Raw genomic sequence first — 72089 nt, 5'->3', positions numbered from 1 at the left:
AGCAACAACTTGAGGAATATGCATGCCATTCCAAATCAGCCTTTGCTAAACACTAGGGCCCATAACACCTAGTGTGCATGCGTTTAGCAAAAACAGATACGAACCTATATATCCATGGTGATCCTTGCCAATACTTATGGCAAATGTGATGCACCTAGCACACATTAAAAAGGAATGTAAATAGTTCCGAAAAGAGACTAAATACTTTCAGTTGCAATCTTTTGCAAACCTTGCTGAAATGTCTGAACCATAATAGAAGGTGAAACATTGATCACTTCTAGGTACAAACAATGAAACTTTTTCATTAACAACTTAGAGCCTTGCTATATGTATAAACAACCATCTGTAATGTTGTCTAACAGTACTTGTACCTGAACAAGTCATTCTAAGTATCCGACAATTTTTGGCCATGAAATTGCTCCTAATACATCGTGCTAAAAATGGTCTAGAAAACAGATGTGACCAGCACCTAGGGACTTTGTCGTGATACATATTTGAAATAGTGGGCTCCACTGTCAGTCCCAAAGACTCATATTCGCCACATGTGGAATATGTCTCAACTAAGGATGCCTGAAAAAAGAATATCCTACAAGTACAAGATGTACTTGTGTGTGGAGGTAACTCTAAACACTCTGCAACAAGAGTGAGAGGGACCCTCATTCATTTCTCCCTACTGGCTAAACCGAACTCCTTGAGTCCCTAGACCATGTTGTATCCCATGTGACAAGATGTGCCAAATTGAATCCTACAAGTGGATTCATAATAGCATAATGGACATTGGACACTACAGCCCAAAATACTTGTTTTGACATGCCCTTGGCATGGCCCTGGGGATTGAACTGAAAGTTCAGTTACCCGTATTCAAATGCACAGGAGCATGTCTCCCACCTGTGAAAAAAAAATAAGCAACATTGCACTGGAAATCCTGGGTGTTGCCTTCGTAATCCAAACCCGTTGGGTAGAATCTACGTAGTCAACCCCTTGGTAAGACCCTTTGTAGAAACTGCTCAACTAGCAGGTAACAGTAACCAACATAGTTAACCGTATACAGAATGATGAGAATCAACTTGAAAAGTTGAATTTTTCCGCTACCACGTGGTAGATTGCGGATTCTTTCCTTGAAGTATAATAGAAATAGATCAAACTGTGATCCTCAATGCCTATGGGCTGATTTAGTAAGCACCCGCTGGGTCGTACCCCAAAACTATGATGCCATAGACACTCGTAGTGCTATAGAGAGAGCAAGAAATCCACACAAGTGAGATACCTAGTTTGTATCAATAGCTGTGCTATCGCAACTATCGTAATTCAAGACTCGTAAATTGAAGCCTTGCTTCACATAGATATGTTTGTGTTGAGAGCCAACGGATGTGGTGGCAGATATCATGACAAAAATAATCGACCGTGTCGAGCAATTTCAATTGAAATTAACCAGTACTGTGTGGTAAGCATCCTCCGTCAGCATGTAGAAACCGTGACAAGGAGTCGGCCATGCCGAGCAACTTGCTTCCTTCAACAAGTGCAGTAAAAGGCCATGCATGTCTCCTTGAGATTCCAAAACATTGCAATTTTGCTATGCTTTTGCATCAAAATTGAATCACTGAGAAGCCATGCTGCAGAGCAAGGTGGTTGGTACTCAAGCCATGCTTGATTCCAATCTTAAAACCAATCAAATTTTTGGTGCTTACAGTAATTTTCAGAAGCCATGCTTGTGATGTGCATGCCTAAAGTGTATGCACGTCTATTGCATATCATAGCTATCAAGCAGATGCTCCATAAACAAAAATCAACTGCGTACCTTATTAAGTACACCTACCGACAAATCTTGCTAACCCAAAAATCGAATGTGGTACCGAGGAGAAACTTGAGTTCAATGGATTTTGCAAAAATCCCATACTTGTCGTTGATCGTACGTCAAATATTTGCTTGCTTCTTGTATCGCCCTCCCAGAGAGTTCCATGACACATGGTGGTGCTTTTGAAATGCAACACTCTTTCCAAATATACATCTATCGCTTTCCATAAGCTTCAGAAAGAGTGTTCCATGTAAATTGTATTGACTTGCCGTGATGATTGTGTGGTCCGGATGTTCGAGCTTTCATGAACCTCGAACCAAGCATTGACATTGGCTTTGTCTTGCAACCTTGCTCAGAACCTTGCCCGATGTCGGCAAGCACAATCACCTTGTCGAACGAATAAGCGTGATGGTGTGATACCGGAACTTCTCTGCTTGATTGTCGAAGCTTGAACCGTTTTCAAGAAGTCGAGCTTCCAAACCTTTGCAATCAATTTTGCGCTCCATGGTTAGGGCCAAGTTAACACATGCAAGCTAGCACATGCATGTGAGCTTCCATTGGATCTGCATTTGAGGCCAAAAAACCGCACACCCTTGCATGCATGGCAAATATGTCGTGGGGCTTGGCCCTTAGTAAGGAAAGGTGCCCAAACTAGGGCGCCCATGTTTGAAAATAATGTGAAAAACAAAAACATGGCGATGATGATGCAGGGCGCAGGGGTGCAGCGAGCAGAAAACGGTACGCAGTGTCATGTCCGTGGCGAACCGGGGCTCTGCTCTGTGTCAAAGTCACTAGCTGGGGCCTCGCAACCCTGTCGAGACCAGCCCCGTTTTCTTTCATTCACCTCAAGCTGCCCGCCTCCTCGCCACAGGCCTCCTTGCATGTGGGTCTTTGACCTTGTCTTCCTTGGCTTTTCAAGCATCTCTGCACACGCCGTGAACTTTGACCCCGCCCTCTTTCTTAGCCGCTTGCACACCATGGCTTGCACTCTCAGGCAAGACCATGCACATTTTTGCTGCTGAAAACGAGGGAGGGAGGGATGCCTTTGATCGATCAATCGATCGATCGATCGATCGATAGAGAGAGAGAGAGAGAGAGAGAGAGAGAGAGAGAGAGAGAGAGAGAGAGAGAGAGAGAGAGAGAGAGAGAGAGAGAGAGAGAGAGAGAGAGAGAGAGAGAGAGAGAGAGAGAGAGAGAGAGAGAGAGAGAGAGAGAGAGAGAGAGAGAGAGAGAGAGAGAGAGAGAGAGAGAGAGAGAGAGAGAGAGAGAGAGAGAGAGAGAGAGAGAGAGAGAGAGAGAGAGAGAGACAAGAACCAGATCATGCATTCCTCATGCAATCAATCTCCTTCCCCCCTCCTCCATGGCTCCTCCTCCCCTGAGCTCTGATACCTGTGAAAGGACAAGGGAACTAGAACCTACTCATCACCACCCAGCCATGCCCTATATAGGCCCTTGGCCTTCTAAATATAGGGACCCCCTTGACTGCATGTCCGTCCTGGCCCTTGGCCGTGCCTGGTCCCTACCCTTGGCATGACAGCACACTCACACACTTTGACACCTTAACACAACACATGGTATTTTCTTAAATTCTCACACACCACCATGCAAGGAATCAATGAAAATCCTCCGCACAAGCTCAATCAAAACTCCAAACATCTCGACCTACAAGCCCTTGCTTGCTCGCAAACACTACAAGGTGAGTCGAGTTGATCAACGCTTGAAATTACACTTGATGGCAACCAAAAGATTTTAAAAAAAAACCATCAAAAACTCAAAAATTCTAGACACATAAGACCTCCATCAAACCATTGCAAAAGCTTTGCCAAACTCCACTCTGTTGGACTATTTGGAGTAACCTCAACCCTAATGGCACCGATACAGGATCACATAGTCTTGAAGAAAGCTGTACCTTCTTCCCTCAGTTCCTCCCACACACACATCCATGGAAACCGCAAAACTTCCATAGACTCTCCCAAGTGCAAAATGAAAGTGAAGAAACTCTCATTCACTCCTCCACACATAGAAAAAACAGGATGTGAATGGGATTGCATAGGACCACTTGTAGAAACCTTGCTTTCTCCCACACACATAGAGGTACACATAGAGGTGAAAGTGCTGACTCTTGGATTCAAAAATTCTTCCTCATCTTGAACACCCATGGAACTATCACAAATGTGGTAAACGTTTGCATTTTCACACCATTTTATGAATTTTTTGGGCCCAATTTTGATCCTTGGCATGCATTTTTCGCGGGAAAAATACCAAAAGGACTCCAAAACTCACCAAATTATGTAGGCTTTGTCCTTGATAACCAAAATTCATTCCCACATGCCCACATTCCACTTTTGACCACTTCTAAGGCGGCTCGTGCATAACTGTATATTAGGCACCACAAATTGATAGTTATCGCATGTGTCAAGCCTCTGGGCAAGATGAAGTGCCCACACTTCCCACTTGCGTTATTTACATTACAAAAATTTCAAACACATTCTCTAGAGCCAAAAGAATCCACATGAAACTGCATCTAAGTCTTGAGCACCCTATCCAGGCACGTACATATAGTCGACTATTGACACACACGCATTACTATTTACAAAGTGTACATATGGCATCATGTTTGGAACTCAAAATCACATTGTGAAGATTTCAAATTCAATGTATTTGAATTTATATGTATACATGCCCATGCCTTTATGCACTACTTTGTACATGCCAAAAGCTATCTGTCATCATTGCCCACCCACTATGTCAAGCATTTATGCTCAACCAAGAGACTATTTGCATCTAGAACCACATCCCTTGCAAAATATTTTTGCAATATATTACCACTTAATATGTACTACAAACATTCACTAAACAGCTTTTCCAACTCATATGTTCCATTCGGAAAAACATGCTTCACTTTGTAAGGCCCCAACCATTTGTCCCTCAACTTGTTTTGAAAAGTGAAATCCAAATGAGAATCATACTTCATCACAAGGTATCCCTCTTTAATCTCTTTCTTTGGAAGCCTCTTATTCATTTTCTGCATCTGTATCTCTGGTTGTTGAAGATAATAATCATTGGCTTTCTCTATATTCATTTGGAAAAACTCTAGAGAAAAAATTCTTTCTTGCAGCTTGTGTTTATGCTCACCTTGCATTCTACACAAAAAGTTTAATGCATCCAATGCATTTGTATAGGAATGAGAGCTTCCTAAACATGCATATAAGAAGAAGAAGAATGCATATGCTGAATTTTGAACTTCCCCATGAGTGCACTGTGGGATGTTTTTCTAACCTCACTCCTATCTTATTGCAAACATAGTGAGAACCACGAACTTAATTGTCATACCATGGGACGAAGCTGATTCGACTAATGCATAAAGGCTACAAGAGGTTGTCAATCTCTTGGAAAACAACAGACAACTTGCATTTAACTCAAGCTACACTCAAATGACCAAAATCATCAAAAACTAGTCGCTAATTGGCAACAAATCATAATTGTTACAACATCAAACGACATCCAAACATTATGAAACGTCTAGGACATGTTTATAAGACCTAAGGACACATGATTATGGTCTCAAATCTCACTTTAGGTCAAGGGTAAAAATCACAAATATTAACAGAAGGTAGTAGGTGAGTTTTTGACCTAGTCATTTTTGGCTCAAAATGCATCTAAATGCTTAGCAATGATGCCCCAATACCTCGACTATACTTATATTATGATTTTCTAGCTGGGCTAAAGCATGTATTGGTGGTCCAAAAAGTGGTGTCTTGGACACTACTCTGATAGCAACTTAAGGTTCCCAATTTCATGTCCGCAAAATGTTGATAAAGTTTGCAAAAATTTTACCGTGTCCTACTTTTTGCTAAGCCAACCACCAAAAAGGAAATAGTGGTACCACCAATACTTGCTTCCACCCAGCTTAAATTCCTACTTATGATGAAATTATGCCATGGGTTGGCAATGCCAAAATGTACGGATTACCATGAAATGTTTACGTCAATGTGTAGAGCTCTTACATGCGGTTACAACACAACAGACGACACTGCAATGTGACAAATGGGGAGGGAGTAAGAAGCGCGAGAAGGAGAGAAGTGAACACAGTTAGCTAACGCTTTGTTCTATTATCCAAAACTTACAAAATACTTACAAAAATTGGCTTTAGTACTTTAGCCAAGGTTTCTTTAGTTAAAACTAATAATCTTGGAGCTCTAACTAAAGATAGGTTGATACAATCTAGAAGCTTGTAGCGACGACTCATCAATTACACTGCTTATCTAAAAATTAGGAGTTACAACATTCCCAATTTATCAAAACAAAATGTGTTTTTACAATGAAAGCTCCAAAAAATGTTATCTGAGTTAGCTTGTTGCTAACATTCCCCCCTCCTCGATTGTGTTGTCCCTTGACACAGCTTCATGGACTAAAGTAGTCTTCCGGTTGACGCTGGCGAGGTGGTCTTTAAGGGCATGGACGACCTTTTCATATCTGATTCATCTTTCTTTGTCAGGGACTTGAAAAAACTGCATGGTGACTCTGTTTTTAAGTTCAATGGTTGAATAGCCAGCAAACCTGGATGTGAGGTTGCTGTGATGACTCGCCCAAATATCATCGTCTGCCATGTGAAGAAACCTGAGAATGCCTCTTCAAATGGCAAAATATTTCTTGATGGCAACATCTGACGTAGAAGCCATAGAGGACTTCTTCTGAAGGCTGTCCACTTAAATGATAGCATAGACCTTTGTTGCCTTTGAGGAAAGACATCCATGGTGCTCTTGCTTGCTCAGGCTCGTGAAAAGTTCGAATACAGGTAAGCAACATTCTGCAGATCTTACAAAGAATTTCACATGAGAGGTCATGGAGGATCTTGAAGAAGGTCATGGCACCCGTTAGGATTTTCACCATGTATTTTTCTGTTGCTGGTCCCTGCTCTGGAGTTGGTAGTCATGGGTAATTTAGACATGTTGGCCTCTTCTGCTTTAGTGCATTGTGTGCCTGTCATGTCCTTACCCTTGGTACATGATAGAATGTAAGGTCCTTTTGTAGGGCTGCAGGTGCTCTTATGAACAGAATTAGGTATCTAGAGTTCTTGTTCAACCAGTTCCTTCTCTATTTTGGGTGGATATCATCTGAGCCTTCTGCCTGCATATCCTTGTAAAGTCTTTCTTTAACCTGCAGTAGATCCACCTTTATCAATGGGTAGGGTAGTGATTGCTGATGCCATTGAGCATTGATTTGGTTGGGAGTGAGTTGAGCTACATTTACTGAGTGGAGAACTCTCAACTCCCAATCCATTGCTGCTTTCCATTCAACATCTGCTTCTTGGACCATCTGCTCCTTCATTGCATCTTTCTGAGCTTTAGAAAACTGGACCATTGGCACTTGCTCAGCTTCAGTGATTGGTACTTGAAAATATGACTCTCCTGCTAGCCCTTCTAACGGTTGTGTTTCCATATCAGCAAAAGAAACTGATGGTATGTTGATGGTTGGTTGTTTAGAGGTTCCTGCCTCCTCCTAAGTTTTTATTTGTCCCTCTCTTAGCAGTTGATTGACTCTCTTCAATTCTTCTATTTCCTTGAGCAAATTCTCTTCTCTTTGAACCCGCATCAATGCAAGGTCTCATCTTTTATTTTTTTCCAGCTTCAGCTCAAGTTCAAGGTCTTTGTTCCTCTTTTCTAAAGTCTTGTAGACTTCATCTGTTCCCTTGATTGAGACTACAATAGGGTTTTCTCTTATCTGTCTTAGAAATGACACTTAATCATTGATTTATTGCTTGGAGTACTGCAAAGAGGCATTAGCTACATCTAGCTGCACTTGGATCTTTTGTACTGACAGAGTAGTGGTTAAAAGTTCATTGGTTACTTCTGTCAGTTGTTGATCTTTGCTTTTTCATGCATCAGATAACTTTGTCAGGAGCTCTCCCAGCTCTTCCATCTCTTTCTGTTGTTTCTCCTTTGCAATCTGGTGTATTTTTGCTTCATTTTTCAGCTCTTATATCTGCCCTTGAAGATCTTCAATGACGTTCTCTCTGTCTTTCAGCTCTCCTTGTAGAGCATCAATCACTTGCTCCAGCTCTTTAGCCTTTGCACTGCGGCTAAGTGCTGCTGTTCTCATCTTGTCTATCATCAGATGCATTTGCTTTGCATACTTATTTACCTGCATGATGACTTCATCATTCATTTTCAAGTTTTTAGGCTCTACCTGGGGTTGTTTATAAGTTTAGGCTGTTTCAGTTTGTGGCTCTTTTGTTGGTGCAGCGGCTTCTGCTTGTGGCCGTGGAGGTGGTTCTACTTCTTTTTCTTGAGGCTTCGTAGGTGTAACCGCTTCTTCTTCTTGAGCTATTGTAGAGGAAGGTCTTGCTTCAGCTGTTTTGACTTCCACATGTCTCTGTTACTTAGCTGCTTCTTCTGTTGCTTTTCTTTGAGCTTCTAGAGATTCCTTCAGCTTTAAAGCTTCAACTTCCGCATACATCCACTTGAGAAAATCTTTGGGATCCTTTGGAACCTTCTTTGCAGGGTTCTTGGTTCTTGGTCTCTTTATCTCTCTAGGACTCCATCATTCGGGGTCTTCACCTGCAGCTTGACGACTCCTTTTGTATGTTTGCTTTTCTCTTTCAAATCTAGCCCTCTTTTGTTGTGGTTCCTCCTGGTGAGCTGCCACTACTTTCTTTTTCATTGCTTCAATCCTTGCCCTAGTTTCTTCATTGTCAGAGCTTTCACTGCTGCTATGGGCTTCATGGGAACTTTTTGTAGATTCCTCGTGTGATTTGTATACTCTCTTTGTTGATCTAGTGGTCCACGGAGAAGGTTCAGCTGAAATGATCCATGTGTTCTGATCTGGGGATGGCAAAAAATTGTCGGCCATTCCAGTAGCATGATATGTTATACTTGTTAGCACTTTTGGAGCACCCGGGTATGTGATCTTTCCCTCTTTCTTCATGCCCTTCAGTGTTCTAAGCACCTACTACGTGTGATCTATTGCTTGCCTGGTTGTCGACTTCAATACTTGAGTGAAAGTAGTCACAACTGCATAGTTTGGAGTTGTGTACCATGGCAATCTCTTTGAGAGGAAGTAGAACTGTTGATGGTAGAGGCGAGCTGGATCCGCCACTTGCCTTTGGATGAGATTAAAAAATGTGATAGCAGCAGTATCTTTGGAAAAAATATATGTTGTCTTTCTGTCTCTTACCCGCATAGTCATACCTTCTATTGGCAGCTTCAATGCCTCGGCCACTATTGCTTTAGTGACCACCACTTCAACCTCTTTCCCCTATTGATCTGTGGTTTGGGCTGACCCATCTTCCTTGATTGAGGATAGCAATTCATATGCCTTTTGGAAGTCCACTCCACATGGTTTCTGGTCGTAGAAATCTCAAAGCCCCAGCCTTCTGTTGGCTTCTTTGGTGTCTGGCTTTACCATTACATCATAAACCTCCTTAGGTAGCATTTGTAATTCTACCTGGTGTCCTTATTCACTCTTGAATCTGCCAGTGAAAACCTTTGTGTTGTTTTCTTCGAGCTATTCTTTAGAAAAGTAGGTTACCTTTGCTGTCTTCACTGAGCTTGGATCTAACTGGTACGTTGGAAACTCCTATAGCTTATCTTTTTGGGAAACCCTTTTCTTTACCTTCTCAGCCGCTTGCATTGCTCCTGTTAAGTGAATACAATGTCAAAGCTAGAAAATTCTACAAATTCCGCTCTAAAATGCCCTGAGTCTCAATTGCTGGCAAATGATGTCCATTTTGCTTCACATCAATTTTGGAGCATGCATAGATGCATAAAAACATGTAGAGATCAAAATCATGTAGTTCAGGCAAAATTTGCAACAAAAGTAAATAATCGTGATTATTTACAGCTCAGGATTTTGTCCAACTTTTTGCATTTTTGACATCATAGGCTTGAAACATATGGCATTTAGGTACTCTGAGTGAAGTGTTGGCTCATTTGAGTGCAATGGGTGGAAATGGTGCCAAATTTAGGCTTTAAGACTTTGAAACAATAGATATAAAGAGATTTTGAGTTGCTCAAAATCTCTTGCTCAAACTTGATTAATGGGCTTGGGACATCATGTTCTTTGGTCCTATAAAGTCAAAGTTGTAAATTACATCCATTTTGGCAAAAACATAAATAATCGTAATTATTAACTTCTTCATCAATTTGTACTTTTTTTTTTGCAACTTGGTTCTAAGAATGATGTAGAGTTTGTGTTGAAATATGGGCTGATTTGGATGAAAAATGTGACAATTAACTCAAAGTTTGGATTGAAAAGACTTTGGTGCATTTTTTTTGGGCAAAATTAGAGTTTTTCTTGATCTTTTTGGCTCATACTTTGACATTTGGTATGTAATAGATGTGTACAAGTGATAGGTGAAGTGAAAATATGAAATTCAAGCCAAACAAGCATAAAAGTAAATAATTGTGATTATTTATGGAAGTCACTTTTTTTGCAAGAATTGACAATTTGATAACCTAAACATCTTTAATATATCTAAAGCAAGTCCTAAAATGAATTTGGTAAAGTTCGATTGTGTCGGCATCACTTTGTGCTCTTGTCGAATTTAAAACCACCATTTTTTGTGACTACTTGGCATGTAGAGTTGGTTAGTCACTTTTGAAGCTATGGACTTGTTCGCTACATAGTCCTGATGCTACTCATCCAGTTTTGGCCCATTCTACATTATTTACTTGGGGGACCCCCCCCCCCCCCCCCCCCCCCCCCCCCCCCCCTCCCCCCCCCCTCCCCCCTCCCCCCCCCCCCCCCTGGTGATATGGAAGTGTTCCTATTATATAGGGGCATGCTAACATATGTACTATTAGTTTAAGTCTCGTCCAATTCGGTTGAGCTGACAGGCCGCTATGGTCAATTTTGTGTCGTAGGACTTTGTGCAGACCTGGGCTTCTAGGGTCTAGACTTGCTGCCTAGTCATATAGAAATGTTCATTGATAAGTTTAGAACTTGCCCCTCATGTCTCGTGTGAGACGGCGCTGTAAAAGGACGATTGTAGACTCTGGAAATCGCGTTCGAAGAAGATAGAAAGCTCTCCTTCAAGAGTGACTAGTGGAAATGAGGTGATTTTGGGTTACCTTGGATATCTATAGTTGGACTTCCCAAACTATTTTTTCCAGATTCCCCTACTAGTCCTACTAGGCTGTGAAATCTATGTTAGACTCAAAAATTTCTTCAATCGGATTCCGTTAGCTCATTCTGCAAGAATGTGCAAAAGTAGGACTTGGCGGCCTAATTTAGGCTTCTCGCTTCCATCTGTCGATTCGATTGAAAATTTTTGTGCCTGTCCGCCTTGTTCTTATGATCCTTAGTGTATCTTAAGTTTCTCCATCTGAGCTCATTTGCTATTTATTATTAATTTTTGACCTGTTTATTGAAAAATCAAAGAAAATAATAAAATGCACTAAAAAGGCAAAGTGAAAAATCAACAATTAAGAAAATCCATTTAGAAACACTACTTTATTGTTTTTTGGTGGATCTCTCCATTTTTAAGCTCTAATTTAGAAAAAATGATAAAAATAATTTGAAGAAGGCTATTTTTGATGATTTTTTGATAGCATATACACTATGTACACTCTTCGGGGAGATTTTATCGGTTAGAATTTCCCTGTTGATTTATTTTTTAAGGAGATTATTAGGTAGTTTTGCAACAAATCACTCGCTAATATCCAACTATTTCCTCCCTCTTCAAACATTGCCCTTAATTACTTAGTTCCCTTCCACCCAGGCTCCTAGATGGCGTACTTTAGGACGACTGTGTGCATGGGTTGAACAATAGTGTCTATGCATAACCTTGGTTGGCTCTACCATGCTTCAAAGATCAATGCAATTCGAGCCATTATGTTGTGCAAGAGTTGGGTCTTGAGCAATTAACTCAACGGTTTCTGTGGTCGAGGTTTCTTGTTGTTGTTTCCCAAAGAGAAAATCTTGTAGCTTGTGTGCTCTTTGCTTTATTGTACCATCAGGATACTTTGGTATGTTGAATTCCTGAGTTGTCGGTATTAATGATGACAGTTGTTGAGCTTTAACTTGCCACTGGTATCTTGGTTTTTCATTGATGAACTATTATGGTTGAGTGTTTTGACACTTAACTCTCCACTGCTTCATCAATTTTACAGTTTGCGGAGAAGACAAGTGCTCCTTTTTCCTCCAAATCCATCTTGTGTTATGTTCCTTGCTCGAAGATTCTCTTCTTTGTGTCTGTAAATTTGGTACGGTAGATGATGTCTTGAGAACCCAAGTTTGAGACGACTTGTCCTTGAGTTGTACTTTTGGTACCCAGATAAGCCTGACTCCTTGTGACAGGAGAAAAGCGACACCCAAACCCCGACGGCCTCTAAAACACCGGGGGCCGATGGCACGCCTCGAGCCGGTCATGGTAAAGCAAACAGGGGGCACCACCTAGCTTTGAGCGACTAGGACGCAGACCACGATGATGTGAACACCGCAAACTTACACACACACACACACACACACACACAGATGATGAAAACCCTTGGGGGTGTGAGGGAGAATTATTTCTGCATTACTTACAATGACCTTCCTTCCAGCGAGGCGGCACACCGTGGTGATAGAGAGGTAGGGAGAAAAGATGGTGAAATTACTTGGTGCGTTCTCTAACGAAGACTTGATGATTGTGAAACTTGCTACCAAGAACATGTATGTGTGTGTGCATCGACCATTGGAGTCGAGAGGTGGACGTGGCTCCCTTCACATGGTGCAATTCCCAAAGCAAACCATCACACAAGCCCCCTCCCATGATGCCAATAGTGTCAATTCCTCACACTAAAACTCTACCAAGTGCTAACCTCTCAAGAATTCCCCCCCCCCCCCCCCCCCCCCCCCCCCCCCCCCCCCCCCCGATAGTGACCTCTTAGTGCCTTTTTATAGGTGTTGACTGCTTGGATTAAGGTAATACCGGTTTGATTAGGGTAAGCTAATCGGGGAGACAAAGCAAGGCGGTCGGCCCGGTGTGGTTGACCCTTGCTTTGTCTTGGGAGTTATTAAAATTGAAAACCTCTAGGTGGGCCTTTGTGACCATCACCTAGCGAGAGGAAATTTTCAAATTGGGAATTTTACAAGGCTTGGGTGAAAAGTGAAAAAATGATGATGATAACCTACGAATTACTGAAAATGGTGTCGTGGTTGCGTGATGCCGGCGAATGGTATGTTGCCGGTGCGTCGGTGTAGCGCGTACGTCTTTTCGGGGTCGGCCGGGACATGCCTTCAGCGCATTTTCTCTTTTTGTTGTCGGTGTTGCGTAATTCGGGCCGTCTTCTTTTTGTCGGTGTCTATGCCGTAGAATTCCTTCGGTTTTTTTGTATTTTATGTGTGGTGCCTATATGCGTGTGTGCGTATCTGTGTATGTATAAGTGTAGGTATATATAAGTGTGTATTTGTATATGTGTGTGCTAGTTGGTACGTGTGTGTACATGTGTGAGTGCGTAAGCGTGAGTGTGTGTTTATATGTATTTGTATATGTATGTGTGTGCGCGAGCGTGCGTGCGTGGGAACGGGTGGGATGGAAAGACTTATTATGTATATCATATATATATTATATTTCTCTAGTTTTTTTCGATGGTTTTTACTACAACGCAGAGACGCGATGACGGGAATGGGGAGAGAGAGGGTGTGTGCACGAGGGTGTGTGTGTGGTGTGTGTGTAGAGAGAGAGAATCCTGTTTTGCACCTTCGGGCTGGAGAACGAGAGAGAGAGAGAGAGAGAGAGAGAGAGAGAGAGAGAGAGAGAGAGAGAGAGAGAAATGGCCTGCTTGCGGGCTCCTTCACAGCGCCAGAGAGTGAGAGAGATGGGGTGAGGTGGTTAGGTGGTGAGGGAGGGAGAGGGTAAGGAAAGCGGGTGTGGGTGTGTGTGGATAAGAGTGAGAGAGAGAGACCCTTATCTGCCACGCGCCTTCGGGCTGCAGAGAGAGAGAGAGAGAGAGAGAGAGAGAGAGAGAGAGAGAGAGAGAGAGAGAGAGAGAGAGAGAGAGAGAGAGAGAGAGAGAGAGAGAGAGAGAGAGAGAGAGAGAGAGAGAGAATAAGAGGGCTACGGGCTCTACACAGAATGACAGAGGGGGGGGGGGGGGGGGTTGGGTGCTTGCACCTGCATAGGCTTATCCGGGAGTGTGTGTGTGTGTGTGTGTGGTGTGTGTGTGTGAGAGAGAGAGAGAGAGAGAGAGAGAGAGACTAATGAGGTGGCGGGGGGGGGGGGGGGAAACACCCTTGCGGGCCTCCGACAAGAGAGCGAGGGAAGGGGGGGATTTTTCTTTGGCAATGAAGTGGGGTAAGGGGTGTGTGTGGTGAGAGAGAGAGAGAGAGAGAGAGAGAGAGAGAGAGAGAGAGAGAGAGAGAGAGAGAGAGAGAGAGAGAGAGAGAGAGAGAGAGAGAGAGAGAGAGAAGAGAGAGAATAAGAGGGCTACGGGCTCTACACAGAACGAGAGAGGGGGGGGGGGGTGTTGGTTGCTTGCACCAGCACAGGCTTATCCTGGAGTGTGTGTGTGTGTGAGAGAGAGAGAGAGAGAGACTAATGATGTGGCGGGGGGGGAAAACGCCCTTGCGGGCCTCTGACAAGAGAGCGAGGGAAGGGGGGGGGGGGGGGGTTTCTTTGACAATGAAGTGGGGTAAGGGTGTGTGTTGTGAGAGAGAGAGGGAATATTATCCCTTACTTTGCATGGCAACTCAAGGACGAGAGGAGGGGAGCGAGTCAATGGGGTGGGGAAGAGAGAGAAAGGGGGTGTGTAGCTGGCTGTGGGAGGGAGAGTGAGGCCGAGGGAAGGGTGAGGCGAGCGGGTGGGGGAGAGAGAGGGAATATTTTCAGGCTATCGGCTTGCATAGAGAGCGAGGGAGGGAGTGTGAGAGGGGGCGTGTGTGTGTGTGTGTGTGTGTGTGTGTGTGTGTGTGTGTGTGTGTGAATAAGGGAGAGAGAGTGTTCGTATGCGGCCGTGGGCTCGACACAGAGGGAGTGCAAGAGAGAAAGAGGGGGGGGGTGAGCGCTCGAGTCCGCTCTTGCTGGCCAAGAGTGGCAAGTAAGGTGGGGGGGGTCATTGGGGGTCAACGAGGTGTCGGTAAGAGAGAGATGATACTAGAGAGAGAGATAGAGTGTGTGTCCGGCCTCTTGTAGGCCACGAGGGAGATAGAGAGAGAGGATTGTCGGGACACCTACGGGCATGTGATAAACAACACCGGACCGCCTGCGGGAATGTGGCTGCCTTGTTGGCTGTGAGCGAGAGAGAGAGGGTTTGAAATGGATGAGGGAGAGAGAGCTTTTGCCGAGAAGGGAGAGAGGGAAAGAGGGAGGTGCGTAGGGCATATGAGAGAGAGAGAGAGAGGGATATTTCATTCGATGCCCGCCTTGGGAATAAAACTACAGGGAGAGAGAGAGAAGGGAGAGTGAAACCGAGGGTGGCCTGCTAGGCTGGGGCATGGACAAGCGAGGGCATGAGGGTGACAAGGCCGGCCAATTGAAGGGGGAGGGGGGGGGCATGTGATGAGGCCATGCCGGTAAAAAAACAGTGTCGTGAGGTTGACTAGGCATTGCCAAGCCTTCCGACGGTGCCGCCAAGGCTCCGGCAGAGAAAAAATAAACCTTTTTCTTTTTTTTCTTTGATTTTCGAAAATCGACTATCATTAGCCCTCCCCTTTTGGCTAGAGTCATTCATGTCTCTAGCCCTGACTCTGATTCTTCTTCAGTTGAGCTGTAGGAGGCGATATCGAGTTGCCTTCTAAACTAACCATTCCATTTGGCCATTGGTGAGATTTCTGGGATATTCATGAATCTGCAACAGGTCCGGTTGATAGCCTGTTCCTTGGAATAGTGTCGATTGATTAAACGGGAAGCCCATGGCTTCCAAAACTTTGTGCCAATGTCCTCCTAGATCCCAAGTGAAAAATAGGATCATTGTCTGCAGTGTCCGAACAATAAAATTTGCATGCCAAATAGGACCAAATTTGTAACCACCAGTAGCGAGAGGGGAAATGAGCAGGCTTGGCTCCTGCAAAGACAGAACTGAAAATTATGATTCCCAAGAGTGTGCCAAGAATCCACCATATATGGCCACCTTGTTGGTGTGGTGAGCTCCAGTTGTCTTCAAAATCTTGCTTACTGCCAAAATTGGGAAAACCTGCAAGCATATCATGCTTCTTTTGGGTGTGCTCAAACATGTCAACTTCCTTTTCTGATGCTAATAGTAAGCCACCTACCTTGCGGCTTAAATACAAGCGTAACCCACTTATCTCTCTCCATAGAGAGGATGCACTATTTGTAAAAAATTGCACCAAATTGGGAATGAAGCCTTCATTCTTGCATTCTATTAGCCTTTTGTCTATCCATGGCTCCTTAACTCTTATCTCCATGGTGGTCTTATCTCTATATGTTATAGCGGCTAGCCATAGCCATAGGTTTGATGCATCCCATGCAAACACAATTCTGTGTTGTGGAGGAGTCTGGAACATCCTTAAAAGGTTGGCAGCATATTGATCATCAAACTTACTCTGAACACCCTCACATAAACTGGAGGCATTACCCATCTCCAAGTTTATAACATCTTTCAGTAGACTAGAGGCATTACCCATCTCTAAGTCTATGACACTACACAATAAAGTCTTGCTCCCTCTTCTACAAGACCAATGAGACTTGGTGTGCTGGTACCAATTGGTGGTGGGCGTAAGATGAGTGTAAGTGGTGATTGTGGTGGTGGTTGCATTGGTGACTGGCATTGAACTGGTGGGGCTAGCTGTGGTTGCACGGCTGGTGGTGGGATTTGAACAGGTGAGATTGGTTGCCTGGGTGGCAGTGGTCTTGCCCTTGGCGGAGAGATCTGATTCTGTCTCCCTCCTCTATTGAAATTCTGCCTCCTTGGATGTGGGCAGTAGTACATACCATGGCCGCCTTCCCCGCAATTGTAGCAGTGGTACTCTTGGTTCTGCCTTGTAAAGAATGAGGATGCAAGAGAGCTACACAAGACAAGCACAAAGCACACAGAGATGGAAAGCTTCTTCTTCTTCTTTACAGAAAAGAGAGTACAAAATGACTAAGTGCTAAAGCTGAAAAGTAGCACATATGTACATGCGATCACTAAGTGTGAACTCGCTAGAAGCGTACTAGGCTGGCACTATAAGTGTAGTCCAGTTGTAGAATCACTGGCAGAGATCCTCCGTGTCGGTCACCTAACGCGCCAGTGAGTAAATGTCGTAAGCGGCCAAGACCCGTAGTGGATGCCAGCTCAAGGTGTAGAGCTCGACATCTCAACACTCCCCCTCGAGCTCTGCATGTCGCAGAGTCCAAGCATAGTTCGAAAACGTCGAAGCTTCTCAGCTCCGAGGGCCTTGGTAAAGATATCCGCTATCTGCTCCTCTGTGTTGACGTAGACCAAGTCGATGTCGCCCGCCAACACTCGCTCTCAAACGTAGTGGTAATGGACCTCTATGTGTTTGGTCCTGGCATGGAACACTGGGTTCCTAGCCAACTGCATGCTGCTGAGGTTGTCACAATGGATGAAAATCTGCTGCTCCACCTGCACTCCCAAGTCCTCAAGTAATGTGCGCTACCTCGCACGCCGCAACTGCTGCACCTCTGTACTCGGCCTCTGTGCTCGATAAAGCAACCGTAGGCTGCTTTTTGCTGCTCCAAGTAACAGCAGCACTCCCAAAAGAGAACATGAAGCCACTCGTAGATCTCCTATCAACAATGCTACCTACCCAATCTGCATCTCTATACCCATACAATGCTAATGGTGCATCTGCTGCATAGAACAATGCATAGTCAAGAGTACCTTGCACATACCTAAGTGTGCTTCGTACTCCATCCAAATGTGGCTTCCTCGGAAGCTGCATGAACTGACTCTCCAAGCCTACTTTGTATCTCAAGTCTGGCCTCGTGATAGTCAAGTAGATTAGACTACCCACAATCTTCCTATACATGTTGACATCCTCAACAACATCACCCTTCTCTGCACTCAGCTTTGCATTCACATCCAAGGGAATAGAAATTGGCTTACAATGAGCAATACCATACTTTGACAACATGTCCAAAGCATACTGTCTCTATGATAGCCATACACCCTCTGGAGTCCTGATCACCTCAATGCCAAGAAAGTAGCGCAACTCGCCCAAATCTTTTATTTCAAACTCCTGTTTGAGAAGACCCTTCACATGGTCAATCTCCATAGCATTGTCACCAACCATAATAAGGTCATCTACATATATGGTAATGACCACAATCCCCACATCACTCTCACGTACATAGAGTGAATGATCAGCATGAGCTCTCCTAAAACCAATACTGACAAGATACTTGGCAATCCTGTCATACCATGCTCTTGAGCCCTGCTTCAAACCATACAAAGCTTTGAGAAGTCTGCATACATAATCTTGGTAACCTGGATCGACATAACCAGGTGGTTGATCCATATACACTTCCTCTTGCAACTCACCATTCAAGAAGGCATTCTTTACATCCATTTGATGCATAATCCATCCTCTAGATGCAGCCACTGCTATGACAGCTCTCACAGTCGTCATCTTTGCCACTGGAGCAAAGGTCTCCTCATAGTCTATGCCATACGTCTGTGCATAACCCTTTGCGACCAGCCTTGCCTTGTGACGCTCAATGTTACCATCAGCCTTATGCTTGGTTTTATACACCCATTTACAGCCAATAGCTTTCTTGCCACTTGGCAATGGCACCAACTCCCATGTGTCGTTTGCTTCCAATGCAGCCATCTCTTCATTCATTGCATCATCCCAATGCACATTTCCAACTGCATCCTCAAAACATGTGGGCTCCACATCCTGTATCACCTTAGCCATGTAGGCTTGGTGATGCGCTAGATACCCATCATAAGTCAATTTTTGAACTGGATTTTTGACTCTGTTAGATCTGTGCAGTCCTGGGTCACTCCTTTGACGTCTAGCATCTTCTTGTACTTTCCTTACACCAGGTGTCCTGACAGCCGGAATTCCAAATTCCTCATCAAGACTTTGTTCAGAACCATCTAAATCCATGTTTACATGTGAAAAACCTGATGATGCATCAACCATAAGGGAAGGTTCATCAACCTTTTCCTTTCCTTTTCGTGATACATTCCCTGTACCTGCTGGTGGAGTAACCTGTGTACGTAGTCTACCATTCCATGGCTTCTCAATAGAGCCACGAGAAGAGGACTCTTGTGGTCCACTCAAAACCTGTGACTGTGGCCTCACATTTTGTACAACCACATCATCTTTTACATCAGCCCCAATAGTGCCATGTGCATTACTGTACCAGCTGCTCATCTCATCAAAGACTACATCTCTGCTCACTCATAATTCTCGTGTAGTAGGATTGTAGCACCTGTACCCCTTTTGTTCAAGGGAATATCCCACAAGAATACATTTCTCTGCTTTAGGATCCAATTTCCTACGCAACTCATCTGGTACATGCACGTAAGCTATGCAGCCAAACACTTTCAAGTGTGCCAAATCAGGCTTTGTACCTGTAAACTTTTCCTCAGGTGTTACATCATGCACCGCAGCTGTAGGTGTCCTGTTCATAATGTACACAGCTGTATTTATGGCTTCAGCCCGGAAATGATGAGGCATGTTCTTCTCATTCATCAATGCACGTGCAACCTCTGCAATGTGCCTGTTTTTCCTTTCTGCGACCCCATTCTGTTGTGGAGTATATCTATATGTAAACTGCCTGCGTATACCATGCATTCGAAGAAAATCTGAAAAATCATTGGAGAAGTACTCTCCCCCTCCATCAGACCTCAATGTCTTGATTTGCATATCTGTCTCCTTCTCAATCATGACTTTGAAGTCTTGAAAGTGACCAAACACTTCACTTTTGTTACGCATGAAGTAGACCCATACTTTCCTTGTATGGTCATCAATGAAAGAGACATAATACCTGCAACCATGTATACTTGTAGTATCGGCTGGACCCCAAACATCTGTGTGCACCACCTCAAGTGGCTTTTTACATACATTGCGCTCATGTGGAAATGAGCCCTTTGACTGTTTTCCAAACTGGCATGCTGCACACACTTTATGCATACCATCCACCTTGAATTTGGACAAACCTTTTACAATCTGTTTTGATTTCATGTTGCGCAATCTCTGCTCATTGACATGGCCAATGCGTTTGTACCAAATGTCAACATCAGCCACAACACCTGTGCCCTGTGCAAATAATGCAGCTTTTACCTCAGGCATGTCTACATTCAGCGTAAACATTCTGCCCACACATTTGCCCTCTGTGATCAGCTTACAGCCATTCTGGAAATCTTCTACATAACAGCCATTTGGATTGAAGCGAACCTGCAAACCCTGCTCAACCATTTGTCCAACAGAAACAAGATTCTTTGTAATGTTTGGGACATGAAGTACATCTGCTAAGTACTTTGATTTCCCACTCTTCGTATTTAGAGGTATGTCCCCTACATGAGCAATGGGGTGAGCTGTGTCATCTCCTGTCTGCACATAGCCTGACACATCTCGTTTGCGCATATCTCTAAACCATTCTCCATGAGACGTCATGTGGTTAGAGGCACCTGAATCCACATACCAAACATCATCTTGGGTGGAATTCTCTGCAGTCATTGTATTCATTACATGCTGCATAACAAACATGCGCTCGTTTTTGCTGTCATCTGCATCTCTGCTAGTAGATGCATAGTTGCCCTGTTCTCTCTTTCCACTTGCTTTTCCCTTTGGACAGTCACGTGACATGTGAACTCTTTCACCACAAGTCCAACATTCTCTGCTATCTAGAGTATGTTGCTGCCTGCTTGATCCTGCACCACGACCTCTTTGACTCCCCCTGCCTTGAGACTGGTTTCCCGTGCCACCTGTATTGTTTTGATTTGATTGAACTTCCAGAAATTGGCCCCTGCAACCCCTTGGGCCTCGACCACGACCTCTACCTCTACCTTTGTTGGAGTTAGAATAGAAGGCCTGTTCAGAATTATTTCTGCCATGAGAAGAAGATGTGTCAAGGTTCTTCTCCTCAAGAATAAGCATAGAAATCAAATCTTGGAACACGGGGATGTCGTTTCTTGTATTCATGGAAGACCTAAAATGTACATACTCATCGCCTAGACCATCCAAGCATGCACGGACAATGTCATCGTCTTCCACTGAGACTTTAATAGATCCAAGAGCCTCAATGATACTCTTGATCTTCAAGGCATAATCATTGATTGAGAAGTTGTTCCTCTTAACCTGATTTAGCTCCGACTTTAGTTGAAGCTTCCTGGCCTTGGTGTTCACCTCGAACACTCTGCCTAAGTTTCTCCATGCAATGGCGGGGGTTTCAGCATCCTGTAGATAGCCCATCATGCCATCTGTGATGCTCATAGAAAGCCAATACATCACTTTGCTCTGGCCTTGTTGCCAGTCCCTCAAAGCTTTCCTTTGTTCTGCTGTAGCATTTGCCTCGGGAATCTCTGGTTCCTTTTCATTGTCTCCTTCTACATTGTCCCAATAACCTTTTCCTTTTAGGAAATTTGTTATTATGAACTTCCATGCAGGGTAGTTATTTTTCTCAAGCTTCTCAGTAACAATCTGACTGAAACCGTCAGACATCTTGAAGCACTAAGACAAAATAGCTGCAATCTGCAAAAAACTGCAAATCTGTTGAACCTGCTATCGTGGTACCTATAACGCTTTCTACACTCAACGAGTGTCCACAATCAAGCATACATACAACCACTGTACTTGTACAGTAAATCTTTGTATACTGCACTTTGGAGACCTGTTCAGAAACTTGTGCGAAAAATCCCTTAAAAAAATTTTGTTGTGCGAGGCGCCTTTGACATCTGGTCGTGGATTGTGAACGAAGGGATTGTGATGCTCTTGCTCTCTTAGCCTCTCTTGCCTGCACCAGGCTCTGATACCATGTAAAGAAGGAGGATGCAAGAGAGCTACACAAGACAAGCACAAAGCACAGAGAGATGGAAAGCTTCTTCTTCTTCTTTACAGAAAAGAGAGTACAAAATGACTAAGTGCTAAAGCTGAAAAGTAGCACATATGTACATGCGGTCACTAGGTGTGAACTCGCTAGAAGCGTACTAGGCTGGCACTATAAGTGTAGTCCAGCTGTAGAATCACTGGCAGAGATCCTTCGTGTCGGTCACCTAACGCGCCAGTGAGTAAATGCCGTAAGCGGCCAAGACCCGCAGTGGATGCCAGATCAAGGTGTAGAGCTCGACATCTCAACATGCCTTCGTTGTCCTCTCCCTTGTTCTGCAGGTCATGCCCTTGCTGCACCAGATGCACGGATAAACTCTCTAGTTGGGTGGTGATGCGACTCAGCAGTTCTTGCTGCTCCTCTAATGCCTCTTGCGGTTAGGCTCTATGACTGGCTGTTGCAGTCACTGGGGTTGGTCGGGCCGAGCTTGTTTCCTCTGACTCGTTTACTCTTGCTTGCATGCACAACTTCTTGTCCTTAAGGCGGGCTACTTCTACTGCCAACTCATATGTTGTAGGAAACCTTCCCTTCACCTTCTCTCTAAGCGGCGACCACGGACCAACAATGAAACAGTCATTCTTTAGGAAATTAGGTGCTCCTTCGCCTTCCTCCAGTGAGGCAACCCATCTCTCCCATAAGTCCACAAATTTGGACTCGTAGGTGGCATACTCTAGCAGAACGCCCTGCTTCAATTCCGTCAGTAGCTACCATAGCTTCTCCGAGGTTGTGCCTCCACCAAACCTCTTTACAAAAGCAGCCCTTAACACATCCCATGCATTATTGGTAGCCTGGGGAAATGCATTATACCAGGAGTTAGCCTCTTCTTTCATCAGTAGAGGAAAAATTCAAAGTCGTGAAGCGTCGTCATCTTTATTGGAGACGACACAAGCAATGTCAAAATCATCCAAAAAGTCGGTGGTGAGATCTTCTCCCTTCTTTCCATTGAATGTGGGGAAAGAAACACTTGCCATGGTAGTGACTCAGGAAATTACAAACCCTTTTTTTCTTTTTAGATTAAAGACAGTAGCGGCTTATAGCAGCTTTTTTAGGGTTGGGTGGATAGATTAAAACAGGGTAAAGAATGGATCACAAAGCTAGAACAGAATAAAGATGCTTACATCAAAAGAGTGGTAGTAGTCCAGAAGGGGCAAGATGATGGGACGTGGAGATCTGAGGATTTCATCAAGTATCTTGGCTCCGAACAAGAAAACAATCTTTTGTTGGTAGAATATCTTCCTATCAATATACACGTTTACATGCATGTGTTGTAAGAAACGGAAAGGAAATACTTCCGGCCTATTGTTATTATCCATGTCGGGCGTAGGGCATGGATCTTGACCACTAGGGTTGCGTACCTCAGGTGTTGACGAGGTGACACCTTCACCACATGCTCCTACCTCTTGTAGTAGTCCACACAATCCTCCATATTAGGTTCAAAACAGATTGGGAGAGAAGAGTCTACCTCAATCGGCTTTCCATTATGCATGCGGCGACAACGCTTGGGTGGTCGAACTTCATTTGAACTTTCCCGGCCTAGAGAGAGTGGAGGACCACTTGCGTCCACCCAATGCTTTAGGCTTCTGGACTTAGACTTTGTAGTTGATGTAGTTTCCTCTCGAAGCATTAGAGAGAAAACACTTGAGCGAGGGAAGGGGGGGGGGGGGGGGGGGGGGGGGGGGTGTTTCTTTGGCAATGAAGTGGGGTAAGGGGGGTGTGTGGTGAGAGAGAGAGGGAATATTATCCCTTACTTTGCATGGCAGCTCAAGGACTAGAGGAGGGGAGTGAGTCAATGGGGTGGGGAAGAGAGGGAAAGGGGGTGTGTAGCGGGCCATGGGAGGGAGAGTGAGGCCGAGGGAAGGGTGAGGTGAGCAGGTGGGGGAGAAGAGGGAATATTTTTGGGCTATTGGCTTGCATAGAGAGTGAGGGAGGGAGTGTGAGAGGGGGCGTGTGTGTGTGTGTGTGTGTGTGTGAATAAGGGAGAGAGAGTGTTCGTATGTGACCGTGGGCTCGACAAAGAGGGAGTGCAAGAGACAAAGCGAGGGGGGGGGTGAGCACTCGATTCCGCTTCTGCTGGCTGAGGGTGGCAAGTAAGGTGGGGGGGGGTCATCGGGGGTCAACGAGGTGTCGGTAAGAGAGAGAGAGGATATTAGAGAGAGAGAGAGAGAGAGAGAGAGAGAGAGAGAGAGAGAGAGAGAGAGAGAGAGAGAGAGAGAGAGAGTGTCCGGCCTCTTGTAGGCCACGAGGGAGATAGAGAGAGAGGATTTCCGGGCCACCTGTGGGCATGTGATGAACAACAGCGGACCACCTGCGGGCATGTGATGAACAACACCGGACGACCTGCGGGCATGTGGCCGCCTTGTTGGCTGTGAGCGAGAGAGAGAGAGGGGTTGAAATGGATGAGGGAGAGAGAGCTTTTTGCCGAGAAGGGAGAGAGGAGAAGAGGGAGGTGCGTAGGGCATATGAGAGAGAGAGAGAGGGATATTTCATTCGATGCTCGCCTGGGTAATAAAAATACAGGGAGAGAAGAGAAGGGAGAGTGAAACTGAGGACGGCCTGCTAGGCTGGGGCATGGACGAGCGAGGGCATGAGGGTGATAAGGCCGGTCAATCGAGGGAGGGGGGGGGGGGCATGTGATGAGACCATGCCAGTAAGAAAACAGCGTCGTGAGGTTGACCAGGCATTGTCGAGCCTTTCGATGGTGCCGCCAAGGCTCCAACAGAGAAAAAATAAACCTTTTTTCTTTTTTCTTCTTTGATTTTTGAAAATCGGCTATCACTTGCATGCTACTTGTAGCATTTGCTTGTCTAGAGGATGAAGAAGATTGATTGCTTTGTGGTTTGTTCTGCTGGTAATCTCTTTTTCATTCTTCTTTGCTTGGTGCAATTGGAACAATGAGTTTTCCGCCTTTAGGTGATTGCTTGAGTTGATTGGTATCCCAATCTGGTACTGCCTTGTACATCCGCATCCAACAAACTGATCAGGGCATGAACATCCATGTACTATCACATTTAAGTTGACTACTCCCAATGCCATTGTTGGGTTCTTTTTGCATCCTTTGATGGCCGATATTCCCGATATCAAGGACTATATTTTTGCTTTCTTGTACCTAGAATAATTGTTTGCATTTACTCGAGTTCCTGTATCGACCAATGCATTTGTGCTACGATTGTTCAGTTGTACTTTGATGTGAAGGTCAATTCCATCTAGCCATTCATCATCTGTTGACACTGCATCCTTCTGTAATTCCCATAATTGTTCATCTAGTTCCCGAGTGTTGATGGAAATAGGTATTTGTTGATTTTTGAGCGCAATTTTCCTTTTGAGTACGTGAAGCCGAGCTTCCCCTTGGGCTTCATCAATGACTTTCTATCGTTTCATCTTTGTCTGCTTTGCTGCATGCATCTTCTCTAGCAATTCATTGGTTAGTGGCAAATTGTACTTCTTTAAACAACATCCACTAATCCAACTGGCCATTGGTTCACCATCTAGAGTGGACAACTTTACTGCTCCACTTGGGAATATATCTTCAATGATAAATGGTCCGTTTCCCTTTTTCTTAAACTTGGGAATGTGTTGCTTAAGGGAGTAGACTAAAACTAAGTCCCCTATTTTGAAGATTTTTGTGACTAGATGGGAATAAAAAAATTGCTTTTGTTTTTGCTTTTGTGCATAGATGTGAGCTACATCAGCTAGCCTTTGCTCATCAAGGTTTTCTAAATCTTTGAGCCTCTCTAACAAATTGTGTCTAGTCCACTCCAGATCCTTAGCTACCCTTAGTGTCGGCAATAGAAACTCTATCATCAATATGGCATCAAGACCATAAACAAGGTTAAAGGGTGTAGCATTTAAAGTTGTTTTGAATGAAACTATATAAGCCCATAGAGTGGCATGGAGATTCATTTCCCAATCAGTTAATCTTGAACTAACCACTTTAGTCAATAACGAGCTAAGAATCTTATTCATGTGCTCCACTTGTCCATTTTCTTGTGACAGTGATAGGGATCCGATTTGTTATGGATGACCATAAATTCATTCAGCAGATTCTCAATTACCTCATTGAGGAAATGAGTTCTCCTATCACTAACAGTTTCTATTGGCAGTCCATATCTTGTGAACACGTATTCATATAAGAATGCGGCTGTGGTTCTGGCATCATTCCTTTGGGTTGCCTTAGCCTCTCTGCCCACTTAGTCAAATAGTCTGTAGTTGCAATGATATATTGAGCTCTACTTCTATAAGCCAGTGGTTTTATTGGCCCGACAAAATCTATGCCCCATTTTGCAAAAGCTCTAGCCCCCATCATTGGTCTTAAAGGCATGCTATCTACACGGGTTGGCATTTTTGCTCATTGACATGCATGACACCTTCGAACATATTCTTTAGCATCTGCAAAAAGTGTTGGCCACCATATGCCTGCCATTAAGATTGCTCTCATGGTGGTTTCCCTAAAAAGGTAACCTCCAGCTAATCCAGCATGTGATTGTTCTATGATGGGAATATATTCGTCTTCATTTTCACAAAGACGTGGATTTTGATCCTTTCCTCTTCGATACAATTGGTTCCCAATAAGAGCACAATCTCTTGCTTCAATCTCAATTGCCCTCTGGCGGCGTTTACTCATATTCTCAGGAAATGTTCATCTTGATAAGTAAGTAACTAGATAGTTACTCCACTTAGGAACGAGTGATATTTGGAACAATGTCACATGAGGCATGGGTGCTTGTTTTTGGCATTGAAGACAATTTTTTTATAAATGAGTGAACATCACTCCTCATCGTTGGCCAAAATACTCCAAGTTCTCAAGATCCGCTGCATAATTTGGTCTTCCGCAAAGTGAAGTCCCACTATGGTAATATGTGCTTGACGTAGGTATTGGGTTTTCTCCTCAGGATTAATACACAAAAGCAATATTCCATCTTGATTTCTTTTGTATAGCCTTCCAACTAGTAATTGGTACATAGCCAATTGCTCAATTAATCAGGTTGTAATAGGAAGTGGTTTTGCAAATTCACTTGAGCTATGGCCATCAATGATACCATATTTTTTGACCATCAGGGTATCATTTCCACAGAGAACAGATATGCATTTGGTAGATCATCATCTACTCCTTTTGGTGGTTCTCCTGAAATGATCCTTGATAAATGATCTGCTCTTTTGTGAGTGGTGCCCTTTTTCACAACTACAGTGAAATCAAATTCCAAAAGAATGATGAACCATCTCACTATTCTTCGTGTGTTGCATGGCTTATTAACCAAGTACAATAAGGGTTGGTGGTTCACAAAGAACACAAATTTGTTGGCTAATAGGTAATGTCTATAGTTTTTTATGTCATAGATCATTCCTAATCCTTCTCTTTTGGTGGTAATCCAATGGCATCCATTAACGGTGGTTGCCCCTTCTTCATTATGGAGACAAGACAATTCTGTTTTCCTTCATTGTAAATTGGTGTATTGTAGACGACCATGTTGGCATGATCCTCTTGCCATCTAGCACCACTTGTGATCATTAGCTTGGTACACATTGACTATCAATCCTTTGTCATTGACCGTGGCATGTGTAAGCTGATCCAAATTGCTGAGATGATGCACATCCATATAGCTCCATTGTGGAATCTTAGTATCTATTAGTCCATGCATCAAAGTATTGGTGGGTATGAATAAAATGGATGCATGCATTGCAAAGCTATCAAACATCTCGTTAGAATATGGACAGAGGTATTTCTTGATGACATATGTCTTGATGAGGTTTGATAGAGTGTTCTTTGTGTCATCTTCCATCTTATCAGGATTATAGTCTACAATCTATACACAAACACCATTAGTATCTTAAACATTTCACACATCAAACTTTGTAAATTTAGGTTTCACTTAACTAAAATATCCACCATTTAGATATCTATTACATTAGGAAAAATATGAACCCCAAAAGGACCCTTTAGCTTAAAAGGTAATTAAGCATGGACCAATAGGAAGAGGGTGGTGGCCACAGCTATACCCTCTCAAAAGGTAGGGTAGTAGGGGGCATGGGGGGCCTATTTGTTCCCCTCATTATAGCTTTGTCCCCTAGAAAGAGAGAGAAGGGGGAAAAGGGGGGTTCCCTCCATTTTAATGGGTGCCCATAAAGTAACCCTAAAATTTTAGTTTTTTTTTTTAAATCTCTAAATCTCACTTTTCACTCTCCAAAAGCTCTCCTAACCAAATACATGGTCAAAAAATTATTTTCTTTGACCAAAATCTGTATTTCTCAGCAGTACCCTCTATTCTACCTCTTCTCTCTTCTCTTTCTCCTTCTGCCTCCAAGCTTTCCATAGATGCAGCACATGAGGAAGCTTTCCATAGCTGCACCACTTGTCTCCCCCTTTCATCCACACCATCCCTTTGAACTACTTCTTCTCCCCTTGCTCCCTATTAGCCACTTTTTCCCCTCCCGCCAGGCTTTCCATAGCTGCATCACAAATGGAAGCTTTCCATAGTTGCATGACCTGTCTCCCCCTTTCATCCACACCATCCATTTGAACTACTTCTTCTCCCCTTTGTTTCCCATTCAACCATTCCTTCTCATTTCATTTCTGAAGCAACAGGCCTCTCTCTTTCTAACACCAAAATTCTTATTCTTCTGGTGCTACCATGTCAACCCCCTCCACTTCAAGGAAACCAAAGGATGAGATAGAGGCGGTTTTATTGCATAACACTAGGGATTCTGATGGAGAATGCGTACCATAGGTGTTTTCTAAAGGATCTTGGATCTTCATGCAACCTACAGCTATCGGGCCTCATCGAGTTCAAAACTGTGGCAACCTTGGAAGGGGAGACTTCTTGGTTTAAATAACCATAGAGTCAATGGCACAATGGCCATTCATTAGGTGAAATTTCGACTCATAAAGGGGCCCTTTAAGGAGTTTGACTTTACCTCTCTCTACCAAAACGGGCACATGGATATATTTTTTGCAAACAAACTCCAAAGTTGGCAGAGGTTTGACAATTAGAATGTTCTCTTCAAGATCTATCTACTGATGTATAGCACGCCATGAGATTCCTCATATTTTAGAAGATTCTTTTTTTGACTCACCTGTGATGTGATAACTCTGTCGGAATCTAAGTGAATCAAAAAAAGAATCTTATATGAAGAATCTCATGGCATGCTATATATCAGTAGATAGAGCTTGAAGAGGACATTCTAACTGTCAAACCTTCGTCAACTTTGGATTTTGTTTGCAAAAATTTATCCATGCACTCGTTTTGGTAGAGAGAGGTAAAGTCAAATTGCTTAAAGGGCCCCTTTCTGAGTCCAAATTTCACATAATGGTTCAACACGTGTACTCTTGGCGTTCCATGCGCTTGAGGAATGGAAGCTCAAGAGTTTTCCAATGCATTGTAAGTCGTAAAACATTGTTGGTTGTTGATTGTAAACGCTTGTTATTTGTTTTTGACTTAATAGTTTTTGGTGTTTTCATAGATATATTCCCATCCAACCTTGTTGAGGAACAACCAATCAAGAGTCTCACAGGAACCTTCAACGCTCTTCATGCAGACATTGATGTTATGATGCTTTCCAACTCGCCACCTTCGATTCTGTTGCAACGTAGAATCTTCTTCTAATCACACACATATGTAGTGCCGGTAATCAAGGATTATTCACTTGAGGATGGGCTTCTCTATTATAAGTATCGGTTTTACATTCCTAAGAATCCAACATTACAGGAGTTAATCCTTTATGAAGGATACAACGCTCCAGTTGCCGGCCATCCTGGTTATGTAAAGACCCTTAATGCCATAATGAGAAGCTATTTCTGGCCAAGAATGAAAGGATATATACTTCGCTACATCAAACAATGTCTTTCCTGTCAAAGGATTAAGGCTGAACGAGTAATGATGCCAGGAAAACTCATTAGCATTCCTCAAATGAAGTGGAAACTCATTAGCATGGACTTTGTAACAGGCCTTCCCACTGTTCAAGGGGGTTATGACTCCATTATGGTGGTAGTGGATATGCTAACTAAAGTATCTCATTTGATGCCTGTAAAAACAACTTACACTGCATCAGACATAAGCCGTTTATTTATCAAAGAGATCTTCAGATTACACGGACTTCCTAAGAGAATAGTGAGTGAGACAGAGATGCAAAATTTACTTCAAAATTAGAGGCTACTGTAGTAGAGAACCCCGGAAATGGATACAATTTCTTCCTCTGGTGGAATTCGCCTATAATTCCTCATTTCATAAAAGCATTGGGATGTCACCATTTAATGCTCTTTATGGGCATGAATGTATATCACCCCTAAACTTTTCTGACGCTAGTACAAGAGTAGAAGCTTCAAAGAAAATGTTGGAGGAGATGGATGCCCAAACCAAAGCCATACGACAAGACATTCAGGAAGCTAAGGACCGCCAAAAACATTATGCTGATAAAAAATGGTCCAATCGGTTTTTCAAACAAGGGGAAGTATTCCTTAGGGTACGTCCAAAGAGAAGCACTTTATCCTTGGGAAAATACAAAAAACTAAGCCCCAGATATTGTGGACCTTATGAAGTGATTAAAGTAATTAGTGATCAAGCTTACAAATTAAAACTACCTGAGCACTTTATCCTTGGGAAAATACAAAAAACTAAGCCCCAGATATTGTGGACCTTATGAAGTGATTAAAGTAATCAGTGATCAAGCTTACAAATTAAAACTACCTGAGCACCTCAAGGTCCATAATGTATTCCATATCAGTCTTCTAAAACCCTACATCCCAAATCCCAATCACACTCTAGATGACGAACAGATTGTGATGCAGAAGCATGGAATTCTTGAACTACAACCAGATTGTATTCTTGATAGTAGGGAAAGGAGTCTACAAAACAGAGTTATCAGAGAGCATTTAGTAAAATGGAAGGGCTACCCCATTGAAGACGCCACATGGGAGGATGAAGTATCACTTCGCAAAGATTTTCCCAATTTCGGTTGAGATGAGGACATCTCAATTCCTTAAGTTGGGGTGATTGTAAGGTTTCCAGTTTCTAAAACCTTAGTAATTGTACAAATCTTGTAAATTTAACTTGAAAACACTGTAGAATTATTCAATCATGGCTGATATTGGTATTTTTGGAATCATAACCAGAGCTTTACTATGGTTAGTATTTTTCAAAATCAGATTCCAATAAAATCTGGGAAAGTTACGGGCCCTGAAAGGTTACACTAGGAATTCAATTAGTTAAGTAAAATTGGATGGTTTCAATAATTATTATTAACAAAGACGTTCTTATCCTAAGGTTCTAGAATTTACTGATATTTCCAATTTTCATCATTAAAAATCAGTGAAAATAGTCAAAATCAATTCTAGAAGCTAAGGAGGAAGTGTGGAGCTGTGGAGAGCATGCCCGGGTCAGTTTTAGCAGCAAGTGGTGCTACCTAGAATCTGGGGCCTTGCTTGAGGTGCTAGAACCTACCAGGAACAGCCCGGGGCCCAGAGAAACTATAAAAAGCCCCCTTCCTTCATAAAAAATTAGACTCGGAGCCTTGGTACATTCTCTCTCATCTAGAGAGACCTCTACGCAGAAATCACTAGAGATCAAGCTCTAGTTGGTTAATTAAACGGTAATTAGCCCTAATCTTTCTTAATTAGCAAAGCTAAGCTAACCTATTTACAATTTTCTTAATTAATTGAGGATTAATCCTATGTATACTAAAAAATCCTCTCTTAATTAAATATTCTCTGCTGATTATTGTGATTAAGCTTAGGGATATTAAGCTAATTAATTATTATATCATATTAGGACTGAAATTATCCATTTTAACCATAAATTCATGGTAGTTATACTAATTAAGTTTAAACTAAGATGAGCTAATTATCAGAGCTATGTTATACTATCATTATGCTAAAAATATTATCTTATAATTTTTTGAGTAATTTTCATAATTAGTTAAGCAAAATTACACTGTTTTTGAGAGAAAAGTAAAGAAAGAAATGATCAAACTAATCCAAAATGCTTTGAGATAATTATCAGAGGTAAATCATATCTTAGGAAACTCATGATAATTATGTTAACCTCAAATAATTAGTTTACCTAATTATCTTAGCAGAATTACACTATTTTTAGGACAACTTAAAAGAGGGAAAATAGTAAATTGATTTTAAATGCTTTGAGATAACTATTAGAGCTAAATCACATCTTAGGAAACCCATGATAATTATGTTAACCTCAGATAATTAGTTTACCTAATTCTTAGCAAAGTTACACTGTTTTTAGGACAAATTAAGAGAGGGAAAATAGCAAATTGATTCAAAATTCTTTGAGACAATTATTAGAGGTAAATCACATCTTAAATAACGCGTAATAGTTATGTTAGCCTCAGATAATTAGTTTACCTAATTATCCTAGCAGAATTACAATGTTTTTATGACAAATTAAAAGGAGGAAAGTAGCAAATTTATTCAAAATGCTTTGAGATAATTATCAGAGGTAAATCACATCCTAGGAAACCAATGGTAATTCTAGTAATTTCAGATAATTAGTTTACCTAATTATCATAGCAGAATTACACTCTTTTAAGGACTAATTAAAAAGGGAAAAATAGAAAATTGATAAAAATGCTTTGAGATAATTATTAGAGATAAACCACATCTTAGAAAATCCATGATAATTAAGTTAAATTCAAATAATTAGCTTAACTAATTATCTTAGTAGAATTACTCTATTTTTAGGACAAATTAAAAGGGGGAAAATAGCAAATTGATTCAAAATGATTTGAGATATTTATTAAAGGTAAATCACATCTTAGGAAACCCATGATAATTATGTTAAATTAGGATAATTTGATTACTTAATTATCTTAGCAAAATTACACTATTTTTAGGACAAATTAAAAAGGGGGAAAATAGAAAATGATTCAAAATGCTTTGAGATAATTATCAAAGATAAATCACATCTTAGGAAACCTGTGATAATTATGTTAATCTCAGAATATTAGTTGACCTAATTATCTTAGCAGAATTACACTGTTTTTTAGACAAATTAAAAGGGAAAAAAGAGCAAATTGATTCAAAATGCTTTGAGATAATTACCAGAGTTAAATCAAATCTTATGGAACCAGTGATAATTATCCTAACCTCATATAGTTAGTTTAACTAATTATATTATCTCAACATAATTACAATATTTTTAGGGGAAATAAAAAGGGAAAAAATAGTAAACTAATCCAAAATACTTTGAAATAATTATCAGAGGTAAACCATACTGTATGAGACTTGTGATAATTATCTTAACCTCATATAATTAATTTAACTAATTATCTTAATAGAATTACATTATTTTTAGGGGAAAATAAAATAGGAAAAATAATAAATTAATCCAAAAACCTTTGAGATAATTATCAAAGGTAAAACACACCTTGAGGAACTCGTGCTAAATATCCTACCATCAGATAATTAGTTTAAATACTTGTCTTCATTAAAAGTAACCGATTCTGTGTATAAAATAGAGAAAGGAAATTAGTAAATGAATTTATATAATTACCAAATAAATACCTAAGGTCCAAAACCACTATTGAAGGTTGGAAAAACTACCATAGCATAAATGAATGGTATAACAAATTACTATCAACAAAAATTGCCTAAATTAAACCATAAGTATACGAGGGGAAAGTTATAAATCAATTTTATGAAAATTCCTAAAGATAGAATATATCAAATTACATCTAGGATGAGAAATACATTAGCGGATAGGGATTATAATTTACTAAGGCTCAATATAAGATATTCATGGAATATAGACTAAGGAGACTAAGGAGAAACCCAATAAAATAGCTCTCCTAATTAGATGATAATTATGGAAAAATACTAATAGTAAAAAGAAGTTACAAGAGAAAGATCTCATGCAATAAACCATCAAGGATACCTACTTACTCCAAAAATCCTTATTTTTGGGTAAAAAGGAAGAAAAGAGATTATTCAATTAAACCTCTAATCGATTAAGTCTTTTTATAAGGCTGTCGATATGGCTCCAAAGAGAACTAGAGGAAATCCTCTTACCAAGGAAGAGGATATTAGCAACAAAAGAAATAAAGCCACTTATGACCATGAGGCTAGGCCTAGCCATAGGCCGACGGAGGAACAGTCTGCAGGCTCCGGCGCAGCAGCACATGGATGAGCAGTCCCAGGTGGATTTCTATTTTGTTCGCTTAAATCTTTTAAAGTTCATGTTTAAAGTTAGCATTGCATACGTAAGGATTAGGAAGGATAAACTGGCTGTAAATGGAAGGTAACTTCCAAGAAACCAACGAGCAATGATTGTAACTAGGAAAGGAATGATTGGGTTATTACTGATTGATCTAGGAAAGAAATGTTTGACCATCCTTAAGACAGCTTGTCTCAAGACACCTCTGATTCCTTGGAGTAATTTTTACTCCAGGGAATGAGTAATGATGGCGATTCCGCCATGGATAAGTCGGTTTCCTCAGCGCGCATGGAGTCTTTACCCCGTGCTTGTTTGTGTTTGTAGATATTACTTAAGATATCAAGTTTATCCTAGAGGAACCGCCCGGTTGTATGGGCAACCGGTTGGCGTATGGGCACCCGAACTTTGGGTGATGGCTTTTTCCACCCTGGTTTTTTATAAATAAAGAATGGGTGTCGTTTTTTCACTTCTGTATAGGTGGTCTTGAGACAAGCCAGTACTGGTTAGAGATACTTCAGAATGATAGTACCTTGTCTTAAGTCTAAAGATGTTTGTTTGCTGAAAGAATGTTTTCAATACTGTTTTCAAAGGTTGTTTTAATAAAATCCAGTGATGAAAGTTAAAAGAAATCATTTTTTGAATTGTGAAAGAATGTGGTAGTAATTAAACAACTCAAAAAATCATGTGTGAGTGCGGGGTGGTAAGTGGGGATTGACTAAGGTTGTCAATCATGGACGGGTAGACCTGATTAGTCAGGTAACTATCCATTTCCCGCGCACTAAAACTTTTAGAAACTTCTTCACTTGGAAGAGGAATCCACCAACGGTTGTGCTCTCACATATGTTAGGGGGGAAAAAGCGTTGGCTAAGGAAACCTTAATCTGAATGATGGAAGTTATAGGGCCGGAATAGTTTTTTTGTGGTCCCGTTTCCACTGCGAGACAGGACTAGGTCTCTTTCTAGGGCTATAAACCTAAACCATTGTCAATGGTAAGGGTGAATTTCCTAGAAGTCTTCTTGTTTAAGGACTCTGACTTTAGTAGGCCTAGAGACCTGTCAATGGTCCCATCCCGTTTTTAGTGTCGACGGGTTTGGGGACCTTACAAAGGTGCAACAACGGTAGTGTTGGTCCCATGAAAACCTATTAAATTTAAGAGCCCTTCCACTTTTGACATAGCGTCAAGCGATCTCTTGGAGGCTTCATTGTAAAGGCATAATCAATATGAAGCTTTAATAAACAATCAAAGATGCACATAAAAGCATGAAGTGTGCAAAAAGCACATTTTTTAGAGGGAAATTAATTATAGGGCTCCATTCACTGTCTTTTGCAGCATGATTGGGCTCCTCTAGCATAGGACATCATAGAACCGAATGCTCCCACACACGTGTAATTTATGAATGTCATCTTCCTCTGTTTCGTCAACCATTGTGATCTTGTGTGCATTCCCCTTATGGCCCTTTCATGCAAAATGGACAAGGATACAGAGCTCCTGCCCCTTGTTTGCACCCTAGAATGCACTTGATTGTTTTCAAATCGCCACCTAAGTTCCAGTCAACTTCAAAATCCCCTATGCCATCTACTTGGAGCTTTTCCCCAGCTAGTTGTGCCTTAATGACATCTGTTATTCACAGAATGCGTTCAAAAATCCAAGCAAGCACTCCATGGGTCTCCTTGCAAACCTTGATAGCTCCAAGCCACCAAATTTCTTTCTTTGACTGCACACTGAAAGATGGTGCACAATCCTCGTTCATAACTGTATGTTTTGCATGAAATAATGCCTCGTTCATGAGAGTAATACTTATCCTTTCTAACCTTTGTTTCTTTACAATCTAACACTCGTCTAGCTTGAGCACAAACACCAACTTTGAGCCTAGCACTGAAAAATGTCCAAAATAACATAAGAAAAACCATAATTGAAAAAAAAAAGACTGAACCTGCACCCTCACCATTAGGTGGTACACCATAAAAATGTATCATTGCCATTTGAAGCCTTCTCAAATTAGCAAAAATATTATTTGACATTGAGTAAGGAGATCCCTTCTCCACCTTGTCTGCACCTACGCTTGCATTGGTACATTTCTTAACTCCTTTGGACCGCTTGTTGGTAAAGATGGATGAAGGAATTATCTCCTCTATGTGCAAGTAACCTCCTATTTGAAAGTACACGTCTTCGTTTGAGGCCTTCTTAGCAAGATTGACCTTAAGTAGTATAGGAAAAACATTCTCAGCAGTTCCTCTTTCCCTTAAAGCATCTTTAAGTAGAGCATATAAGGCAATGTATCCCTTAGTACTAAATCCAACTTCATCACAAGCCTTTTGTACATCAACATCGCTCACAAGATTTGAAAACTTTTGCATCACCTCATTTGTAACAACATTGTTTAAATGTTCTTCATTTGGTGCTCGTAAAAGGGCTATGACATCCAATTTCTTGAGGCACAAACTTAAAAAATGGATGTGATCCTCGTGGCTATGGCCACCACACAGCTCTTGGATAAAATTCCTACAAGAATGAACAAAAACATTATTACAAAATTCCTACAAGAATGGATAAAAACATTACCATAGAAACACACATTGAAGCATAGCAAAATGTACCTTGTAGTTGTAACCCTTCTTTTTCCAGCACCATCTTTGGGGGCTAAAGTCTCTATGGCATTGAATTTCCTCTTATGTTCCCTTGCACCTAAGGGCGTCTTTTTAAGATGCAGGATCTTATCTTCAAGCTTCACAATCTTAACATTCTTCTCTTCCACCTGTAGCTTAAGAGTTTCCACTTCCTCCTCCACATGGAAGATCCTTTTGTGCAATCCACTAGTGGTATGGGAAAGAAGTTGACATTGATGCAAAGACCATTGTGCACTATCAGGTCCAATAGTCGACAATCGCTTACAGTATCCAAGAAGACCTTGCTCCCCTCTACCTACATATTGTAAGAATGAAGCAAGGCTACTCAATGTTGGGTATACATTGATGGCTCGATCATTAGGGTAGAGGCGGTGCACCATGCACCCAAAGGTCCACATTGGTGTGACCTACATCACGACATTGTTGTGCAGTTTGCAAGTAATGACGCTTTGAGGGTTCGAAGTCCTTTGGCAACGGAACATGTAGAGAAACTGTTTTCGAACTTGATAATCTTGTTATGGATGGGAGGTTTGTAATGTCACCTAGCTCCATGGGAAGGGGAATAAAGCTGGCATCAAGAAAGAGTGGAGAGCTGCAGTAGAGGCACGAAGTGGAGAGGTGAGTTATGGAGTGAAGAGCTATGGGATACAGAGCTTCAAGAGAGCTATAGAGTTGAGAGGAGAGCTATGGAGTGGAGTGCTGCAGGAGAGCTACAGAGTGGAGAGGAGGGCTATGGAGTGGAGTGCTGCAAGAGAGCTACAGAGTGGAGAGGAGGTCTATGGAGTGGAGAGCCATGGGGGGAGAGCTGCAGCAAAGCTATGTAGTGGACCTTCAACCAAGAGAGAGAAGGAGGAAGCTATGGAGTGGAGAGCCATGGGGGGGAGAGTTACAGCAAAGCTATGGAGTGGACCTGCAACAAAGAGAGGGAAGGAGGAAGTGTGTGTGCTGAAAAGTAGAAGAGAGAAGAGAGAGAGAGAGGAGTGAGAGAGGGAAGGAGGTAGAGTGTGTGCTGAAAAGTAGGAGAGAGAAGAGACAGAGAGGAGTGATGTTGGAATTAGGGTTGCAGAGAAACACACACAACTTGGAGAAGATGAAGGAATCTCAAGGCACACAATAGAGAGTGTGTTACTTAGTATGCAATGGAAAGATAGATAGCCCTAGAGTGATGAGCGTATATATAATGCTCGGGGGAAAAACCCTCCTAAAGAGGAAAAAAATGCCCCGCCGGTCCTAGTGTGTTCACACACATCACTACCACATGTATATGGTAACAAATCCCCCCTGGAGTGATGCGGTGAACGAGAGCTGGCACATGAGTAAAGGGAAGTTCCATGCCCGAAGGACATGATCAATCCACAAAGGGGAGGAAGCCCAAAGCTTTGTGGAAAGCTTCAAGCTTCTCACCAGACAATGCCTTTGTGAAAATATCTGCAAGGTCGTCCTGTGTTGGCACATGAGCCAAGCTGATCTCTCCTGCTCTGAGAGCCTCTCCCTGACATAGTGGTAATTCACCTCAATGTGCTTTGTGAAAGCATGAAAAACTAGGTTCCTCGCAATTGCCAATGCACTCTGACAGTCAGTGTAGATAGTGTTGGCAGTGTCTTGTCCAACACCCAAATCAGCCATAAGGCGTCTGAGCCATACACACTCAACCGTAGCTGTGAAGACTGCCCTGTACTCAGCCTCAGATCTCGAAGTGGCCATAGTAGGTTGCTTCTTGCTCAACCATGATATACATGAACTGCCAAGCATGAAACAAAAACCACTTGTGGACACTCGCGTGTCAAAATAACGAGCCCAATCTGAGTCCAAAAAATCATATAAGTCTGGCGGCAATGATCCCCCCTTGGGATAAAACAAGCCAAGATGTAAAGTGCCACTAAGGTAGCGGAGAATCCTCTTGACAGCCTGCCAATTCTTAGACCCTGGGCTATGCATAAATCTGCTGACCTGTGAGACTGCAAACTGAATATCCGGCCTTGTGTTGCATACATAAATGAGGTAGCCAACATCAGTTTTGATAAAGAGTGACATCAGTAGGATCGCCAGCATCATGTAGACTCAACTTCAAACCTGTTTCCATGGGAGTGGCAATAGGTTTGCAATCCTCAAGTCCAAACTTACATAGCAATGTCTCTATGTAGCTTTTCTGACACAAGGCAATACCACCATCACACTGCTTAAACTGTATACCCAAGTAATGATGCAACAGCCCCAAATCTTTCATCTGGAAAGTGGCATTCAAATCAAGCTTAAATTCAGAAATATGTCTCTCATTTGTTCCAGTGATGATCAGCAAATCATGGACATAAAGAACCACAATGAGAAGTACATCACCCTTACGCTTTACATACAATGTGCTTTCTGTTGGACTGTTACGAAAGCCTCGTTTAACCAATGAGTGTCATCTTTCTCATACCAAGCACGAGGAGATTGCTTCAACCCGTACAAAGCCTTCTTACATCTGCACACTTTGTCCTCTTGTCCTTTTATGACAAAACCGCCAGGCTGCGTTACATAAACTTCCTCAAATATGTCACCATTCAAGAAAGCAGTAACAATGTTTGATTGATGTACATCCCAACCAAAATGAGCTGCCAATGCACATAGAAAATGCATAGTAGTCATACGACAAGTGGGAGCAAAAGTCTCTTCATAATCTATGCCTTTTTGTTGTGCATAACCCTTTGCAACAAGTCGAGCCTTATGGGATCGATCTCACCATCCGGCTTGCGTTTCAACTTGTAAATCCACTTCGTACCAATGGCCTTTTTGCCAGGAGGCAAATCACATAAAGTTCATGTGTCATTTTCTATAAGTGCATCATATTTTGATTGCATGGCAGCTATCCAATTTTCTGAATTCTGTGCTTCATCAAAATACAGAGGCTCCTCAACATCATGTAAGCTAGACACAACCAAAGCATAACAATCTGATGCATGGCAAGAGCCTGAACAAGTACGACTAGACAAAGGTGCATCTAATTTACTGTCATGCAAAGTGTGCACCAGCCATTTTGGCATACCTCTAGCCTGCTCATTTTCAGCCCTTTCCTCATCAAGTACATCATGTACATCTGCGTCAATAATAGGCTGATCTGTAACATTTTTAGAAACCCCCATAGGCTGTACATTTGCCTCATTGGAACTTACATTCGTATTTCCACCACTAAAAAGAGGCAACAAAGTGTCATAAATGTCCTGTGAGCTTATATTACTGTCTCTAGTACATGACAGCAAGGGCTGAATAGAATCTTCCACAAACACTACATCCCGTGAAACCAGAATACGTTTTTTTTGTGGATGATACAATCTGTAACCTTTGCTTTTAGCACTATAACCAACAAAAATACATTTGACAGCCTTATCATCCAATTTTCTGTGTTGTGTTTGTGGCACCAAAGCATATGCCAAACAACCAAAAACACGCATGTGCTCAATAGAGGGTTTTCTATCATGCCATGCTTCATATGGAGTAATAGACTGCAAAGCTTTTGTAGGACACCTGTTTAGTAAATAAATGGCATACATGATGGCTTCAAGCCAAAAAGAATGCGGAAAAGCTTGACTTTTGACCATACATCGTGCCATTTTCGTCAATGACCTGTTTTTCCTCTTAGCAACACCATTTTGCTGAGGTGTATAAGGCACTGTACATTGGTGTTTTATCCCACGAGTAGCTAGAAATGCATTAAATTCATGAGACATATACTCCCCCCCTCAATCGGAACGGAGGGTGCCCATAGTACATTTCGAGACATTTTCAGCCATAGACAGAAATTGTTTGAAGCACATAAAAACTTCGGAGTTCGCTTTAAGCGGAAATACCCATGCATGCCTAGAGTAATCATCAATGAAAGTCACAAAGTATAGGTAATTGCCCAAGGACGGAGTTTGCATGGGCCCACAAACATCACTATGCACAAGCTGCAACCTGCATGTGGCCCGAGCTGAACCATCCTTTGGAAACTTAGAACGCTGCATCTTACCCAAAATACAGCCTTCACAAACATGTTTGACAGGTGCTTCAAGAGGCGGCAAAGAAGCAACCATGTCAGATTTCTGCAAACGCAGCAAACTGACAAAATTCAGATGACCAAAACATGCATGCCAAAGTTTTGCATGTGAAATAGCCCTTGAATCTGCAACAGCATTTGCGAAATTTTGCCAACACTTGTCATACAAAGTGAGCTTATACAGCCCACGACACAAAAGGCCAGATGCAACAATTTCATCACCAAAATTGAGATCATGAACTATACATCTGTCATCCACAAATTTGACTACAAGTCCAAGTCTAGCAAGTGTGGATACAGACAAGAGATTCTTCTTGATCCCAGGTACATAAAGTGCATCAAATAACTGCCATTAGCAGCAGTAAGCACAATCTTTCCAACTCGTTGAACTGGATAAGAGGCATTGTTGGCACAAGGGACTGAATTCCCATGAGGGACAGACTCGAGAGAGGTAAACAATTCATGATGTGAGGTAATGTGCTTTGTAGCACCACTGTCAAAATACCACACATGTGAATCTACTGTAATTGACAAGCATGCATCATGGACATCAAGATTGTAAGTGCACTCTATGCTAAAAGCCCATTCTGCATCGACATCAGCAACACAGTCTCCTTTCACAGAAGACTCAACAATGGCTGCATTTGTAGTGGAACCAGCATTTGTAGTGGAACCACCCTCTTTCTTCTTAGCCTCTTTGGCCTTCAACTTAGGACAAAACTTGATCAAGTGATCATTAGCTTTACAATAATGGCAACGCATCTTCTTTTTTTCCTTATCACCAGAATTGCCAGACGAAGTGCTGCCAACAGAAGCATTAGGAATAGAAGTTTTCCCACTCGCAACAGAACCATAAGAAGTGGCTGCATTGCTGTTACCACCCTTTCTTTGAGAAGCAATAAAAGCCTATTCAACTGAACGCTGCCTAGTCCTATTTTTTTTGGAAAGTGACTCTTGAAACAGCAATGTGCATAATGCATCAAACTTGACAACTTCAGGATTTCCTTGGGTCATCAGTCTCCAAGTACTAGCAAAAGTCTGGTAGGAATCTGGGAAGGCATCAAGAACAGTCTGCACAAGGGAACTGTCTAAAATGACTTCACCTTCTGAAATAAGCTGCTCATTGATATCCTTGACACCAGCAAGGAAAGTGTCCATATCATCTTCCTCATGCATAATCTTTGACTCCAGCTCTTTATGCAGCAAAGCAATTTTAGCCTCATTGCGGCTTGCATAAAGACCTGCTAGAATATCCCAAGCTTGTTTTGCAGATTTTGTTGAACAAATATGAGGAACAATGGTGCGCTTCACAGAAAACGCAATCAATGCATGAGCCTACGCATCCTTTACATCCCAATGAGATTGTTCCGCCATAGGCAAAACAACTCTAATAGCAGCAAGACCTGCAACATCCTCAACATCGCCTACATCCTCAGAACCAAGACGTACATCAATGCCCCGCATAATGTTCCAGACTCCCTTGGGCACAAGAACATGTTGCATCATATAAGCCCACATAGGGTAGTTGTCCCCATCCAACCTGTCCTCAGCAGAGCAAACATCTTGAACACATCTGTGTCGTTGTTGTCAACCATGGTAAATGCTGCACCTGATGTGAAAACTGCCCAAAAATAGGAGAAATGGAGCGGGAACAACACGTGCTATATAGCACAAACCGTAGAAGACTATAAGGCACCTGTTATGCAAAAAACCGCACTGACAAAAATTCTGCACAAAATGACGAAATTGCATGTGCAGGCCTGCCTGTAGTGGAAACGAAGGTCGAAATGAGCCCGAATCAAAAATCTGAGCAGACTGAGCTCTACGAGTCCTCTTGAAATATTTGTCGACCTGCGAACACTAGCCAAACCTCACTGTAATCGGAGAAAGTGAGTAGGCGTATGCTGGAGCAGTTGGCGACTAAGCCCGGGAGGACATTACCTGCTCTGATACCAATTATTGGAATTAGGGTTGCAGAGAAACACACACAACTTGGAGAAGATGAAGGAAGCTCAAGGCACACAATAGAGAGTGTGTTACTTAGTATGCAATGGAAAGATAGATAGCCCTAGAGTGATGGGCGTATATACAATGCTTGGGGGAAAAAACCTCCTAAAGAGGAAAAAAATACCCCGGCGGTCCTAGTGTGTTCACACACATCACTACCAAATGTATATGGTGACAAGTGAGAGAGAGAGAGGAGTGATTTTGGAGGGAAATAAAAAAAGGTGGAAAGTTTCATATTTTGCAAGTCTAGCTATGAGATTTTGAGAGAGAAAATTGATTTTTGAGTATATATATAGGTTGGGGAGAAGTTTTGAGTAAAAGTGAGTTTTTTTTGAAAAAAGTGTTTTTTTTGGCTGGGGTAATGGACGCCTTTGATGATGTGACAAAAGGAAGGGGGGGAGGGGAGTTATTGTCATAAGGACTACCACTCTTTTGAGTAGAGAGATAATGTACCTATCCTCCCTCCTTAGCCTCTATTTCAACCTAGAAAAAGCCTATGACAGCCTTAAAAAAAGCCTATGAGAATACCCTCATTCAATGGCCTTGTCTCTTAAACCACACATATTTTCATCTTTAATCCCTTAAAATTAAGGATCCTTACAAGGCCCTTTTGGGGTTCATATTTTTCCTAATGACTTTTATTATAGGAGTACTTACCAATTAAGGATTATGTCACTATTGGTAGGTTTGATACATTTGTTATTTCCATTTCAAGACTTGATGTGAAATCAATCGTATCCTTGGAAATTAGTCCAAACATTTTTTTACTTGCTATTGAAGAAACAAAAAAGAAATGACACCTCTTTAAATGTCTCATCTTGTGTTTAAAGAGACTTTTTTAGATAGAATAAGTGGTGCAACCTACTATTCTATGTGTGAAAACATGCGGTTGTTCACCTTAAACCTCTACAGTTTGCTCAAGGTCGATGATAGTAAACCGCAAGTTGTTACAACATTAGTCATCATCTCGAACAACTACAAATCAAGAAGACATGTTGATATGACAATCAACAATTAAACACCTGAGATATAGTGGTAGTCTTGACTCTCATCTACTTGAATATTGGACTCAATAGTTGTGAGATTCGTCGGGGTTTCTTGAGCCATAGTGAATTTTGAGGTTGTTGAGGGAGGTATATGTTGTGATGCATGTAGAGCACAATCCTTTCTTTCCCTTATAGCATCATTGTGTGCCATTTATTTGTATGGTGGAAGGGTGCCTTTTCTATACTTCAAGAACCATGGTATGGTTGTGTACACGGTTTTCTTGAAGCTACATGTTAGTTGCATAGGGTTGAAGATGGCATCCGGGTTCTCATCTACTAGCATATATAGAATTTTGACACTTTTAATGTTGAAGTTATGTTATTAAGCCATCTAAAACAATTTTTGGCTCATTAGTTGTCAAGATGGACTTGTCCAGTACTCAAATATAGCATTTTTTATTACCTACCTACAAAGGAACCGGTTTCCTACTACTTGAGAGAGTGCCTTGCTCACCTTGGCCAATGCTCCCTTATTCATAAATCCAAGGTCGTAAATAAAAGACTTATTCTTGTGTTGTTGCTTTGGATCTTCCATGAATGAATCCATGTTTGTATCCTCAATGGGGTTCCAATGATTGCTCTTGATTGAAATGTATACATTTTGTGCCTTCCTTTCAATTGTTGGCCACAATACAGGGCTGCTTTTTGAATTTTGGCCCACCTCTCTCTTGAAATGCACTTGAAAATGAGTTTTCAAGTGTACCGCGAACAAATGCCCGTTTGAAAATTTGAAGTTCTACATAAATCCTTGCTTGCAGCTTGCCATGGGATGGATGGTCAAGAAGGTGCATTATGGTCAAGCATTGGTGAAGCCAAGAGCATCTTCCTTTCCCATGATTTTCTTCCCATGGGCTCCACTCTTAGTTATGGTCAAGTATTGGGGGAGCCAAGAGAATCTTCCTTTCCCATGCTTTTCTTCCCATTCGCTCCACTCTTAATTATGGTCAAGCATTGGTGGATCCAAGAGCATCTTGCTTTCCCATGCTTTTCTTCCCAGGGAGGGACGGTCAAGAGTGTGCATTATGGTCAAGCATTGGTGGAGCCAAGAGCATCTTCCTTTACCGTTCTTTTCTTCCCATGGGATAAATGGCCACTTGAAGATTTGAAGTTTCACATAAATACTTGATGGGAGCTTGCCATGGGATGGATGGTCAAGAGGGTGCATTATGGTCAAGCATTGGTGGAGCCAAGAGCATCTTCCTTTCCCATGATTTTCTTCCCATAGGGCTCCAAGATTAATTAATTTAAGACATATAATATCTATAGTTTGAGAATAGGGTAACCAATAATGAAGCCAAAGTCAACAAAGGAGGAGGGAGGGGTCTCCTTGTCTCCTCTCTCCCTTAGTCGACCACCTCTCTCTCTCTCTCTCTCTCTCTCTCTCTCTGTGTGTGTGTGGCTGAAAATTCTCACTCTCTCTATCTTAGCTCATCCCTTCTCTCTCTCTCTCTCTCTCTCTCTCTCTCTCTCTCTCTCTCTCTCTCTCTCTCTCTCTCTCCTTACACACACACACATACATACACAAAGAGCATACACACACACACACACTTTCTTTGTCACTCTCATGTCTTTCCCACGCTCTCCATGGCTAAAAATCCTCTCTCTTTCTCCCTCTCCAAAATCAATGGTTCTCTCTCTTCTTCCTCTCTCATGCACACGCACTTGCACACACATATGCACACATCGATACACACCTCTCTCTCCAAGTTTCTCTCCCTCAATGGTGAGCTCTCTCTCTTTCTCTCTCAGGCTCAATTACCCACTCTCTCTCCCCCATTTTTCCCTCTATCTCGGATCAGCCGTAAGTTGCAAATAAGCTAATCTTCAGGCACACACACTTGCATACACATGCACACACCACCTACACACACGAGTGCATTTTTTTCTTGCATAATGACCTTTGAAAACTTCTCAAATCAGACCATAAGAAAAATACATTTTCATCCATCTCTCACTCGTATACTGCATGCATACACACTCCTTGATGAAGGTCTTGACAAGAATGATGGGAATCGTGATGACAGCAATTGAAGCACGTGACTACGGTTGTAAACAAAAAAGTGAATCTAGAGGTGTACTTGAATGAGCTTTATATCTCCAAATCGGGAATCAAGAAGTACATCCGTGGGTAATGATTTCAATGGTATAACCACTTGTAAAATTCTTGTTTTTACACTTTCTATCACTACCCTCATCTTTCCTTGTAATTTTAAACCAAAAATTCATTGTATATTCTCCTCATCTTTCTAACGGTGGCCACCCATAGACTAGAGAGCATCTAGCTTGCATCATCATCCCTAGATATTGCCAAGGCAATGGTCTTCTTGGTAGGGTCGGGCCATGTGCCAATGCCCTCTTAGTCTGGTAGTTTAAAAAATTGTAGAAGATTCCTCCTTTACACCTATATAAGGAGGGTTGAAGACCATCATCACACTACCACTTTGAGAGAGAGAGAGAGAGAGAGAGAGAGAGACAGAGAGAGAGAGAGAGAGAGACATCACCAAAGAACACACCACCGCAACGACATGATGCATGGCATGAGACATGAGTAAGAAAGCACAACAACATAGTGGGATGCACGACCACGCACCGCATGCACTCACGTAGAAAACATACACTAGGGTAGTAGGAAAGCAATTGAAGGCACCATGAGCACTCTAGGGTAGCGGGCATCGAGCTACTCCATTATACTCTTGGACACTCCTTGCACTTGTCATCACTCATGATAATGTCATTGTTCCCATCCTCATGATGTTCCCTATACTAATCTTGCTGCTAATCCACTCACCTACCAACTCTAGAGATTTCCATGCACCATATGGTAGTCTAAATTCCACCATGTACACCTTGCATTACAATCTCTCTCTCTCTCTCTCTCTCTCTCTCTCTCTCTCTCTCTCTCTCTCTCTCTCTCTCTCTCTCTCTCTCTCTCTCTCCCTCTCTCTCTCTCTCTCTCATTTTTGCATCGCGTCGAAACCCTAACACTTTCTCTGTGTGTCTCCCCTTGGGCGAGGGCGGCTCTGTGGGAGGGTGTTACTGCACCAGCACACCAAACTAGGGCCGAGCTTCAACTGCCCCCTCACATCACGTCTTTTTGCTTCCGTGTCGCTCCTGCCAACCCGCCTGAGGCTTGAGCTTCAACTACTGTTGTCGCTCCCTGTCGAGCAACTTTGCCAATATGCTGCATCCCGCTGTCGACCCTCCTTATACATGGAGAGGCTCCATTAATTAAGTTAATCTACCTATTTTAAATTAAACTAAACCTTGTTTACATGGCACTCGGACTTCATCATAAGGGAAGCTCGCATTTATCGGCGCCATGGCAACACCCCCAATAGTGGACAGCATGGTCTAGCTTCAAAATGAAGTCGAAAGACTTCACAAGGAAAATGAAGCTTTGAAGGAAAGACTCGTAGCCATCGCGTCTTGACTCACCATAGTGGAAGGGAGAGATGGAACAGATGGAAATCAAGCTCAATACGGAGGCAGAAACCAGAGAAGGTCAAGACTCAAGTGCAGGATGCCATCTTCCGCAAAGTTGAAGATCGTGTGGCATATACGCTAAACGAACAACAGCAACAAGATGCTATTTCTCAATGTTTGCATTGGCGGGCTCCTGAGCGATTGGCAAGGAAAGGGGGACCCCAAGTTCCACGAGTCCTTCACTCATATCCAAACAGCAACCCACATCATACAATGGGATCCAACAACAATCACCACTCTTGCTCACGAGCATCACACCAACCATGCAATTCTTACCTTCAAGATCAAAACTCCTAGATGATGAGAAATCAAGGCTTCTCAAGGACACAAAAATTTGGTTTGCTGAAGATCTCACACCCACCCAACTCAAAGAGAAGAAGGCCGAACTCCAAAAGATGTGAGAAGCGCCCATAGCAGGGAAGTGGGCAGTTTATCAAGGAGGTAAAGCCATCATCTAGGAGTTTTGAACTCCCAAATCGGCTCCCTCCTCCTCACCTACCTCATCTTAGGTTTTGTTCATTCCACCTTATCTTTTCTTTTCCACCCCTCAATGGACCCTCAGTCCTTAACTGATATGTATCAGACGATATCCTTTGTAATGTTTTGTTTCTGGTCCTTTAGGTCATATTTGACCTCCGTGGATGATAATTCAATATCTCTCTCTCTCTCTCTCTCTCTCTCTCTCTCTCTCTCTCTCTCTCTCTATATATATATATATATATATATATATATATATATATATATATATATATATATATATATATATATATATATATATATATCTTTCTCTCTTCTTACACACACACACATACATACACAAAGAGCATACACAAACACACACTTTTCTTTGTCACTCTCATGTCTTTCCCATGCTCTCCATGGCTAAAAATTCTCAAAAATTCTAGGTGTCCTCACCTCGACATGAAGTCTGGATAATTTAGTCTTATTACATCATCAGGTTCCCAAGTAGCATCTTCCTTAGGATATGTTGACAATTTAAGAAGGTGTTATCCAATTACCAAGAGGTTAGTTCTACTTTTAAGAATCTGTAAGGTCTCTGACCCCGATCAAAAGAGCACCATTGTACCATGAAATGAACATAATGGAAAAAGTTACTATTTTTAGCAGTTTTCCAAATTCTGTCAGTGCCATGATGTTTAGAATGTTTTAATGCTTCGAAATGTGAATTAAAATAATTTGCAAAATATTTCCAAAAATAGTAAGTTTTTGGGCACCCGACCTGTCCAGTTTTGATCGTCTCGAAAAACTGCACCCGTAGCCCGAATTTCAAAAAGATGCATTTTCGGACCCCGGGGACTGCTAAATATGGCAGGTACTCGGGTCAGTACGCCTTAGTTAGAGCCTGCTATAGCAATTTTCGGCATCAAAATCCGACTTGTATGAGCCGTTTTAGCCTAAAATCAATTTTTCCAAAAATTGAGCGGGGAGGCACCGGAGCCCGGGACTATGTGGGAACAGGTTCCAGGCCACTCCAGACCAGCTTTAGCAGCTAGGGGGCGCCCTCTTGCCTTGTGGGAGTCTTGGGAAAGTTTCTAAGCCAGTAACTAAGTCTTAGAGCCACTTAACCAAGCCAACCTGACACTTGGTGGGTAGGGGAACTGGACTTGCCAATGCAGAGACTGAGTGCTCCTGCAGTTGCATTTAGCAAGGCTAGTCAATTTTCAGCCTGTAGGAGCCTATTTAAATGCCTGCACACACATACACACACACACACACACACACACACATGCTCACACACACACAGTGCACACACACACACCTACACAAACTTTGGGAAGGTGTTGCCTGAACACACAACTTTTGAAGGAGAAGCAAGGAGGGAGGTGCTGTCGAATTCTCGCCTCAAGAAGCTCGATTAGATCAGAGAATCGAGAGGATTATCAGCCCTTAATCACGGTACCACGGTTTAATTAATGCTTTCTGCAAATCCTTTTCACTACCACCTAAATTTCTCGTCTATTATGCTTATTCCTAGTCGTAATTCTCTATAATTACTCCCTAAATTCTCTTTAACCATATTCTATTAAGTAATCATCATTCCAAAGCTGAATTATCAGCCATTCATCATCCTCGATTAATGATTAGTGCATGATTAACAGAATTTTCTCTCTCTAGGTAGCATAGTGATTAATCGATAAGCCGGTAACTGTGTAGATTGATGAAAATCACTTTTTTATTAACAATGTAGCTAAATTAGATCCATTCTCTTATGCATTAAGATGTAATTAAGGAATAATTAATCTGTCATTAAGTCTCTACGAGTCGACTTTCCTCACACATACGCATAAGATAAATCTGCATCATCTAGTTGCTAGGAAAGAGATTAATCATACTTAATTCATCTCTCTGGTAATTCCATTAGTGAAATCCTATTATTCTTAATCATGTAAGCCGAGTAATTATCTTTAGATCCGGCTCCCATAGGATTATATGTCATCCATAATGATTGCTATATGGAAAAATCTAGACCTCTCATATAGGAGGGATTAATTGATGTTACTAATCTATCTATTGGGTTGGTATGATGCTTGCGGACATTAGCTCTTTTCTCCAAGTTAATTATTTAAAGTAGTGAGTTTAAAATGGCCCCGGTTAAGAGGACTCGCTTTGGTGGAGCCCACGACCACGAGGCAGGAACGAGCAAGGTGAACGAAAAGGGAAAAGCTCCCATGGAGGAACAAATACCGGCCATCTCACGGGCCATCGACGAAGAAATGGAAGAGGTAGGTCATAATTTCATTCAAGCTGTTTAATTTAACATTGCACGCGTCTAGTTAGGAATGAAAATATCCCCAAACATGTTGGAGAAATCCGACGGAAACCTCGGCATTGAATTCATTGTACATTAAGTTCTAAAGTAAGAAGGAAATAATTGATGGGTATGCTGGTTGCAATAGGAAAGAATGTCTGCTAGGAAAAATTTAGCTCGACATGTTCATTTTATTTCCAATGTTGAATCAGTCCTAACCCCCCTACTGATCACAAGGGGCAATGTTCCTCGTTAAAGGGCTCTTGAATCCACGACTTGCTTTTTATGCGGTGGATAACCACGACTTGCTTTCTATGCGGTGGGAACCCACGTCTTGCTTTCTATGCAGTGGGAGTGTCCATGACGTGCTTTCTATGCGGTGGACATACCTAGTTGTATGGGCAGCTAGGCGACAACGGGAGGAGTGAACTCTCGCTGGAGGAGGGATGTTGTACCTCCAGAACATTGGAATTTTAATGAATAAGTTTGAGTAGGATTTTTACTAGAATACTGTCTTGGTGTTGTTTGCAATACTGGTTGAAGGGCTGTCTTAACGAACAATGTGCTTCGGAATTAAAACAAGGAATGTTTATGTTGGGGTCCCCACCCCACCGTATCAACGGCGGATCTGATGGTGAACCTGGTGGCCACTAGATCTATTGCGGAAGCAAACAAAATGGTTCGGGGTTCGACTAGCGGACAATCTCTCATCACAAAGTGAGTCGAGTTTGAACCTACTAGTAGGGAGATCTAGCTCCACCTCACAGGGGAAGCGTACTTGAGCTATCTAGCGATCCTAATACCCACCTTCCAAGAGGAGAGAAGCCTCGAGTGCCTTTTTCCCCATGTTTCAGAGGCACGTACTCTTGAGAATTCCCCGCTCTAGGGGCAATGAGTATTACTAATATCGAGTAAGCACTATGGGGAGAGAGAGTTCCCGACCAATCGGGACCACCCATCTCGTAGGCATTGGCAACCTGAGCCAAGCCCCCACTTTCCACCCCCACACTCACACTTCCTTGTGTGACCTAATTACTACCACAAAGGTTGTTCAACATAAACATTCCTTGTTTTAATTCCGAAGCACATTGTTCGTTAAAACAGCCCTTCAACCAGTATTGCAAACAACACCAAGACAATATTCTAGTAAAAATCCTACTCAAACTTATTCATTAAAATTCCAATGTTCTGGAGGTACAACATCCCCCCTCGAGCGAGAGATTACTCCTCCCGTTGTCGCCTAGCTGCCCATACAACTAGGTATGTCCACCGCATAGAAAGCACGTCATGGACACTCCCACCGCATAGAAAGCAAGACGTGGGTTCCCACCGCATAGAAAGCAAGTCGTGGGTATCCACCGCATAAAAAGCAAGTCGTGGATTCAAGAGCCCTTTAACGAGGAACATTGCCCCTGTGATCAGTAGGGGGGTCAGGACTGATTCAACATTGGAAATAAAATGAACATGTCGAGCTAAATTTTCCCTAGCAGACATTCTTTCCTATTGCAACCAGCATACCCATCAATCATTTCCTTCCTACTTTAGAACTTAATGTACAATGAATTCAATGCCGAGGTTTCCGTCGGATTTCTCCAACATGTTTGGGGAGATTTTCATTCCTAACTAGACGCGTGCAATGTTAAATTAAACAGCTTGAATGAAATTATGACCTACCTCTTCCATTTCTTCGTTGATGGCTCGTGAGATGGCCAGTATTTGTTCCTCCATGGGAGCTTTTCCCTTTCCGTTCACCTTGCTCGTTCCTGCCTCGTGGTCGTGGGCTCCACCAAAGCGAGTCCTCTTAACCGGGGCCATTTTAAACTCACTACTTTAAATAATTAACTTGGAGAAAAGAGCTAATGTCCGCAAGCGTCATAACAACCCAATAGATAGATTAGTAACATCAATTAATCCTTCCTATATGAGAGGTCTAGATTTTTCCATATAGCAATCATTATGGATGACATATAATCCTATGGGAACCGGATCTAAAGATAATTACTCGGCTTACATGATTAAGAATAATAGGATTTCACTAATGGAATTACCAGAGAGGTGAATTAAGTATGATTAATCTCTTTCCTAGCAACTAGATGATACAGATTTATCTTATGCGTATGTGTGAGGAAAGTCGACTCGTAGAGACTTAATGACAAATTAATTATTCCTTAATTACATCTTAATGCATAAGAGAATGGATCTAATTTAGCTACATTGTTAATAAAAAAGTGATTTTCATCAATCTACACAGTTACCGGCTTATCGATTAATCACTATGCTACCTAGAGAGAGAAAATTCTGTTAATCATGCACTAATCATTAATCGAGAATGATGAATGGCTGATAATTCAGCTTTGGAATGATGATTACTTAATAGAATATGGTTAAAGAGAATTTAGGGAGTAATTATAGAGAATTACGACTAGGAATAAGCATAATAGACGAGAAATTTAGGTGGTAATGAAAAGGATTTGCAGAAAGCATTAATTAAACCGCGGTTACCGTGATTAAGGGCTGATAATTCTCTCTATTCTCTGATCTAATCGAGCTTCTTGAGGCGAGAATTCGACAGAACCTCCCTCCTTGCTTCTCCTTCAAAAGGTGTGTGTTCCGGCAGCACCTTCCCAGAGTGTGTGTAGGTGTGTGTGTGTGCACTGTGTTTGTGTGAGCATGTGTGTGTGTGTGTGTGTGTGTGTGTGTGTGTGTGTGTGTGTGTGTGTGTGTGTGTGTGTGTGTGTGTGTGTGTGTGTGTGTGTGCAGGCCTTTAAATAGGCTCCTACAGGCTGAAAATTGACCAGCCTTGCTAAATGCAACTGCAGGAGCACTCAGTCTCTGCATTGGCAAGTCCAGTTCCCCTACCCACCAAGTGTCAAGTTGGCTTGGTTAAGTGGCTCTAAGACTTAGTTACTGGCTTAGAAACTTTCCCAAGACTCCCACAAGGCAAGAGGGCGCCCCCTAGCTGCTAAAGCTGGTCTGGAGTGGCCTGGAACCTGTTCCCACATAGTCCCGGGCTCCGGTGCCTCCCCACTCAATTTTTGGAAAAGTTGATGTTAGGCTAAAACGGCCCATACAAGTCGGATTTTGATGCCGAAAATTGCTATAGCAAGCTCTAACTAAGGCGTACTGACCCGAGCACCTGCCATATTTAGCAGCCCCCGGGGTCCGAAAATGCATTTTTTTGAAATTCGGGATACGGGTGCAGTTTTTCGAAACGATCAAAACTGGATGGGTTGGGTGCCCAAAAACTTACTATTTTTGGAAATATTTTGCAAAAGTTATTGTAATTCACATTTCGAAGCATTAAAACATTCTAAACATCATGGCACTGACAGAATTTGGAAAATTGCTAAAAATTGTAACTTTTTCCATTATGTTCATTTCATGGTACAATGGTGCTCTTTTGATCGGGGTCAGAGACCTTACAACCTCCCCAACGTGAAAAATTTGAGATGTCCTCATCTCAAGAATTTGTTTGGGTAATCTTTTATGAGCGTTGGTTCGTCCTCCCAAGTTGCATCTTCTTCAGGGTAATCCTTCCACTTTACTAGATGCTCCGTGATAGTTCTGTTGCGTAACTTCCTTTCCCTTGTTTCCAGTACGTAGTCAGGTTGAAGCTCGAGAACTCCTTGTGCTGACATGACTATCTGATCTGAGTCCAAGAATTGATCAGGGTTAGGAATATAGGGTTTGAGTAAGCTGACATGGAACACATCATGAACCTTCAAGTTTGCAGGTAACTTTAGCTTGTAGGCTTGGTCACTCACAACCTTAACGATCTCGAATGGTCCACAATACCTTGGGCTTAGCTTCTTATATCTGCCTAGTGATAAGTTGCTTTTCTTTAGTCGGACTCGCAGAAAATCCTTATCCCCTTCTTTGAAAGTTCTTTCTGAACGGTTCTTATCTACATAGCGCTTCTGTCTATCCTGAGCGGCCTGAATGTCCTGGAGAATAGCTCTAGTCTGTGCTTCCATATCTTCTAACATCTTTCTAGAGGCTTCTACCCTGATGGTTGGATCTGAGAAGTTCAGTGGTGCTAAGCAGTCCTGTCCATAAAGAGCTTTGAAAGGTGACATTTCAATGCTTCTATGTTTGGCAGAATTATAAGCATACTCCACCAAAGGTAGATATTGTAACCACTTCTTTGGCTCTTGTGAACAATAGCCTCTGAGAATGTCCTCGATGACTTGATTAACTCTCTCAGTTTTTCCATCTGTCTACGGATGATACGCTGTACTGAAGGCTAATTGTGATGTTAACCCTCACGGCTCACGGACACCCCATCACCTACGACGGACGTGTATTATGTATTCGGTAGAGTCAGGTACCGGGCTTGTCGGTCCAATAGGGAAAGGTAGAGTGATCGTCGATGAGAGGCGCACTTTAACTTGGACATTCAAGGGATTGGTTGGTTAAGCATGGGCGCCCAAGTGTGAATGGGGTGAGCTCCTATAAAAGCCAACTAAACCTAATTTTTACTCATTCTCTCATTTGTGCAATTGAAGAGTGCTCTTGCTCCATCCCCATCTTCTTCTTCTTCACCTCCTTGTGTGTGTGTGTGTGAGAGAGAGAGAGAGGGAGAGTGTGTGTGCGATCGAGCATTACGAAGGCACGACGGCGGCGAAGCGGTTGAGCGCGGCACGACTGCAGCTTCTTCTTCATCGCGGCGAGGAATCCACCACTAAGGCGAGCGTAGAGCGGTGAGTGACACACCCTTTGTTCTCTTGAGCTTGCTAGTTTAGGCTTGTTGTGTGCTTGGAGCCGTTTGTGGCTCGCATACGGTGTATTGGCAAGTCCCTTACTTCGACAGTGCGGCAAGGAGCGCACATTTTTGGCGCCGCTACCGGGGATATGCCCTACACTAAGCTCGGTTAGCACTTTACGCTTCCTTGTGGTGCAATTTCTATCATAGGAAAGGCAGGGAAGGAGTGTGTGGAGATTTCTGTTTTTTGCGTTTTCTGCATTTGCTGTCAAGTTTCAATTTCTGCTATTGTCTGCGTTTTTTCAATTTCCGCAATTTCTGCATTTTCAAGTTCGGCGTTTTCAATTTCTGCATTTTCTGCAATTTTTGCGTTTTTCAATTTCTGCATATCTGCGTTTTTTCAATTTCTGCATATCTGCGTTTTTTTCAATTTCTGCATATCTGCGTTTTCAATTTCTGTATTTTCTGCACCCAAAAAAAGAAAAAAAAAAGTTTTTTATTTTTTCTCCAAAAAATAAATAAATAAATAAATAAATAAAAAATCGGAAATCAAAAACGCGAGCGAGCGGGCGGCTAAATTTTTTGAAAATAAAAAACGTGACTCTTAAAACGGACGGGTTGGTTTGTATAAAAGATAGATCGGGATCATTTTGCCAAGCCCAAGCCCAAGCCCAGGCCTCAGTCTTCAGTCCACAGTCTTATGATATGTACTAGACTCACTCTTATATATTTACCCTACTCCCTCAAGAGAGAATGAGAGTATGTGGGACAAGTCCTCCACTCTCCTCCTTTCTCTTCCCACTTGCACCCTTAGACTTTCTAGTTTGGGCCTAGTTCCCTACTGGAAATTGACAGTTTTAGGGATTCCGAGGGCATAGAGTGACCAAACGGAGGGCTGTAAAGCACGGCACGACCCTCTGACCGATACGCTCGTTTTGAGCTATCACACGGCCCATTCCACGACACGCTCTAAAAAATCTAGCAAAAAAACAAACAAAAAACACGCTAAAAACTAGTCACAAGGCCTCCTAGAGCAGCTTTTTGACACCTTAGGGTATCAAAAGCACATGCACTTACGCTCTGGGCGGGTGCTAGAACACGAGCATATTGAGGGTGCCTCTGTTCATACGGACACCCATTACCCATCCACGATAGGATCTAGACCCTCAGCGGGGACACAAGGTAGCACCACCCAAGACCCTAAAATAGCCACTAGTGATTCCTCCTCCGACTCAGAAATCATGGAAGCATACCCTACCCAAAACACTGAGAGAGAAGACCATGCACCTCCCGAAGCTCCACAGCCTAGTAATAGTATGTTTAGCCGTTTCATGGAAACATTAGGTAGAGCTACTCGCTCGGAACCTGATGCAGATGAAGCACACGAAGGGGGTGGGGAAGTGGACTCTCCTTTCACATCGCACGTGGACCCCACACCCCCAAAGAGTGTCCATGTGGATATCCTACCAACTTCTTACCAAGAAGGCCCTGTTGAGCTGCCTCCTTCAGAAGTTCCCTCTAGAGTACCGTTGGTGACAAGTAAAACCACGGGGAGCAACATTGCTTCTACCTCACAAGAAACCGTTAACACGTCGACTCTAGAAGGATTGTTCATTAATGATCATTGGACATACGACCTCCACACTGAGGTGTTGACGGATCTACACTCTGGCCACGCCTACCATGTAGGATGGATAGAGATTGTACAATCCACCTCTAGTGCCACGAGCATCGAAGATCAACAGAAAATGATCTGTAATGTTATCCATGGCATTATTCAATCAGAAAGGCAAAACCGAGGGGTAAATATACTCTCAACTGGCCCCATGAGATTTCTGGATACGAGCAAGGCTCAACAGCCTACTCTATCACAAATGGAGACTCCTCTAATGAGCCCCATGGACCCATCTTACGTCATTTCACCTGGGGTCTCTATGCAATCTGAGCCTCCGAGCGAAAACTTTAGCTTCCCTAACTTGGCTCAACCCTCTATCAAGGAAAACCCAGTGCTCACTCCAGGGATAAGCCTGACAGAGAATGTACCGATGACATCTACGGCTAGCGCAGTGCCACTACCTAGTGTCGTAGTACCTAATATGGGGCCTCGACCATATGTGCCTCTAGCCCCTTATGCACACATGGCCCCCACACCTCCAATTGTACCACTTGCTTATGCTCCTCGAGTGCCTCTCCCTAGCTCTTATCCGAGTGGACCTATGCCCGGTTATGTTCCATATCCTGCATCATCCACACATATGCCAAGACCGGCACCCGTCCCTCTCCCACATATGATTCCAAGAGTACCTCCACCGGCCCTGCCTCCTCACATAGGTGACTTGGCAGCGTTTGCTCAAACCATAGGTCGATCTATCGCGGAAAATATGCGTCATGCATCTGATAGGGAGCCTAGAAGTAAGGCAGTACAAATTGCCAAACTCACGCAAAAATTCAATGGGGACCAAGATGCTAGGAAACACATTGAAGTGTTTGAACAAGTATGTGATTCCTTAGGGGAACGCAACGAACTACATAAGTGCAATGCCTTAAGCTTGACATTAAGTGGGAAGGCTGGAGATTGGTATAGGACCCTAAGGGTGGACGAGAAAACAATCTACCCTACCCTTCGAAGGTTGTTTCTAAAGGAGTACATATGAGAAGGTGTGCTTTGGGGTGTAGCATCTCAGCTACAGAAGGCCGAACGTAAGGAAGGAGAGTCAGTAAGGGACTTCATTAGTCGTCTAAAGCACATAAACTCTCGTTGCCCTGTAAATGAGCGCTTCAACAATAACCAACTGCTTGATCGATTCATTCGAGGGTTGAGGAATGAAGGAATCTATAATGGACTAGTGATTAGAGGTATCACAACCTGGGAAGATGTCATTGCCAATGCAATCCAATTAGAGGACAACTTGATGATAATAGGCATGAGGGTGTCTACTGACACGAGATCCACTAGCTCACAAGACATTGAGTATGAACCCATGACTGCAAAGCCCATTGCCAATGAGCCAAAGGTATTTGAGACATTCTTGACAGACCTCACCAAGGCAATCCAAGAGTCTCTTAAGGATAATCGACCCCCTCAAAATAGTCACATGTATCCAAGAAGGGAGCAACAATGGTGTTCCATTTGCTTAGGTCCACATAGCACTAGTGAGTGCCCTACGTTTAGAGTAAAATTTAATGGAACTTGCAATGCATGTGGTAGGTATGGTCACCAAGCTAAGGATTGTTTAATGATCAAACGTATGATGGCAAATAGACCACCTGTAGCCTGGACGGATGCGCCTCGAGCTCCTGTATTGATGCCTACTCCACCTGTTGAGCAACTACCGCAACACATGGTCCCTAGAACTCAAAATGTTGTACAAGCTACATCGCTACCACCTCCTGTGCTAGGACCGCAGCCCCCGCATCCAAGAGTCGCCCCTATGAACCAAGTGGGTTGCGAGCCATCAAATGCTTATGCAGATGGCTGTGAGGAGGAAATAGACACTAGTATTGCCTACGGACTTGATACATTGGAAGAATGTCCTATATACTACATGGAAGATTGTTGGGGACAAGTCAAGCCGGTTTATCAAGCTGCTGCTCTCGCATCCAGAGGTCAAAATATCAACACCCAGGCTAGGAGGCCACCTCTTCAATGCTACGAGTGTGGTGGACCACATCGAGTAGCGGAGTGCCCTATTAGGCTGCAAAAGAATGCTGCACAGATGCAAGTGAATCAAGGGAGCACGTCTGCAATGCCAATACTCACATGTAATCGTTGTGGCATAGATCACTTGATTGCCCAATGCCCCTATAACCCAAATGCGCCTAAAATCACACCCCTGAATTTGGTCGAAATTGCTAGTGTGACGTCGCCAATACCACCCGTCGCACCCGCTTAAGCGATTACACGGTCCATGCTTCAAGGGCCAGGACATATCCTCGAAGAGAGAGATACCGCGTCAGTTATCCAAGCAAAGAAAAAGAAGACACGAAGGCAGAAGTCGCAGAATACGGAAAATTCAAAGCCAAGTTCCAAAACAAACATAGGAACAGGAGATGACCCCGTGTAGATGAATGACCTCGAGGATGATTCAGATTCAGTCGAGACAATGGAGACTAGAACCAATACCACAAAGGGAAAGACCGACAAAGAAAACCGTAACATGGAACCAAATGAAAACCGAATAAGAGAAAACCATAAAGAGCCTCTGAAAACACCACAAGTGTTTCCAAATCCAATCCAAGACCCCCAAGATAAACCGCAGGGGCAAAAAGGAAAGAATCGTAAAAAGAAGATTGGGACGTACCCAAACCCAGTAGACGAGATTGAGCAGGTGAAACATCTAAGAGGTTTAGTGGAGGAGACTCAAAGGAAACTAGAACTAGAACCCATGCATATCAAAATTCATGACACAGTGTTTCCCACGCAAGTTCATCCACCCCACATGAACCATAGACCGTTAGCCATATCTAGTATCATCCAAGAAGGGAGTGAGGACAGGACATCAGAAAGTGAGCATACACCCTTCTTGTTGGAAAGGATGTTTAACGAAGGAATACCTGATCCCATTGAGGAATATGAGATTCCATCCTCACCAGTTCCTAGTCAAGGACCTACACCCTACAAAACGCCAATGAATGTTGCCAAACTAGTGGACTTCATGTCTTCTGAGGTTCGAACCACGATCATAGCAAAGCTGTATGGAGATCCTGAGTTATTCCTTGCACTTCGAGCATTCCTTAACGGAGAGCTACGAACGGGATTACCGCAGTTTGCGCAACCAAATAGGCCTGACTCGAATATGATTGATGAGGAAAATCATGTGCAATCACTTGACTTAGATGGACACGAGTCTGTGATCGAGGTACCCATTAACGAATTAGGGCAGTATTTTGAAGGCGACGAGTCTAATGCGACCCTACCCATCACTACCAAGGGATTAACTATAAAGGGAATTCTTGATGGTGGTGCGGGAGTTAGCATCGTTACAAAAGATTGTTGGGAATCCATGGGAAAACGCCGCCTCAGTGTTACTAACATTGTGGTAAAGATGGCAAATGGTACCATAGCCAAACCTATGGGGATGCTCAAGGATCTTAAGATCAAAGTTCTAGGACACAAGGTACGACATACGTTCATTGTAATGGATTTCTCTAAACACCTTATGTCATATGAAATGATTTTAGGACGACCATTCATGAGGGAAGCACAAATGGTTCATGATTGGTCTAAAAATCATGTCTATTTGCAATTCCAAGACTCTGTCCTTAGAGTGGATTTGGTGACTGGTAAGGTACACCCCTTAGGGAGTAAAACCATTATTGATCATCGCTCTGACACCACAGTTCACTCGGCCCCACTACAATATTGTTACACTTGTAAGAAGGATACAGACATTGGCCAAGATTCTCCTTACATGGATGTGTTACCGGGTATGACTGAAACAGACAATGTGGATTGGGTCCACCTAGCATCAACCATAGACACTTGGGGAAATAGGGGGACGAACTGGGTAACACCTGAGGGGGTTGAAATGCCTATACCCTTAAATATGCTACAAGCAATGCATATCGCTTCCGACAAGACTCATCCTAATGTCACGAAGAAAACATACAAGTGGGTCCCTAAAGCTTCTTTAGTGACCATAGCTAGTGCTAAAAAACATAAGCCTTGTAAGAAACGTACCACTCGCTCCAAGAAAAGTAAGAAAATGTTGCGATGGATCCCTAAACGACTATTGGAAGCCCAAGGCTACTATCAAGGAAATGATCAAATCTGGGTGCCAAAATGTAGATTGTGCTCGTACCTATCACCTGACCCAAGTGAGCCCAATCCCGTAGCTCCAAAACGAATCAATGATCGTGGAAAGAAAAAAATCACAGAATGCTACACACCTGCTCCCGAGCTAGTTTGGGTACCAAAGAAAGAACGATTTGTTCCACCTAGCTCAGGAAGGGGGGAGTCCCATGAAGCTTCTAGCTCATCATGTAATACATCCATAGAGGTAAAAGCTTCTACACCGCCTCCATCTATAGTAGTGGACCTCAATGAAGCTACAAAAGAATCCACACCTCCCAGTGTTCAAGAATCACCTAATGAACCACTTCAAGTTCGATCCTGGGAGAGTACCTTACCACCCTTGCAACTTGACGAGGCACCTAGGGTAATAGAAAACTACTGGCAAAAATCCTCACCTATTACCAACTGGAACAATTGGTTTCAAAGGGTGACAAGCTCATTTCAAACGGTATGATCTACCCAAGGAAGGGGGGAGTGTTTGCTGACAGTCATCATTCATTTGTTTCCCTCTCAACCTTTTTCCCTGACCTCTCAATTCCAATCTTAGGGAATGTAGATATAAAGCTTTATACTCACCAAAAAAAAAAAAAAGAGCAAGAGCAATTAGCAAACGAGTATGCACAATAAAAGTCAAAACATTGACTCAGACCTACACATGTCACATCTGGTACAGTGAAACAGAAACCTATGTCATGACTGTTTTAGAGTTGAGTGATTAGAAAAGTTCTTTTTTCCCACTGATGTGCCTCCTAGAGGTATTGTTTGTGTTTCATAGTGTGTACAGGAGCGTGTTGCTATTGATAGGATTTGGACGTTCATGGAACCTTTCTCTCGTTCACACTTCAAATCAAGCGCGACCATCGACACAAACAGGTGTTTCTTGTCCATTAGCATTGCCGTTATCTTTTTGCATCTATGATTGTCTGCTTTGATTGTGATTGGTAGCATAATATTCTGTGCATTTGCTTGGTACCAAACATTTAATTCAATGTAATGTTTTGTCATAATCACTTGTTTAGGTGTAAAAATCAAGCAGTCCGACTAAGCTAGTTTGACCAAGCTAGGTGTTAGAAATCTTCTCTTAATACCATGGGGAATGCCTTCCTAATAAGCAATGGTTACTTAGGTTCTTAATCCGATTTAGGCAGCATTGTATGAAATGTACTAGGGCTTTCTAGTGGGCTTAACCCTATCGACCTTTAGCTTAAGTATTATAAAGGGAGTTTACTAATGTGATGAGCCTGGGGAGTGTAACAGTGTTATATGGCCCCCCAAAGTTACAAAATTAAATGCTGAAAATGAACAAGCAAAAAATCAAAGTGCCACAATGTAAAATTTTAAGCTGGAAGAGAAATCTCAGCTTGATTTGGTACTTCACTCACATGTATTGCCTATGGTACTCGAGCCCTAGAGGTTCCCAGTGTGGGCGCTTTTCCTTGAAAAGCAAAAAACCCAAGGCATACAAAATAAGCACACACATCATAATTGAATCACTGTGAAAAGACCTTGGGGGGTCAAAGAAAAAGTAATCAGCCAGGCGATGATTTCATGAGAAATTCCTTTTATGGTAGCTTAACTACAAGGTTTTCTAGATATAGCCTCTAGTCAACCTTGAACATGAATACTTGGCTCTCGCGATTAAACAACTTAATTGACCACAGAAAATTAAGAAGCTTACCCATGGTATTAATATTCGATCTCTAGTGCTTTTCGACCGTCAAATTAGCGACCCCAGACTTGTTTAATTTTTTGCCTTTACATCTGTTTATGCATTTGATTACATTGCAATTTAATGTTCATTGCTACCAAATTGTTTGAAATTCTTTGACCAATCAATTTGTCTACCTAAAACTGCATATGCTTTTTAAGAGAATGCAATTACTGTGCCAATGTTGTTTGATTTTGCAGTGACTGAAGAAGGCTAAGAACATTCATCTCAAATGCTCTTCCACCTCGACGACCCAGCTTCAACTCAATAGCTTCCGAGGACGGAATCTACATCAGGAAGGGGGGCATGTTAACCCTCACGGCTCACGGACACCCCATCACCTACGACGGACGTGTATTATGTATTCGGTAGAGTCAGGTACCGGGCTTGTCGGTCCAATAGGGAAAGGTAGAGTGATCGTCGATGAGAGGCGCACTTTAACTTGGACATTCAAGGGATTAGTTGGTTAAGCATGGGCGCCCAAGTGTGAATGGGGTGAGCTCCTATAAAAGCCAACTAAACCTAATTTTTACTCATTCTCTCATTTGTGCAATTGAAGAGTACTCTTGCTCCATCCCCATCTTCTTCTTCTTCACCTCCTTGTGTGTGTGTGTGTGAGAGAGAGAGAGAGAGGGAGAGTGTGTGTGCGATCGAGCATTACGAAGGCACGGCGGCGGCGAAGCGGTTGAGCGCGGCACGACTGCAGCTTCTTCTTTATCGCGGCGAGGAATCCACCACGAAGGGGAGCGTAGAGCGGTGAGTGACACACCCTTTGTTCTCTTGAGCTTGCTAGTTTAGGCTTGTTGTGTGCTTGGAGCCGTTTGTGGCTCGCATACGGTGTATTGGCAAGTCCCTTGCTTCGACAGTGCGGCAAGGAGCGCACATGTGACCCAATAGATTGGAAAAGAGAAGTCCAAAATTTTGATGTAAACTTGGCATCTCTATCACTGACGATACGCTTGGGCAGCCCATGTAACCTAAAAATCTCCTTGATGAATACCCGACTAACATCTGAAGCAGTAAAGGTTGTCTTTATGGGTATTAGATGAGCCACTTTTGTGAGCATATCAACAACCATGAAAACAGAATCATAACCTCCTGTAGAAGGTAATCCTGTAACAAAATCCATACTGATGCATTTCCATTTCATCTGCGGTATGTCAAGAGGTTGAAGTTGCCCTGGTAACTTGATTCTTTCGGCCTTTATCCTTTGACAAGAAAGACATTGCCTCACATAGCAAAGTATGTCTCCTTTCATTCCATACCAAAAATAACTCCTCCTGACAGCATGAAGGGTCTTAGCGTAGCCTGGATGTCCGGATGTAGGGCTATCGTGTGCTTCATACAGAATAGCCTTCTTTAGAGCTGGGTCTCTGGGTACACAGAGTCTATGTCTGTAGTAAATACATCCTCCCATAAGAGAGTAATCTTTAGCTTCAGGCATCCTATTCTGCTGGACTAGAGATACTATATGCTGGTATTCTGGATCTACTAAAGATGCTTCTTTGATTCTCCCAGATAGGGTTATTTGGAATAGAGATAGCTCCAAGAAAGGATTTTCGGCTAAGACCATCTGCAACTGCATTTTCCTTCCCTCGTCTATACTTTATGTCAAGGTCATATTCTTGTAATAGCTCTATCCATCGTCGTTGTCGCATATTGAGAATAGGTTGAGTAAAAATCTATTTTAAGCTCTTGTGGTTTGTAACCAACTGAAACGTGCGTCCGAGAAGATAATGTCTCCATAACTTCAATGCATGAATGACCGCTAAAAGCTCCAAATCATGAGTAGGATAATTCTTCTCATGATCCCTCAGCTTTCGCGAAGTATAAGCCACTGGTCTTCCTTCTTGAGTAAGAACTCCACCTAGAGCAAATTTGCTAGCATCGGTTGCTACTTCAAATTCCTTACTGAAATTTGGAATCTTTAAAATAGGATCTGAGACCAAGAACTCTTTTAGTTTAGCAAAGCTAGACTCGTGCTCGGTCTTCCATTCGATCCTTATCCCTTTCTTTAGGAGTTCCGTCAAAGGTGCAGCAATACGTGCATAGTCTTTGACAAAAATCCTGTACCATCCCGTTATTCCAAGAAATCCTCTTACTTCGCTGACGGTGGATGGTTGAGGCTAATCAACGATGTCCTTGACCTTGTCTGGGTCCACTGAAATCCCCTCAGCCGATATGACAAATCCAAGATAGTTGACTTTTAGTGAGCAAAAAGTGCACTTGCTCTCTTTAGCATAAAGCTGATGTTCTCGAAGGAGATCAAGTACCTTGCGAACATGATCTTTGTGATCTGCTTCGTTCTTAGAGTAGACCAGAATGTCATCAAAGAAAACCAAGACAAAATCATCCAGGTAAGGTCTGAAAATATCCTGCATAAGTCGATTGAAGCTTGCAGGAGCATTTGTTAGACCAAAAGACATTACTGTGAACTCGTAGTGCCCATACCTAGTGTTGAAAGCCGTCTTTGGAATATCTGATTCCTTGATCCTGATTTGGTAATATCTTGACCTTAGATCTATCTTTGTAAATATTTTGGCGCCGTGGAGTCTGTCCAAGAGTTCGTCAATCGTTGGAATTGGATACTTGTTCTTGACAGTTACCTGGTTCAGTCCCTAGTAATCTATGCATAATCTTAAGTTCCCATCCTTCTTCTTCTGAAAAAGAACTGGAGCACCCCAAGGGGAAGTACTGGGTCGAATAAATCCTTGCTCAATGAGTTGCCTAAGTTGTTCCTTGAGTTCGATGGCCTCTGGAAGTGACATTTTATAAGTTCTTTTTGAGATAGGTTCACATCCAGGGATAGTCTCAATCTCATGATCTACCTCTCTGTGAGGTGGAAGATTCGTAAGGTCTTCAGGGAATACATCATCATAATCCCTCAACTAGTTTGGCCAAAGTGAGTTATCTGACTGGTCCACCTTGTTGAGTTTAACCGCATAAATTTGCTGACCCTTCCTTAGTCCCTTCAAAAGTCTGCTGGCCTTAACTAGAGTAGCCTTAGGTCTCCCATTTTTCGCCTGGATTAAGGCTTCATTACCCAAGTTATCTGTGAAGGTAAAATTCCCTTGTGCACAATGTATGTGGGCCCTATTTTGCTTTAGCCAGTCCATCCCTAGTATCCCATCAAAGAATCCTAAGGGTAGGGTTTGAAATTGGGCAGAAGTTGGGTGTCCCCCTAAATCAAAATCGATTTTTCCTGCAGAGTGTTGAGATACTACTTCCTTGCCGTTTGCTAACTCTACAACTAGCTTGCTTGTTGGATACTTATCTAGTGATAGCCGTTTTTTCGGCTCTTTGTAATTGCCACAGTGAGTTACCTCACCCTACCAAAATCACCCAAACACTGTGGCTATCCCTACCATTTCACTGTACATAGGCGTGCGTGAGTCACGAGACTTTTCCCATATCTTCTTAAAAACCCTCAGCTAGCTAGTCACTGGGCTAGGTGAGCCAAAAAAAATAAAAAAATAAAAAAAATAAAAGTATATTATGGCCTCTTTGTGTGTAAATATTTCATTGTATATATGGCCTAAATATAGGGATTTTTAATAATTATTTTGGTATTTTATTTAAATATTTCTACTTAGGTGTGTGTTTATTAAACATATGTACACCTTCTTTCATCCTCTTACACCATAATTATATTTTATTTTATTTTGCCAATATGTACATACTCTAACCTCATATTTTTCCTTTATACAAATCACTCCCACATTTTCACCCTCACCCTTGTGAAAACAAAAAATTGATTTCTACTCATTGGTTACTTTTATTATATTATTTACTTGCATACCTTTTCCTCTTTCACCCAAAATAATTCAAGGAGGGACCATATCATATGATTCCAATATCTTTCCATATCCATAACTCCTCCATATTTTTATTATTATTTTTACTCATTATTCTAACACCATGTGCTCATTGAGCTAAAGTCCATGAATAGTCCATACACTAGTCCCACCATGTATATATTTCTTATTTCACCAATAATCCTCCTCCATGCATGGGTCAAGGGCAACTTGAATGCTTTGTATTATAATATGACAAAGGAGGGGCTCACTCTTGGATGCATTGTACAAATTCAACAAAGGAGGGGACCACTAAAAGACTTTTGCAGGCATAAAAAACAGGCTTTTTGGTGAGAATTTTGGCACCTATCTCCACTCCGAATTTGGAGCGGTGGTCAAAAGAGAAAATGTAGCCCACGCTCTGAATAATCACCCCAAATTTTTTCATGATTTTTGGAGCTACCAGCTGTGAGCTATGATTTTTTTAGTGGACCCCAGTTTTCCCATGCTATGCAGCCACACTCTCTCTTCCACTTTATCATTTTCCTCTTTCACACACACTTCTCCACTCATCATCCCCATCTCTCTCACCACTCCTCTCTGCACACTACTCACCTTCTCCTCAACCTTGAAGAATAAGAGAAACCATGGTGAACTCATACCTCCCACACACAATTCCATTCCAAAATTGACCACCTAGTCTCATTTTTCCTCCTCCAAATTACCTATATCTATCAAAAAACCACAAAATTCAGCCTCTTCTCTTAAAAGACAGCATCATGGTGGTTGATTACTCAACTTCAATTACCTTGTCTCTCAAGGAAGGTCAAGAGTGGAGAAAAAATGTACCGTCAAAGCTAGTGGATCGACAACAAGCGTCAAAATTGGCCCTACTCAAGACACTTGGAGCATCAACCTTGTAAGAAATCCACCTTTTCTTACCTCTTAAGAGTCTTTCTTCCTTATTTGTATCCTACATGGATACTCCCATTGTAAATATCCAATTCCATTTGTAAATTAATACTAACTCTACTAACACTAACCCACTATGAAAAGTCCTATCACCTCCATTTCTCTCCTCTCTCTTTCCCCACCAACTTCTTGATAATTCCAAGCAAAAGAAATTAGATAAATTGCTGAAAATCTAACTCAACCATGGTTAGAGGAGTAACCCTAGCCTTCAAAATTTCTATAAAAGGAGGGTGTAGCTAGCATAAAAGGGGGGAGCCATAAGCAAGAGCACTATGCTATAGCTTGAGAAGCCAAGCTCAACCTCTCTAGAAGGAGCTCTTGAGTGGAAGCTCATTGTCTTATGCATGTGCATGTGTTGTAATAGGGGATTAGCAAGGGAAATCTATGCCATTGTAAGAGAGAGAGTGATCATTCAATTGAGAGTAGGAAATCTATCATTTCTCCTACTAGTGTAAGCCCGACATTCGCTGAATCAAGGAGGGTGGATTTGGACTAAGCTTGGATACTTTGTCTCCCTTCCAACGTGAAGTAATGGACAACAATGATGCGTAAGTGTCTTGGTGTTTTTTGTTAAGTTCTTGATAGCTTGTCTCTGGTGTTGTCATCAATCTAGCCATAAATCCCACATACTGTAAGAGGGCGACAGGGTGGAGAGGACTCCCCTGGCCTTAAGACAGTGATTGGGGTGGCTTTTCTTGTGATGTGTTGTGGTGAAATTTACGCAAGCTATGTTGAACAAGTACTAATCTCACTTTGCTTTGTCATGACAGATTTGTAAGAAGGTATTAATGCAACAAGCACCCCCTCCCCCTTTCTCTCTCTTTCTTAAATATATAGTTGTGTTTGCTTGATCATTGCCGATACGTTTCAAAGCAGCCCGAGCACTATCTCTCTCTCTCTCTCTCTCTCTCTCTCTCTCTATCTCTCTCCCTCTCTCTCTCTCTCTCTCTCTCTCTCTCTCTCTCTCTCTCTCTCTCTCTCTCTCTCTCTCTCTCTCTCTCTCTCTCTCTCTCGTGTTTAGTGTGTGAGAGTATTCCATTGGTGTTAGGGTTAGTGTAAATTCCTTGCTTGTTTGTGGGTTGCTCTAACGATTCTCCTCTTTTGCGTCCTAGTTCGCTCTTAAACTAGGTGGTGCCCCTTGTGTAGTTGGGATTTGGTGGTGGGTTTGTTGTTTTGGTTTGTGTTGTGTTGTGCCCCAGCCCCATTGAGCAGCACGGGAGCCTTGAAGGGTGTCTAAAGGCCACTCTTCTTGTTGCCCGCCCCGGACCGCCTCAATTTTGGTGCCCCCACTGAGGACGGCTTGTGTATTTTTGTGTAGAATCAACCTTTAGCATAGTCAAGTAGTTTGCATGAATCACGAAGCTTTGTATGATCCCTTCATTCCCATTGCAAGGCAAAAGGTGCACATAATTGTTAGTACTAAGTTGCAATTTCAACGTGTCATTCGTAGAATTTTAGGTCCTCTTAGGTTGGCCGAGATAAACGCTTCAATAAATCCTTTTATTTTGCCTCTCATTAGGTACGACCTTAGTTTGGACGTCTATATTTTTGTTTTGTTTTAAGCATTAGGACATGCATAGGCCATGGATAATGGCCCAGGAATAGAGGTTTTTCCCTTTCATTTTACTCCACACATTAGAATAAACGTTGCAATTAGTAGAAAGATCCATTTTCAACAACGAATGGTATTCATGTTTGGTGCCCAAAGAGCAGGAGAAATTCTTGCATCACCAAACCCTGTCATTCTACCTCTCATCAACTACCACACTTCCTTTGATGTACATGTGTTCATTTTATTTTAAAATGAAATGCAGCCCGGCAAAGTAGTGTGTATGTTTGTTTTTTCTTTGTCCAAGTTGTTACAAGAAACAAAAAAACGATCATTTATTCTAACTGGGAATGTGTGTGCAGTGAAAGTTCAATCCTTAGAGATCTAGCTCTATTACCAATTGAGTTGCAGGAGCAAGTAGTAAGGCGTCTCCCTCATAACAAGAGGGTGGTGAAGTTAAGACGGAAGGTCCTACGCGTGGATTCCATTTTCCTCTTGTTGTTGGGCACTAAGGAAGACCGCGCATTCATCCAACTAGTGTGTGCCCTAAGATTGGTAAATAGAGTGAAATTTGGCGTTTGGCGAGTGCATTTCACCATTGAGGAAGACTCTTCAGGAAACTTGCGGCCAGAGTTCATGCTTCATAGACTCACATTTGGTGAATTTTTCCCTCATTTGCGTCTTATTAATAGTCTTCCGTTCGCTTTCAACAAAGGAGATAGGGAGCTATTCAGAGCTTGTCTTAATAAAGAGAGCATAGAGAAGATTGCAAAATTGTATAAATTCTCATCCTTCTCTACTTTCTATGACACTTTGTTCATAGAGACATTGTAAATCTCTTTATGCTTTTGAATGATTTAACCATAATCCTAAGGAGTTTTTGTCCAGGAATTTTGTAGCACAAGTGGAGTCTTTAAATCTTGCAAACTTGATCGGACTTGATGAGGATGTTCTTTATGAAATTGTGAGAAGGTTGCCTCACTCCGACTGTGTGGAACTCGAAGGAAAGGAGCTCCTAGTCAATTGCTACTTTCTCACGGCCTTCGACGAGCATGAAGATCTAGTTTTTATACAAACCGCTTGTGCATTGGGAATTGTAGAGCAAGTGCAATTTATCACTTGGGACGTGGTTGCTCTTTTGGATCCAGAAAATGAAGTTCTAGAGATTTCTGTTTATCGCCTTAGCTTTGAAGAATTTCAACCCTTCTTAGAGCTCATCAATAGTCTACCATTTTGTTTTGATCAAACAAATCGAGACCTTATTGAAGCTTGGATAGCTGAAGAAGAAAACCTAGAGTGGTATTTTCTCACTTCTTCATTTGCAGGCGAGTGGTTCTAGATCTCTATTGTATCCCTTATTGTAACTCGTGTTGTAATCTTTCATAATAATGGAGAGCCAACGCCAAATGTCTGGGTATCCTCTTTTCTTTGGAGAGCCTGGAGAGGATGCAGAATTATTTTTAGCAAATTTCAAGATGTCTTGCCGTATCAAGAGGATAGTAACCGATCAAGAACGTGTAGAAATGTTTGAGGTGGTCCTTAGGAGAGATGCTAGTACTTGGTTTGACTCTTTGCCTGAGGAAGTTAAGGGGAATTACACAGAAGTTTTGAATCGTTTTAAGAGATACTTCTTTGATCCCCAAAACACTCAAAAACTATGGCAAGACATTGTTTCTCATAAGCAAAAAGACTTAGATGACTACTACTTGTACAAGCAAGAGTTTCTACGTCTTTGGGCTCTATGGATACGAAATGTTGCTAACCCTGGTGATGGTGCAGAATTTTTAAAGAAGGAGAGGTTCATAGCCGGACTCTTTCCTGACATTAAGGTAAAAGTTGAGGCGGGTGCACCTGCTACTTTTGATGCAGCTGAAACTAGGGCTGCTGAGAAGTATAGGAAACTCAAGTGCTTAAGGGGAGAGGTTCCAATAGAAGTTCTTAGACCCAAAGGTAAGTCACAAGCATCAACATCGAGGGAGCTTCCTGAGGTAACGGCGGAAGTAATTGAGAAGTTAAACGAATCTTTAAGCAGCCTGTCAATTCACCTTGCACAAGCTGTAGGTCCAAAGGGACAAGCAAAGAAGTCTGAAGAGCGAGATCCACGACCTAGGAGAGTCTTGCAATGTTGGAATTGCGGAGAGTCTGGACATGGGATGTATAATTGTCCTTGGCCCCGTGGGGAGCCAGGGAGGCCTAACTTGAATTACCCAGTGATGAATGCAGGTGAAGGAACTGGTCAACAACCAAGGCTTCTACAAAGGCCAAATGGACCAAGACCACCTCCACAAGGGGTAGAAGGAGTTCCACCTTTGCCAGATCCAAATGTGCATGTGGTAGAGGTGACAAATTCAAATGAGGTTGACATGGAAGCCAATGGAATTAAGCGTGGCCGAGGAAAAGGTAAAGAGAAAGAAGGAGTCACATCACAGAGTGACCATGGACAAGGCAAGAAGGCAAAGGAAACCAAGGAAACCAAGGGGACTCGACGTCGTATCAACCTCCAAGACTTCCCTCTTGGACATGGTATGGCTCCGTACAACTTGTTGGAAGACATGAGAGGTAAGGGTCCTGATATTTCATGGCCTCAATTTCTTGCATTATGTCCACAAGTTAGGAGGGATTTAACAAGGGCGGTTAGCACTAGGAGAAAGGTAAAAGAGAGTGTGCCTGTTGTAAAAATTGCACAAGCTGAAATGAATGAGGACATTACACCGGTGCTAGACTGTTACATCAAAGGGAGATTGGTTAGGAAAGGTCTAGTGGATGGGGGTGCACAAATTTGCATCATGACAGAGGGACTCATGCAAAAACTAGGCATGGACATCCATGAGACACCTGAAATTAGGGTCAAGATGGCAAACAATAGCAAGGCTAGGTGCGTAGGCATCTGTAAAAATGTTTTTGTGGAGGCCTTTGGCATTAAGAAGGCAGTGGATTTCTATGTCATGTCTACCAAGGGAAATGGTTACCCATTTATCCTAGGAAGACCATGGCTAATGAAAATGCGAGCTTTGCAGGATTGGGAGAGTGGAAAGCTAATTTGCAGGAATGACAATCACAAGAAGGTTGTCTTTGACATGAAGGAGCAACGCCAAGAGGAGCTCCATGAAGAACCATCTCAAAGTGAGACGGAAGAAGGTTGGACCGATAGCACTTCAGAAGAAGAAAGTAGCGGAAGCATTACTGAAGAGGAGTCTTCCATCGAAGTCATGGGGGTAAGGTTTAAGCCAAGCAACCAAGAGACCTCTTGTCAAGGCTTGGAGGAGGTAGGTCCTCAAGAGAACGAAGGTGATCAAGATGAAGGGATGCTGGAAGGTATGCTATCGACAACACTTACAACGAATGAAAGAGAGGAGTTCAAATGTGTGCTAATGAAGTTTCCTAGGCTTTTTGCTAAAGACTACACCGATGTGCGTGGAGTAGATGCTGTTCAACACAAAATTGAGTTGAAGCCAGAGGCCACACCTAAGGCTCAGAAGCTATGAAGGCTAGGAGTCATCAAGGAGCAGGCTTTACTCAAGGAGGTAAGAAAGCTTCTAGCAGCAGGGTTTATTTATCCAGTGGAGAATTCAGAGTGGGTCTCTCCTGTTGTTGTCACTCCTAAGAAGAACGGCAAGTGGAGGGTGTGTGTGGATTATCGTCCCCTCAATGAGGCAACAAAGAGAGATCACTTTCCCCTCCCATTCCAGGATGAGATACTAAATGAGGTAGCTGGTCATGAGAAGT

The sequence above is a fragment of the Adiantum capillus-veneris genome, chromosome 25, assembly GCF_014529385.1.
Source record: "Adiantum capillus-veneris isolate H3 chromosome 25, ASM1452938v2, whole genome shotgun sequence".
Classification (NCBI taxonomy): Eukaryota; Viridiplantae; Streptophyta; class Polypodiopsida; order Polypodiales; family Pteridaceae; genus Adiantum; species Adiantum capillus-veneris.
Note: the sequence above shows the minus strand (reverse complement) of the source record.